Genomic DNA, 71,793 nt, shown 5'->3' on the forward strand with positions numbered 1-71,793 from the left:
GGGTCTTTTCCCTCCAGGCTTGCTTTAGGAATGCCTTTTTTTCTTCGCACCATGCCTCAATTCTTTCCAAAAGGAATAAGCCAGTTTTAAGATTATATAAAGCATTGTGCAACTTATTATGCCTTCTCACCACCTTCTTTCAATTACTGGGAGCTTTACTCCAGCTTTAGAGCAAGGAACCATTCTTCCTCGGCGGACCACAAGAGTTGCGGCACATCTGGGTTTGTGGCTGAATACAGCTGGAACCAAGTAATTCTGCCTTCGTCCACAAAGGGATGCAGATGTTTTGTTCACATGCTGAAAGAGCTCATTCATTATATTTTGTTATGAAGATGACTTGCAAGAGGGGAGATCCAAGTAGTTTGGGGTCAGGATACCTGAAGGATATCCCATATATACTTTCCCAGTCCTGCCAAGTCAGGTGCGGCATGTGAACACTAGGGAGGGGGGCTTTTTTGCTGGTGGCACCTGTTGTGGAATACTTTCCCATAGACTCTTGTCATAAAGATATTTTTGGTGCCAGGATATATATTTTTTAACCTCTTCCAGGCTAATAATTGAAATTTACTGTTTCCTTTGAACACTTTGGTCCCCACCCCAACCCCTCCACTGAGTTTTAGCTTTTCATTATTGTTTTCACTGATTTTATGTTTTGTGCTACCATTATTGTTGAGATATTAGCTTTTTCTGTTTATTGCTTTTGCTTGCTTGTTTTATTTTCATTTTCAATTTGTGAACTGACCAGAAGTCACAATGGATTGGATATCTTGGTCTTCAAACATATACTTTGAGGTTTTACTTGCATAATTTTCCATGGCTAAAATGTGGAAACCAAACTAATATCCTTCATTTGGAAGGGAAGGCTTCCTCATCTATACCTGAAGCAGGTATATCCCATATATACTGTCCAGTCCTGGACCAGGACTCACAAGGAAACTCTCAAAACATGAACCATTTTTACACTTTTATTTTACATGTGGGTGGGTGTTTCTACAAACCATAAAAACTCATGAGATTTGAAACTGCAAAACAAAAAACGAGGGAGATAGAATGACAATTCTATCATGCTTGGCACTGATGCTGATGACATGGTGAAAATCCACCCTTGGGTCTTCCCGACAGGCGTGGGTAACCTGTGGTCCTCCAGATGCTTCTGGGCTACAAAGATGTGCTGGCTGGGGCTGATGGGAGCCCAACAATACCTGGAAGGCCAAACATGCTCCGCCTCTGCTGCAAGCCTTAAGCAATAACTCACTGGGTTTTTAAGAGCACTGTGCCAGGGATAAACACAGCTGATTTTCCTGCCTTGGGAAGGACAAGTGATTTGACGAAATCCATGGGTACAGAACTCTTAAAAGGTGCTGAGTACTATCAGCTCATTGCTCCTCAGGACCGTGACTTCCATACAGAATACAGAAAGCTCACCCCTACCCCCAGATGAGCCTTCAGAACACACTCTAGGGAACTATCTCAGTTACTGAAGAAGTATTTATGAAGTCCATCAGCAGAGCTGGCCATTTACTCTATGAGTATTCTTGCACAAACCCTGAAAGCAATTTTGCATGGGACAACTGGCATGGAGAGTGGGAAGAGAAGCTGCTCAGCCTCTCAAGATTTTATGCGTGGGTACAGTTGTTTGAAACCATTCAAACAGCCCATACAAAGCTTTAATAGTCAGTTTGGCTATTTTACGCCTTCCAGCTACATTTTCTCCATCCTCGACCACCTTCTCCCGCTTCTTAACTTATACTCCACTCCTGCTACCGCAGTGTCAACACTTTGAAACTTCTGCAAAACACTCAAATTAAGCATCAGCATGCAAACTGAGAAACATAAGGTACCTAAATTGCTATATACAATTCTGCAATGAGGTATTGTAAGGCAGAATCTGAGCTATTGCGGTGCAAAGTTTTTTTGGTTTCCTTTGTGTAGGATATACAGTATTTTTTTAAAAAAATTTGGTGCAGAGTGTGACTAGCCATGGACATAATTCTCTCTCCCCCACCCCGCTGTGTGTGGGAACATACAGAAGAAATACAGACAGGAAAATGTCATATTTGATCGCCAGCTGATGCCTGGCAAAGACAGTGAAACATCCTCATCTAGGACATAATCTAAACCCCACTGAGATCAGTGGATAGCCTCCCATTAGCGTCAATGGGCTTTTCGGACTCGGCCATTTCAATAACACTTCTTAACCAAGAGGAAGGTAGGCAAGAGCAGCATTTCACAACCCATTCATTACTGACACTTCGGAAGCTGTATCCACGTTGATGCCATTTCATTGGTAGGTATCTTTCAAACTTCACATCTACGTGGTATTGAGATGGAAGGGGAGGGATATCCAAGCCATTCCCGTTTAAGAAGCTGGACATCCTCTTCTTCATACCCTGTTTGGACCGTGTCAAGAGCACCATAGCGATATTTATTTATTTTTTACTTGTTGAAACAGTAGGCAGGTCATCGCTGCAGCCGAAGTCCTCTTTAGTGCTTTGGTATGGGCTTCAACCCATTGCAGATCCAAACCAAGTGAAAGCAAAGGGCTAGGAAGCCAGTGCCCAGGACGTCTCCCAGAGCGGTGAGGTAGGGGATGGAATAGTTGTCAGGATCCATGCCCTTTCTCCAGAACAGCCGCACGAGAATGTCAGCCAGATACAGCAGGATTGCCACCTGTAAGCAGAAGAGGGGGGGACCACATGGCCATCAGCATGCAGATCAGCCAAAGTTCCATTTTGCTGAGAACGGCTTCTGTTACTCAGGCACTGGACTTGTCAACAACAGTGGGGCACAGAGGAACTTTGATTCCATGGACCACAGGAGCCTAGAGGGCAGGAATATTTAGGGCTGGGTCAAATTCTCCCCTCCACCCAGTTTTGCCATCACATTCACACGTGCTAAAGTGGAAGGGTGAGGTCACAAAGGGGGGGGGGAGTAAATGAAAGTGGGCCAAAGGAAGTGTGCTCTGTCCACCCCTCTCCCTCTGCAAGCAGACTAGCAGGTAGACAGAGGGCAGGAAGCAGTGTTGCCTTCACCCAGTCTGGTTTCAGGATAAACACGGAGTCATTGCATCCTGGTGGGGGAGGTATGGCAGCTGCAACAGGGAAGACACAGGAGCCATAATGATGTCCCACTCACAAGGGATGGCATTTCTGTGTGGCACGCAGAGCAGGCCACAGGTTGCATGGGGTTGTCTAATGAGCAGTCCCGGTATACTTGTGTGTAGAGCAGGTATCTACAACTTTTTCAGACCCAAGACCCATTTTTAGCCCGTGCATGCCTTGGGGGACCCATTTCTCAAACTTTCCCCATCTGTCTGCATGGGGGCAGTGCTTCTGTTGTGACCCGCTTTGAATCAGGCCATGACCCACCAGCTGAAGAACAGTGGCACAGGAGGTCCTGCACAACCAAGACACTGATGCAACTGGGTGTCCCACTCTCACACAACTCCTACACACAAGGAGGCACTTTCAGAGTGATTTCTCTGTAGATGATTGTGGGCAATATACTGCAGGAAACTGTTGCCGGGTTGCGAAATGCAAGGATGAAGGCTATGGCAGCCTCTGGGTATGAAACCAGCCCCTTCCTAAAGCTAACTAAGCAGCTGTCGTTACAGATAGGTAGCCGTGTTGGTCTGCCATAGTCAAAACAAAATAAAAAAATTCCGTCCAGTGTGCATGCACACGAAAGCTCATACCAACTTAGTTGGTCTTTAAGGTGCTACTGGAAGGAATTTTTTTATTTTGTTTAAGCAGCTGTCGGTCTGAGCAGTGCCTGGATCAGGTGTGAAACATATCTATGGCACCTTGATCAGTTCCAGGATGGAAGAAAGGCAGGGCATAAATGCCCAAACTCCCCTTACTTCAAGCTGTTATAGAGATTTTGACTCAACAATTCAAATATCATGGGAAAAGGAAGGTGCTTGACTGATAATTTTTCTTAGCGACATGGGGAAGGTGTGAAAAGAGGGTAATGTGTTCTAGCTGGAAATGGGGGGATTTAATCTGCCACCCTGCAGCATTTTACACTGATAACTCAATCAGTTTCCCCTAGAAATCTCTACTAAAAAGATACTGCGGCTTCCAAGCAGGTGATGTAAATTTAGAAATCTAAAAGGGACTGGGATGAGGATGGTGGCCTGCAGTTTGTAGAAATCAGGGTCTGTCCCTGGTGCATTCATATAGCTACAGTGACTGATCGACTCTGGAACACATGGCAGAACCCAAACTTATACTAAAAAAAGAAGTCAAGTTTCTAGTTACCTGTAGAACAGCAGCCATCAGGTAGAAGGAGACAAAAGTGAAGGTGGGAGCCGTATGGCCTGCCTGCAAGAAATGAATGGTGTAGATGAACAGCAGGTGCCCTGGGATCACTAGCAGGATCAAGACACGAGCAGACTTTGAATTTATTCCTGCAGAGGAGAAAAGGCAAATGACATCATAACTCTGGTTATACTGAGCGAATACGAAATGGTCCGCTAGTAAGGAGCTGGTCCCAAATGGGAGATCCCCTACATATGCGGTTTGCATTGGGACTTCTTTTATAGTAAGCAACAAATAAATACAACTAATATTATTATCAACAACAATAATTTGGGCTAGTGTAGAGTTTTCCCTGGGGGTTTAGATGCGAAAGTAACTAGGCACCAGTATCTAGAAAGCAGATTACCTGAACTGAAGAAGGTGGTACATGGATTTGGCCAGTGCTGCCTCATCTTGTGTGGCAGGACTCCAGGCATGCTCCAGAAGTGCAGAAATGTGGAGATCCGGCTGGCCTGGATAGCTACCAGATTGCCGCCGACACCTGCAAAGCAAAAGAAAAGCTGAACACACCCTTTGAACCCCAATAGCTGGGAGACACTGGGAGGATGGCAATCAGTCAATACCCACTCATTCACTCCCACAGGTCTGAAAGCTAAGCAGATGTCTGTCCTATAAGCTACCAAACCGCCTTACTGGCTTACACTGCCTTCTCTAGCTCAGTATCCTTTAGAACATTGCTCACAAGCGGATGGTGAGGCAGGAAACACTGCTGTCACCTGATCAGCAGCAAAGCATTAGAATACCGACAGAACAACAACCGGATTGGTGCTATGGATGCTTCGTACAAGAAGAACTGCTTCTGTTGCTACTGGCGTTGCCCCAGAACTCTACCACCTACCCGGCAGCTGCACAAGCACACCTGTACAGATCACAATGCCCTGCGTGAGCTTTAAGCACGGCCAGCAATGCCAACGTTCAGCTGCTAGAGGTGGGGAAGTGAGAGAGGAGCCAGGGTGGGGAAATCATAGTTCCCAAGATCTTCTATCTCTGTCAGTTTGCATTTCTTAGTACAGAAAGTATTGATCGGGTGTAGCGATCTTTCCTATTCTACTTAATTCAAGAGGGTTCTGGAAGCTTCTCTGTGTGAAAGAAGCAAGCAGAAGGTTACTGATGTTTGGGTTATTCCTTCTGAGAAGCTGAGTACAGCTGGTTTAAACTGGTTCTCTTTCTCTTTCAGTCAAGGTCATGCTGACTATAATAGTGAGGCCAGAAGGAGCCAAAGTCTCACTCTCTCTTTTTCTTTCTGGTGTGGTGTACAGTATATAGTGTTAAGGTTATAGTCTTACTATAGTTTGTAAGTTTAGCTTACGTCTTCTGCAACTGAATTTCTTATGGACAGTGCCAATCCTGAATGTATTGGATATGTGACCATTACGCTCATTTGCCTTCAGTAGCAGTAAAGCTCTGCTGGGTGAAATACAATTGCCTCTGGTCTATTTTTTTGGAAATCCTGTGACATGTTTAAGTTTTTACTCTGCTAATTATGCATTGGAATCTACTCTGGATCGATACTGAGGAGACTTCCAATGACAATCTCTACTGTGGTTTTACACAGAGAAATGGAAAGAAGCTACAGGGGCTGCAGCAACTGCTCTTACTGCATTGAGGCCTTGGCAGGCACTGCAAATCTTTCAGGGGACAGAGGCCTCCTCAAATTTCTAACTACCAGAAAATGAATTCCAAAACTGCTGCAAGGTCACCCTGCATGAACTGCAACAGGGCTTCTCCTTTTGTTTCTCTTGCTCCGGATACATAACCAAATACTTCCAGTTCTGAGAGAGAAAGATTTCCCTCCTTCCTTATCACATACTGGATATTCGTGAGTTAAGATAGCAAACACAGGTGCTCTGTAATACAACTTGTTTGACTCTTGTGCATAGACAGGTTCTTTTATAACAAACAGCTAACAGGTGCTGCAGTGCTTGGCTGTGAAACCACCTGCAGTATATCTGCAACTGTGGTAATTACGGTACCAGCAATTTCTATTCTGACGAAAGGAACCATGGAATGAGAGGACAAATTAAAAGTTCAGCACCATCAGTCTAATTAGTCTCCTCTGGATATGGGCCACCTTGCATTCTGACAGGCTCTCGGCATGCTAGCTTATTTATTACTTGCGACGAAATTTCTATCCTGCAACTTCCTGCAACACCTGGAAGAGGTGTTCAAAGCAGAAAAGAAAAACAGAGCGAAAAACGTACTACAATCAATTAAAATGCGATAAGACGGTAAACAACGCAGAGTGTTTGAACAGCATAACAAAGCTAAAACTGAGAGAGGCTGAATTAAAAACAGCCTCTAGGGGAAAAGACGGTGAAGCTGGAAGCCTTCAATTGTAGTTGGACTAAGACTTCCCCTAGGCCCACTGCCAGGGACTCAAGTCGTAGCTCAACAACATCTTGAGGGACACAGATTCCTGCTCTAGGGCTTGACTCCATTTCCTTCTCTACTGCGCCAGCTCTTGAGGTACACTGTATAATACTACTAATTTCTGGCTGTCACTCAGGTGGAATCTACACACATGTAAAAAACCGTTCTAAAAATTCTTTTTTAAAAAAGTGTTTATAAAAATAAATTGAATTTTCCATAAGGCTCACCATCGCCATCTAGTGTCACATTGTATATTGCGCTTAAAACACACTTAAAACGTTTTATTTGCAGCTGTACAGCTGAGTCCATAAGCTTATGAGAAAGGACCCATAAAGTAATTGAAAGTAGAAAGCCCCCAGTGAACGTCTTCCTTTGGGGGGCTATTTTACAGCAACGTTATGTCTTCAACCACCTCAGATTATATGAAGCAATTGTCCTATAAACCTTTGGCAATAATGAGTCTCAAGGACGTATCTGGCACAGCAACTGCAGCACTGGAAATCCAACAGCTGCTTTCAATCTCCTTTCTCAGAAACAAACAGAACCAGAAGACTCTTAAGTTTTAAAAGCAAAGCATGGCAGAGCATTGTCACAATGTTCTTCTGGAGGCACTGGACTCAGCCGAGAGTGAATGAGCTGTATTTTAAGGCCTGGTAAAATTGCAAGACAAATGTGAACTTTCTGAAGTGGAAGGAGAAGTCACCTTTTGTGTTCAGCAGATAGAGGTTAGTTCTGTGGAAACCTGACAATGTCTTATATGTCTGGGATCTTCCACTCCTTATAATGCTCCCTGATGCTGCCCGTTTTGGTGCATTGATGGTGCATTGGTAAAATCCTGTTCACATGAATGCTGTTCCTGAGTTCAGAGTGGAGCAATCCTCTACTTCATTCTTGTCTTTTATTTCTTTAGAACATTTTTATATTTGCCTTAATTATATCCATATATTTAAAGAAAGCTCAAAACCACATTTGTTCCAAACCCATTTTGTTTAATTTCCGTATCTCATGATGTAGTGCAGCAGAGTTAGTGCTATGCAGAAAGGGAAATTCCAGGACTATTCAATTCATTTCAATGGGTCTACTCTGAGTATGACTGACATTGGATCTCACCTTAGAAATCCAATACTCCAGTCACTTGTGCCTATTTCCAGGGCCAGCACAAAAGTGTTAAGTACTATACACAGCTTTTGAAGCATTTAATCTTCTACTGGAAATTTAACATTTAAGTACACAGGAAGATGCTTTACTGAATCAGACCAATGGATTGTTTATCTCAGTGTTGTCTTCACTAAATGACATTGTCATGGGTGTCTTTTCCAGCCCTATCTGGAAATACCAGGGCCTGAATCAGGACCTTTTGCACAGCCAATACATGTGCTTCACAACTGATCTTAAGTTTCTGGTCTATCCAGCCCAGACTTAAAGCTAATAAATTAAGTGTTGCAGGTAGACAATGCCTTTGTGCGGCAAGCAGGATTTGTCTCACTTACGGATCTGAAAATGGGGATTCTCTAAGTCCTACAACGATGAGGGTGAAAACAGGGACATATATTTGACTTGCAGCCTGACATGCTTAAAAAGAAAAAGAAAAAAAGAACCAACCTACCATTGATCACAGGAGTGAAAATAGCTATGCCTTCAAAGTTTGGATTGGTTATGGTTTTGTCCAAGATAAGTCCCCCGATGCTGTTTTTAAAAAATGAGAGAACATGAGTATATCCTTCATCTGTTAGTATCCCACTACTCAGTGACTGTATAAATAATCAGTATCTTCTCTGATTACATTTGCTTCTAATCCTGATCTTTTTTAGCAATATTCTGTGGAAATCCTTACTTTTGCTACTGCCATTCAGGTGGACAGCTTTACTAAGATAACAAATATTTCACCCCAGTTCCCAGACTAGGAAGACTTGAAGGAAAATAGTACGGATCTGAAATCCCACAACAGGAAAGATTTTTGTATGAAGGGAGGTATAATAATAATAATAATAATAATAATAATAATTTAACATTCTATCCCCCCCCGTACACTCAGGAAATGTCTTCAACACCGAAGCAATAAGGAAAATGTTTTAATGAACCTAACAGACCAAGCACAATAGACTGAAAAACAAAACTTGTAGCATTTTACAGCATATCATTTTAAATAATATGACAGGTACAAGGCCATAAATTTCATTTATTATGGGGACCATCATCATTTATGGCTTCAGAGTATTTTCTTGAGATTATAGCCATGCCATGACTGTTAGAAATCTGAACTAAGGTGGCATAAAAAGCAAAAGAAAAGTTGAAAAGAATAAACATATGTGATTGGAACAAATTTCAAGATAAGAACTGTAACTCTTGAAGGTATCTCCACATAGCAATATGCATACCATCAGCATTATTCTTAATATTCTTATAATTCAGTACCTGCCCTTCACCCTAAGGTCCCATGGCAGGTTACAACAATTAAAAAACATTACAAATATTTTAAAAAATTACAAAAATAAGGTGGGGTGTAAAAATTTTGTTTTGAGTTTGTGATTACCAGACTTCCCTAAATTCCTGGGTCCAGTAAGGGTTAGAATTTAATCAAGGCAAATGGTAAAATATAAGCCAGGTCAGTTTCCTGACCAAGAAATCACCTGGGGTGATGGGCCATTAGGAGGACAAAAGGAAGGTAAGGAGCCATTAGGAACGCGAAATTAGAGGAGGCTCTGTGCCAGATGGCAAATAGGAGTGACCTTTCACTCTACCAAGGGTTAGTTTTTGGAAACAAAGCAGAGTTTGAAGAAGAGTTTCAAGAAGAGTTGGCTATGACAGGACCTAAGAAAAAAGGTTGCAGTCTGTTAAAGTCAGCAAGCTGGAAAGAGGGTCAGAGCATGATGGTTGATTTCTGCATTTGAATCGAAAGCTGCCGCTATGGGAGAAGCATGACCCTCGGGGGGGGGGGGTCAGTGTTGTGAACCTCTCCCTTGCATGCTCAGGTTGTATATATGTGTAAATAAACCATATATCATAAAGACACCACGGTCTCCACTGTGCCTCATTTCTTAAAGGAAATACGGACCTCGGGTCAGCGCCTGGAACCCCTGGAGTCTTGCACTGCTTGGATATTGGAGTGACACGCAACAATATGCATCTCAAGTCAGGGTGAAGAGGTACATCTTCAGCACTGGCAGGGAGCTGTATAGTGAAGGTGCCAGACGCACATCTGTGTGAAGGGAATTCCACAACTAAGGGACTGCCCTCTTGGACCCCCCCCCCAAGGGCAGAGGAACTACCAAGAGGGCACCCTGCCAAGGTCAATACTCAAAGTATGTTCTTCCTGTGCATCATCTGATACTGGGTCCTGCCTTTTTTTTTAAAAAAAAAATCATGGCTGCATTTCCACATGCCCAGACCTTCCAAAATAATCATAAGTATGCGTGTGTCCAGCCTGTGTCCTATTAGATAGCAGTTGTTTCGTCAATGAATTCTAAAATAAGTAGAGATATGCTGTTTACAGTTCAAATCAGTTCAATATGCAGTTATCCAAGCTGACTCCTTTTAAGAAGTGGGGAACAATGGAAATAGAGTTATATTGCAAAACGACATGGCTGGAAGCCTGCACACTACAACATTTTGTTGCAGGCCTCATTTGTCTCTTTTAACACATACACATAAGCAGTTTTGGGGCTGGTTCACGCTTATACCAAGAGTCCATCAGCATCTTGTGGTTACTGAGCATTGTCCTCATTCCACACTGTTGGGACCCCCACCTGCCCTGTGGAATACCCTCCCACCAGATGTCAAAGAGAAGAACAACTACCAGCCCTGTTTAGGGAAGCCTTTAATGTTTAACAGACCACTGTATTTTAATATTTTGTTGGAAGCCGCCCAGAGTGGCTGGGGAAACCCAGCCAGATGGGCGGGGTATAAATTATTATTATTAGTAGTAGTAGTAGTAGTAGTAGTAGTAGTTTTCTTCCTTATTGTACTTCTGTAAACACTGGACATTCCCCCAGCTTGCCGACACTTCCTGTGCACGTATGGCACTGTTTGCGCTACCTAAGGCGCCACACTCCAAGAACACGTTAGCTACAAACCAAATACACAGGAAGAAATTATCCCTGGAAGCGTGGTATTTACACAGTTAGCACCAGGGACAAGACCTCTTAAATTCCAGTCCATCTCTAGCCCACAATGCTTACCTGCTGATGGCCATGGCAACAATGACTGGCTGCCACCCAGTCTTGAGGACTTCAGCCACGGGAGGACTCTGCCTGGCAATAGCGATCCAAAGAGGAATCATAACAATGAAGACGGCACAGATCAGGGGCGACAGGTATCTCACCTCTGTCAAAGAAAAGGAAATGTTTATTATTATTTTATTTTTATTTATTAAATTTGTATACTGCCCTATAGGCCTGGATCCCAGAGTGGTTCACAACATAAAATCGTAAACAAACAAAAAATACATAATAAAAACAATGACATTGACAACTCAATAATCCCCCTTTCCACAACACATCTTAAAAGGTATATGTGTGAATCTCCAAATCTGAAAGGATACAACTTGGTGGGGAAGACCATTCCGCTTTCTCAAGCGAAAGAACAGATGGAGTGATGAGTGTCCAAGCCTGTTTGCTCTAGGATTTTTATGCAGCAATCCTCCATCACTGCCTGCTTCCATCACCATCTATAAGCAGCCAGCAGAATTAGCTGATGTGGGGGGAATGCATTGGTTGCCGCAATAGAAAACATAAAGCAAAACTAGCAAGCATGCTCTAGCAGGCAGGAGAGCAGGGTGTATTCCAGAGAACGTTAGAGGTGTAAAGTCTCAAAACCAATGGACCAAGTTACACTTATTTTTAAATGTAATTGATTTATATGGTTGGAATTCAATATCAGGGTTGTCTTTAGCAGATGGGGCGCCGGGGTGCAAATATCCTCCCAGCACCCCCTAATTACCACGGATAGTTGGAGGGGGGCGCACTGCCAGCCATGGGGGGGGGGCGCAACTCTCCCCCATACCGCTGTGGGAGAGCAATCCCCGCAGAGGCTCGGGAGGGAAGCTGCATGCTGGCCAGTCATATGGTTGATGGGGCACAGCTGGCGAGCATGCAGGGAAAGGGGAGGCCGCTAGCAAAGCCACGCAGCTCCCCCACTCGCTGGGTGCCCCCAGAGGCCGGTGCCCTGGCACAACGAACCACTAAGCCCTATGGGAAAGACGGCTCTGTTCAATGTAGTGCCAAGTGGGGTACATGCAGACAAGGGAGCCTGCTTGTGAAATTGGGCTTTTCTCCCCTCTTTTCCCTGTGCACCCCCTAAATCTGTTCTGGGGCTCCCTCCAACCCTGTGGAATAGATTTAGGGAGCATGCGAGGAGGAAGGTGCACGTTTTGTTCCATGAGCAGACCTTCTTTGTAATTAATCTATTATCTCAACTTTCCATTCAAAAGGATGTGCCAAGTGGGTTTTATGTCAATATAAAACCAAAGCATATATAGAAGCCTAAATGAAGTAACACAATTACAGGACCAGCAGCAACAAAGCAACAGAGCTGGATAAGGACATAAGGAGCCACCATTAGTTATCTTCTCTTCCAAGTGCCCAGGTTCACATGGGAGAAGGTGATCCTTAGGATCCGGTGCTTTAAGTGGAATTTAATTAAGCACGACTAACTTCAGGGTCAGTGTGTTTTCCATGTAAGCATCACACCAGAGTATACAAATTGGATTTGCTACTAATCTTCAAACAGAAGCCCCTTCATCACGTTGGCAAGATGGAGTTGGAGGAAGCAGAATTACCCAAAGGTAGAAAATTAAGAAACCCTAACTGACTGCTCTTGTGGGGTCTATTACAAGCTCATTACCACATCTCCAAGAAGTGATTTTGTCATACTGCAGGACTCGGCATTTAAAAGAAGCTTGTTAATCTGTACAGAGGAAACAGAATACCTCCTAAAAGAAGCCAAGGAGCTTTCATAAAAGGAAAAAGCACACAGCTGTTGTTGGGTTTTTTTAAGGCTTTTAAGCAAGGTGCAGGAGAACAGTAAACTAAGCAACAAGTGAAGAAAGATAAAGGTAAAAGAAAAGGTAAAGGTAAAAATAAAAATAAATGAAGAACACTTATGTGTGTTAACAGTAAACGGGCTGACCAGAATGGAACTAGAGCCCCTTTTCCATTGCATAACAGTCACTGCTCACTAAGCAACACTGTTGAAAAAAAATAACAGACTCCGGAGCGTCTAACTGAACCAATGAAAAAACCTGAACATTTCTGAGTTCAGTCAAGGTAAGGACGCAGCTCAGACTTAATGAAGGGAGAAGACCTGACAACCAAGCATTTCTGACACTATAAGGACAGTTCGACACAAGTCAACTTTTGTTACCAAATTTTGATCAGCTGCGATTTGAGAAAAAGAGCTCCGGAATAGGAATTTCAGTTCAAGTGCTGAATGAAGTAATGAAAACTGGCTTCTACCCCTTTGACAATTACTGAGACCTCGCAAGAGATTTAGACGCGGCTTCAAGGAGTTAGACCATGTGTAAAAAGTTCCAGACCTGGCCTGAAGAACTCTAGAATTTATAGCGGACACAGACCTAATACCGTATGCTGCTATTGTTCATGTTGTTTCAAACGGAGCAGCTGTCTTGATCTGTTGACTTATAGCATTGTAGCGTTGGAAAGGGACCATGAGGCTCATCGTGAGCAAAGGCAACAAAAAACCACGTGGAACCTTGAAGTCTAACAAATGTATGGCACAGAGCTGCTGAATTATTTTGATGGTTATCCTCTTTATGTGGGTTTTTCCTTTTACCTAAAATACTGATTGTGGTATAATCCAGTTGTGTATCTCTAGCTATGAGGCAACTTTGTTTTGTGCCAGGCAGGCTGGAGCTAGCTTTTATATACTTCTCTACGAAGCACCCAGGACTGTTTGTGAGGCTACAGGACTGTCTTGTCAAAAAAGGGGATAATGGACTAGAATGCCAGCTACTTGGAACTAGAGCAGTTACTGCCCTATTCATCCCCACCCACCCCTGTCCCTTTAGCTCAGGGGTCAGCAAACTCTTTCAGCAGGGGGCCGGTCCACTGCCCCTCAGACCTTGTGGGGGCCAGACTATATGGGGGGGGATGAATGAATTCCTATGCCCCACAAATAACCCAGAGATGCATTTTAAATAAAAGGACACATTCTACTCTTGTAAAAACACACTGATTCCCGAACCTTCCGCAGGCCAGATTTAGGAGGAGAATGGGCCAGATCCGGCCCCTGGGACTTAGTTTGCCTACCCATGCTTTAGCTTATATCAGCTCCTGTTGTTTTATTTCTGTCTGTCTTCTGAATAAGTCAACCTTGGGGTGACCTTTAGAAGTGCAGGGAACGTCAGGAAAGAGGGAGAGAGAATGCTGCTTCTCTGACAAAACAAGAATGACTCAGAAGCAGAAGGAAGGAAGCTTCAGAAACACCTTCAAGCAATGGGGATTGTGCCAGGCCTTTTGATATGCTAACGATCGTTCTTAGAGGGCTCTCTCCATCTGCTCTTCATAACTGGTGCAAAGCTGGGCCAGTCGCAACACATTTTGCAGGTAATGGAGCAGTTGAAGCATTCTGGAAATGTGCTTTATATTTTTTCTCCCTCTCTCAAAACAAGATTCTGTTAAAGCCTGAGGCTACAAGTATGCAGTTATCAAAGCCTTTAATCACAAATGTTGTCTTAAATCACAAAGGATGTCACCCAAAAAGGGAACACACCTTTCTCTGGGGGGTGGAGCATGGGATTTTCACAGCCCTTAGCAATACCCCAGGTGATACAGGGCAGGAAGAATGTGCAGCAGCAGCAACAGCAAAGGGGTGGGGGATTCTCTGATTAATTTTATAACTGGAGGTAGGGAGTGTCTGATCCTAAGCAACTCTGCTTTCAGAGACAATTATATAGCTATCAAGTGGGAGACCTTTAGCAGGGAATGGGGTCCAATTGGGATTACAGATGCTTCTTTTTACATCATAGGACTGCTACAGAAAAGCTAGCTCTGTCAATATTCCTTCATCTGCACAATTATCAGAAACACAAGAAGCCCCGTAGCCCTTTGCATTTGTTCTCTCTTACAATGTAGGCACTCAGGAGCTTCACCACAGCCCTTTGAGGTAAGCAAGGTCAAGAGCAGTGACTGGCCCAGTGTTACACAGCAGCCAGAGATGGGTGAATCTGCCCACTTTGGTTTCTCTGTTTCTCATTTTCCAATTCTAAATTCAGGTCTCCACATTCCCACATCAGTTCCCCCGGTGTTGATTTCTCTTAATATACACATTTTGTATGAAATTTTGCCAAACTATTTTTGCAAAGCATAGTCCCTCTAGTATATATGCATTTTAAAGCAAACTTTACCTCAGTGTATGCATTTTTGTACACCTTTCTTGGTTGAAGAACTGTACTGCAAATTTTGAAGGATGGTTGCATTTTGAATTGAATTGAATCCATCCCCAATCCCTACCAGTGGGCTTCATGACTATGTTTCCGTGGTCCCAATCTAATGCACTATTATGCTACATTGGTTCCCTGTTTTTCCTGAAGGGGAGGAGGGCTGAAATGGGAAGAAATTATTAGGCCACCTTTCTCTGCTGGTGTGTAGCATACTTGCGTCATGTAAAATGACATAAAAGGGATGCAGGTGGCACTGTAGGTTAAACCACAGAGCCTAGGACTTGCCGATCAGAAGGTCAGCGGTTCAAATCCCCGTGACGGGGTGAGCTCCCGTTGCTCGGTCCCTGCTCCTGCCAACCTGGCAGTTCGAAAGCACATCAAAGTGAAGTAGATAAATAGGTAACGCTCCAGTGGGAAGGTAAACGGCGTTTCCGTGTGCTGCTTTGGTTCGCCAGAAGCGGTTTAGTCATGCTGGCCACAAGACCCGGAAGCTGTACGCCGGCTCCCTCGGCCATAAAGCTAGATGAGCGCCGCAACCCCAGATTCGGTCATGACTGGACTTAATGGTCTGGGGTCCCTTTACCTTTACTAAAATGACATAAAGGAAACCACTAAGTAACCCACATTATCTGCTCTCAATTTCCAGTTAGCTTGAACTGCTGTCGCTACAAACTTCCAAGAAAAAAAAAATCCTTAATCAACTGAAAATAAAACATAAGCCAAAATCTCATCCTTCCACAAACTCCTCAGACAGTCACGCAATAACTGCCTTGGCAATTTTAAAGTTTTAGTGAAAGTGTACAGCAGATTGGAATTGCCTCCTTGTATTAGGAAACTTTGGTATCAGCTCTTAATATGCAGGCTGCATCGTGATGGGGTATCTTTTCCTATCTGGGGGGTTCTTCATGAAGAGGGAGCACAGACAAGGGGTAACTGAGATTGAGGGTATCCTATTGTAGAGAGAGGACCATCAAGGCCAAAGAGAACAGGGGTGCCATCCTTTTAGGAACACCTTTGTAGAAGAGGGGATCTTCGCAGGTTGTTTTCTCTCCCCAAAACCTACAAAATTTCATTTTTCACACAACTAATAAGGCACAGGATCCTTTATTTCTATCTGGTCAGCTTACTAAGAGCAAGCAAATGCACTGGGTAATTTACAGGGTGCTTCAGGTGCAGGAGTTTTGATGGATCTGTTACACAAATTCTGATTTTCCCTTGTTGGTTACCAAAATGGATGCCACTGTGCCAGTTTAAATGAACTAGCGAGATCCAGAGAGTCTGAAGGTGCTCTCTCAACAGGCAGAACAAATCTGTCCAGCCCTGCAGACCCTAGTCAGCCTGGGAATCTGCTTTCCTTCCAACATGGGCGGCTGTCTAGGGAGAGGCTGTTCTGCGGTTTCAGAGCTCCCAGGCTTCTTTTGCTAACCTACCTATGTATTTGTAGAGGGTGCTGCTGATGGCAGCTAGCAGGGAAAGCGTTATCAGGTCTCCGAGGCTCGCTGCCAAGGGCGTAGCAATGTTGTCTGGGTTTATCCCCACCTTTCTTGCACCAAGGATCACGCCAATCATCACCAGACCTGAAAAAGAAAAGAAAACAAGTGGTTTGGAGAAAGTTCAGTTCAAGGTGAGGGAGACTCCCTGTCTGCCAAGGTCTCCTAAAGCCAGTAGAGGGAGCAGTAGCCCTGAAATTCGCCCAGGGCTTGTGCCCAGGATGGCATGGAAAGGCCTGGATCTGGAAGAGAAGCAAGAGCCGCTGAAGGGAGAAGATGAAAAGAGATTAGCAAAGGAGGCTATTTTGGCAACTGAAAAAGAAGCCGGCAGGGCCTGTGGCTCTCTTTTTTGGGGAGGGTGGAGAGTTAGTCCCTCCCAACCTCTACAGTGGTACCTCAGGTTAAGTACTTAATTCGTTCCAGAGGTCCATTCTTAACCTGAAACTGTTCTTAACCTGAAGCATCACTTTAGCTAATGGGGCCTCCTGTTGCTGCCGCACCGCTGGAGCACGATTTCTGTTCTCATCCTGAAGCAAAGTTCTTAACCCGAGGTACTATTTCTGGGTTAGCAGAGTCTGTAACCTGAAGCGCCTGTAACCTGAAGCGTATGTAACCTGAGGTACCACTGTATTAATGTACATTTTCCAAACCATAATCAACAAGCCAAAGGAGTTACATTAACTACAGGAGTAAGTTGGGGTGAGGAGATAAGCTAGGGAGAAAAGGGCTTCTGCACAAGGGGGAGAGGGCAATACAACAGCTGAGGCCAGGTAAAACATAGATATCCATACAATATGCAGTCCAAATGGACTCCCTTTCACTGTGCCTGAAAGCTTTCCAAACAAGAGGGTTCTAAAGTTAAGATCCCTGAGAACTGCGAGAATGACTGGACCTTCGTAAAGGCTTGAAAGCCCTGGCAAACCACAATGGGCTGGGCATTTCCTATTGGCAACACTTTCAGACCTAATGAAGTCAGGGAAGGGCTATGGCTCAGTAGCAGAGAGTCTGCTTTGCCGGCAGAAGGTCCCAAGTCCAAATCTCCAGGTACAGCTGGAGAAACATCCTGCTTGAAACCGTGGAGAGCTGCAGCCATTCAATGTAGACAATACTGAGTTAAGATGGACCAATGATATCACTCGATACAAGGCAGCTTCCTGAGTTCCCAAGGCAGGGGGCCATACACTGTTCCTTATCTCTAGCGAGTGATGTTCGGAGGAATAAGGCGCCCGAATGCATGGCAGATACACTTCGCTATCAGAGCCAAAATAAATTTCTCCATGGAATGTGTCAATAGTATCATATTTCTTTTTCATACCCACTCAGATCACTGAGGAAAACAAAGGAGTAGCAATCTGGCATCCAAAACCATCTAGCCTTGTTCAGACAGGAAGGAGCAGTCCATCATCCTAAGATGTTGCCCTCATTTCTTTGTGTTTTAGGGTGCAAGCATTTCTGATGCCGCCATCTACTTCCTTCTTTTTTAAAGGTCTTGTGCTGCACTCTTGTGGAAAACTTGCAAGCTTCTCCTCTTAGCAGCAGCCATGCTCCATTTGGCAAAAAGCACCGTGAAACAGTCTTTCTGGAGTGACATAAAATCCCCATGGCACAGAGAATGCCATCATATTACGACGGCTGAGGTTAGAAGATCAGAAATGAGAGAGGAATGCACTTAGTACCTAAGACTGCTCATCTAGATTTCGAGAGTTTTCTCTAAGTCAAGGGTCCCCAACCTGCGGCCCACAGAGGCCATTTAACCGGCCCATGAGCTGCCCCCGAACCGAACTACCCACTCGGCGAGTCCCCGAGCGCTGCGCTAAACCGGTGCAGTGTGGCACAGGGACTCTCTTCTGTGGTTCCAGAAATTGCTTCTGCGCATGCGCAGATGCTGGAAATCGCACCTGCACATGTCCACGGCATCAGAAATCACTTATGTTGCATGCCCAGACGCCAAAATTTGCTTCTGCACAGGCACAATTTTTGGCATCTGGGCATGCGCAGAAGCGATTTCCAGCGCCACGGACATGCGCAGACGTGATTTCTGGCGTGCTATGCTGGTCCGGCCCACGGAGGATCTCCACGGGACTGATGTGGCCCATGCCCGGTAAGCCTTGCCAACCCCTGCTCTAAGTGGACAACTGGATCCCATGAAAGGCAGAAGGTGGGACATTAGGTTTGGGTGAAAGGCCAGAAAGCTGAGGGTGCATCAATCAATTTTCTAACAGCTCTGGCTCAAGGTGAATAGGCAGTCATGATGAACCTACTGGGGAGCATACCTGAACACTGTAGTCATTCTAAGAGAGAAAGTGGACCTGAGACTGTTTATGGCAAGGTACAGAGAGAGGCTTCCAGAGACACTGGATCCTACTCTAAAGTTGAGTAGTTTACAAAGACTCACCAAGTGAGAGGGCGGCTATGAACGCTGTTGTCAAACTGCTGGCACACAGGATGGCTGCTTCGTTCAGATTCAAGTAGCCTTTGGTCAAGGCACCAAGAAGGACTGCTGCCACTGCAGCCAGGAGCCCCACCACCGTGGCCTGCAACTGTGGAGCAACAAGAATGGAGGACAGAGAGTCTCAGGAGTTATTCATCTGGTATCAACGTGCAAGCATTCCTGCAGACGTCTGGTCTAAGGTAGCACAGGAACAAATGACAGGTTACATGCAAAAGCACCAGAAAGACTCAAAATTTCTTTTTTTCGAAAAAGGAAAAGCAGTTTCGAGGTAGCGAGGCATTGAGCAATGAAGCAGCAGTGTGTGTGCACGTGCTCACAAAACCTTTTCCCTGCCAGCTATCTTTCCGTTTGCATGTGCTCACAAATGTTTTCCCTTTTGCAGGGTTTCAGACACACTTGTGAGGGAAGATGCGGGTCTGAAATCTCCAAGACGGCAATGTGTGATGTGGCGCTCAGAGTGTCATACTGTATTAAAATTCAGGCATCTTTAGGTTGTTCACAAAAGCTTACTGCTGCCCCCTCCTGGATGAAAGCATTCTACCTAATATTTCTACATGCACTCAACAGACAGGGCATCTCTGGACTACAAACATATCAATTTCATATCGTATTAATCGCCATGGATACCACTCCCACAGAATTCTGGGAATTGCAGTTTTGTGAGGTGCTGTGAATTCCCTGTTAGATATTCCTATTCTCACTTCACAGTACTACAACCTTAGGGTTTCCTGAAAAGAGAGTTTAAATCTGTACTGAGGATATGGCCAATTCATTAGGACCGTTAGCAGATGTTCCTGTTGATAAAGAAGTATGAAAACATGTGAGTGACACAGTTACATTTCAACCCTGGTAAGCAGTGTTGTGTATATTGTGCATATTATTAATATATTGATAACTCCTTTACCAACAGATATTGGCCCAATAAAATGTAATGCATTATCTTGTATCTTTAAAAGGCAGTTGAGAAAATTAACTTCTTTAAGCTGACCAATGAAGTGACCAAATAATAGCTCAGTTCAATTGCTATTATTAGGGTATCTAAATGAAGATGTACTGAACAAGGTATCCTTAAACCAGCCTTAATCAACCTGGCACAGCTGATGGGACACCAGGTTGAAAAAACGAATTTAAACAATCACCTTCAGGGCATTTCCTTAAGCAATGAAAATAGTACGAATTTAAGTCAAAGCATGTTGTGTAAAGTAAACTTCCAGAATTCAACAGGACGTATTTTCATATTGTCAGGGACTCAGCGGGAGCGCAGGGAGGAGAGGAGATGGAAAGCGAGGGGGAGCAATCCGAGGGCAGCGTAGGAGAATATGACAGCAGCCCGATAGATTCCATGAGCCTCTCCAGCGAATCGGAAGATTCACAGAAGGGGGCGCCGATGGGCAGGGCAAGGGGCGACCCAAGGGGGACACCCCAGAAGCAAGGGGCCAGCGGGGACTCCCAGAGCAGCAGTTGCAAATCAGGACCAGCTTCCCCACCAGAGCGTAGTGGGGGGGAGGAGTCCCAGGTGTCAGAGCCCGCATATGCACCACCAGCGAGAGAAGATGAGTCAGGGTGGACCACGCCTCCATCGGAGAGCGAGTTAACGGTTAAGAGGAAAGTTGCAGGCTGGGCGCGCGCGCCAAGTTCAAAGGTACAGGCGAGCGGCACAGAAGGTAGCCCGGATAGGGAACCAGGTCCTAAAGCCCGCCGGAAGGAGGGGCAAGAATCGTCAGGGTCAGTGTCAGAGGAGTCCAGGAAGGATGAGACCCTAGCGGGCAGGAGGGCCCAGAGGAGAAAGGAATTTAGGAAGAGGTGGAGCAAAGCGAGAGTCTTAAACTGGTGTGGAGGGGGAGGAGACTCAGACAGGACTTCGCGGGTCTAAGGTCGGGACGTAGAGCTGCACGCTGCGGCTTTAAAATGGAGACTGAATCTCAATAAAGACTTTTGTACATAACTACAGCCTAGCGTTGGTCCTCTGTGAGCTGGGACCTGGAGGCAGCTCTGACAGTAAGTCCTGTCTCAAATTTCAAAGAACCTCGCAACGTGAGAGGACGCAGCGAGGGGCGAAGATTGGTGCTTCGCGAGCTCACAAAAGCAGCACAAGATGACTACAGAAGAACGACTGGCAGCTTTGCAAGAAGCAGTGGTACAACTTAACGCAGAAATACGAGCGGCAAGGAGGAGAGAAGAGGAATCAGATGCTGTCTGCAAGGATCTGCAAAACAGGTTGGAAATGTTGACTAAACAGGGGCCACCGGCAGCCAAATCCGAAGGGATCGGGCTCGGGAAGAGAGGGGGGAGCCTGGTGTCGCATTTCGATGGGAGTCTGCAGCAATATCCTAACTTCAGAGCAGACGTAGTTTTTGCGCTAAAGTTGCTGGAGAAGGACTTTAGAGATGAGCAGGAGAAAGTAGGCTTCATACTAACGCATCTCCATGGAGAAGCTAAAGCGTGGTTGCGCAATCTGTGGAGAGATAATGATCCAGCCCTCCAAAACGCAAAAGCCTTCATTAAGGCGATGGACGCTTGTTTTTTATCAAAGATAGATGTGGATGTCGCTAGAAAAGAGATTCACGGTCTGAAACAAGGCAGAGCCACTGTAAGGCAATATCATTCCCGCTTTTTTGCATTGGTCAACGCGCTGGGATGGGAAAAGGACTCAGCGTCCGTCAGGGACCTGTTCTGGGAGGGGCTCAACGGGGCTGTGAAAGACGAAATCGCAAGGGGGGAGAGGCCACGGAGCACTCAAGAAGTGGTCCAGAAGGCGCTGACGATTGGTGTGCGGCTGGAAGAACGTCCCTGGAGCAAAGATGAAGGGCGTTGGGGACGCACGCCAGCAAGGGCACCTCCTTTCTTTCCCAGAGACTCAGCGCGCGCTCAATCCACGCCTCCACTGGGAGGGGGAGAGGAGCCGATGGAGATAGGTGGTGCCAAGGCTCAGTCAGCGACCAGAGCCCTCACACCAGGAGCAGCCAAGGTGAAGCCTCCTAGAGGGAACAGGAAGTGTTACATCTGCGAAAGTGCTCAGCATATGGCAAAAGAGTGCCCCCAGAGGCTCCACAAGCACAATGCAGCCTCAGCAAAAGTAACAGAAGCAGCTCAGCAGAGGGAACCGCAGCAGGGAAACGACGAAGTCTGGCTGGAAGCAGAGCCGCTGGGGCCCAGCCAGACGAATCAGTAAAGCAGTCCCCAGGAATCTTACAGCCCACAGACCCCCTCCCGCCCAAACCAGTGGTGCAGCTCACCGCAACACTCCAGCTTCCCAATGGGCTCACCATGGAAGTGCCTATTACCATTGACTCTGGTAGCAATGCAGACTTTATGGGGGTGGATTTCATCAAGCAACATAGCATAGCGCTCCTGCCTGCCACGATGCCCCTGAAAGTAGTGACAGTCGATGGAAGAGAATTGCTGGGGGGACAGGTGGTACAGCAAACGCCGCCAATGGTGATGCGCATTGGAAATCACCGCGAAGTCATCAGCTTCAACGTCACCCAACTGTCAGACACGCCCATAGTGTTGGGCATGAGCTGGTTGGACAGGCACAGCCCGGCATTGGCATGGTACCAGCGTAAATTGACCTTCTGCTCCTCCTACTGCGCAGAACATTGCATCATGACTAACCAGGAGGACGAGGGGCAAGAGGATGACCCACAGCTACAACTGGGCATGCTGCAAGCGGTACCCGACAAGTACAAGGCGTTTTTGGAGGTCTTCTGCGAGAAGGAAGCGGACAAGCTGCCTCCCCACAGACCCTACGACTGCAAGATTGACCTCCTGCCGGGGGCAACGCTGCCGACCGGAAAACTGTACTCCATGTCTGAAGACGAACTGCAAGAGCTCAGGGAGTTCATAGATCACAATTTGAAGCGGGGATTCATCCGAGAATCCAAAGCAGTGGGGGGCAGTCCTGTGTTCTTTGTGAAGAAGAAGGACACGCCCCAGAAGAGGCTTGTAGTTGATTTCAGAATTTTAAATTCGAAAACCAAGCCCACGGCTTTCCCGATGCCCAAGATCGACGACTTGCTCGCGACGGTGAGGAAGGGACGCATCTTCACCAAGCTGGATCTACGAGGGGCGTACAATCTTATACGCATGCGGGAGGGCGACGAGTGGAAGACGGCCATGTTCACGCCCTTGGGCACCTATGAGTATAGGGTTATGCCCTTCGGTTTACAAAATGGCTCCCACTGCTTCCAAGCATTCATGCATCACGTGTTAGCGGGGCTCCTCTACAAGAAGTGTGTCTGCTTCCTGGACGACATTCTGATCTTCTCGGAATCGCAGGAGGCTCACGAGGGAGATGTCAAGGAAGTCCTGCAAAGACTACGGGAGCACAGGCTTTACGCCAAGCTGGAGAAATGCCAGTTCGACATGACGGAGGTGGATTTCCTGGGCTACAAGCTGTCCGACAAGGGAATCGCCATGGACAGTGCCAAGGTACGATCAGTACTGGACTGGAAGAGCCCGCGCAATCGGAAGGAGGTCCAGAGGTTTGTCGGCTTTGCTAACTTTTATCGCAAGTTCATCAAGGGTTTCGCTATGCAGACGGCGGCCATCACGGACACCCTCAGCTCCAAGAAGAAGAAGTTCATCTGGACGGAGCAGGCGGAGCAGTCCTTTCAGAAACTCAAGCGTCTTTTCGCTTCCGAGGAACAACTGCTGCATGTGAACCCCAGCAAGCCCATGAGGGTGGAGACGGATGCCTCCGACAGAGCCGTGGGGGCAGTCCTGTTGCAGCGAGACCCGCAAGGGGATTGGAGGCCGTGTGCTTTCTACTCCAGGAAACTCAGCAAGTCGGAGCAGAACTACACCATCTGGGACAGAGAGTTGCTGGCCATTCATGCAGCATTCAAGGCGTGGCGGCACTTCCTCATCGGAGCCAAACACACGGTGCAAGTTCGCACGGACCATAAGAACCTGGAGTACTGGCGCACGGCGCGGTTCCTGAACCAGAGACACATCCGCTGGGCGGAGTTCTTTGCGGATTTCGACTTCAGGATAGAATATATCCCCGGAGACAACAACGTCATGGCTGATGCGCTATCCAGGAAGCCGCAGTATCTGGAGGAAGCAGCACCGGTAGCGGCCAAACACATTTTCGCACCCAAGGCGTGGGCATGCGCTTCTGCCACAGTAGACCTGGAAGCGATACGGCGCGAGCTGCGAACAGATTCCTTCGCGCGCTCCAAGATGGAGGAGGTGCGCAGCGGCACGGCAAAGGACGACGAGTTCCAGATACGCGACGGACTGCTCCTCCGCAAGGGGGCCATCTACGTACCGGGAGATGAACTCCGCGCGACAGTACTGCAACAGCTACACGACGCACCCAGCGCCGGACATTTCGGCAAGGAAAAGACGGTGGAATTAGTAGCCAGAGACTTTTGGTGGCCCAAGATGCGGGGAGAAGTCGCGGAATACGTCACGAGGTGCGACACCTGCCAAAGGGCCAAGCCAGTACACAGACCGCCGGCGGGACTGTTAGAACCGCTACAGACCCCGTCCGAACCGTGGGAGAGGGTAGCCTTGGACTTTGTCACTGACCTGCCCAGCTCGAGGGGCAAAACAGCAGTACTCGTGGTAGTCGACATGTTCACCAAGATGGCGCACTTCATTCCTTGCGCGAAGGTGGCCACAGCGGAACAGACAGCCAAGCTGTTCATAGACCACGTGTTCAAGGTACACGGCCTGCCACGGTCTATCCTGTCCGACAGGGGGCGCCAGTTCGTCTCGAGTTTCTGGCGGAAGCTGATGGGGATCCTGAACGTCAAGGTCAACCTAGCGTCGGCAAGACACCCGCAGACCAACGGACAAGCGGAGAGGGTCAACGCCGTCATGCAGCAGTACCTGAGATGTTACGCCAACCAGCAGCCCTCAACCTGGGTGGACTATCTGCCCCTGGCCGAGTTTGCCTACAACAACACACAACACGTGTCCACGGGGGTGACACCGTTTTTTGCCAACCACGGGCGACATCCCAGGACCTTCCCGGGCTTAGAGAAAGAGGGGGAGGGGGAGCCACAGGGAGCAGAGGCATTGGCAGAGGAGTTACAGGAGGTCCATGAACAGCTCCGTAGACAGTTAGACCTAGCAAAACACGTATACAAGATGCAAGCAGACAAACACAGAAGAGTGGGGGAGGACATACGGGTAGGGGACTGGGTCTGGTTAGCGGCCCAGGCAGTGCCGGCCAGATCCTTAGCTAAGAAGAAGCTAGGACACAAGCAGTTGGGCCCTTACCTAGTCGAGGCACAGATCAACCCAGTGGCTTTCCGTTTGACACTACCGGAGGGTTCCAGAATGCACCCGGTCTTTCATAGATCGGTGCTAACGCCCTACAAGGCACCTCACAGGTTTCAGGAGCCAGGAACAGCTCCCAGTCCGCTTAGAGATGCACCCATGACAGGGGGGTCGCCAAGGGCGGGGCCACTCAACGAGGTGACGGAGATTTTGGACTCGAGATGGGGGGAAGAGGGCGTCGAATATCTCATCGCAAGGGAAGGTGCCCCGGCCAGCGCCAACAGCTGGGTGCCGTACTATGCGGTGGAGGAGCACTACCTCAAAGACGAGTTCCACGCACTCTTCCCACACAGGCCCATGCCGGAGGATTATTTTGATGAATATCTTTTCACCCCCACACTCTCAGCCAGTACGTTTCAGGGGTTCTCCTCGGCTGAGGAGACGGTTCCAGAGACTACCTCGCCGGAGGGGTCGGTCTCAGACTTGGGTGCGGAGCGCTCTTATTGGTGGGACACTCAACCCGAGGAGGAGTGGCGCAGGAGACTGCTCAGAGGGCCCTGGCACGCAGACTACCCAGAGGAAATGGGGGAACAAGGGGGCATGGACGGGTTGGGGGAGGATCCTGGTTTCGAGCACGCCGGCAACGAGATGGAAGCGGAGGAGAGCGACGTCGATGTACCCGTCACGGACTGGCAGCATGCCAGGGGGGAAGACCGGTATCCGGCAGGCACCCCCATAGCATTGGAGCACCCGGAACCCACGCCAGAAGAGGGGGAGGGGGGAAGGGGGGGCTTCGAGGGGGGGATGGATGTCAGGGACTCAGCGGGAGCGCAGGGAGGAGAGGAGATGGAAAGCGAGGGGGAGCAATCCGAGGGCAGCGTAGGAGAATATGACAGCAGCCCGATAGATTCCATGAGCCTCTCCAGCGAATCGGAAGATTCACAGAAGGGGGCGCCGATGGGCAGGGCAAGGGGCGACCCAAGGGCGACACCCCAGAAGCAAGGGGCCAGCGGGGACTCCCAGAGCAGCAGTTGCAAATCAGGACCAGCTTCCCCACCAGAGCGTAGTGGGGGGGAGGAGTCCCAGGTGTCAGAGCCCGCATATGCACCACCAGCGAGAGAAGATGAGTCAGGGTGGACCACGCCTCCATCGGAGAGCGAGTTAACGGTTAAGAGGAAAGTTGCAGGCTGGGCGCGCGCGCCAAGTTCAAAGGTACAGGCGAGCGGCACAGAAGGTAGCCCGGATAGGGAACCAGGTCCTAAAGCCCGCCGGAAGGAGGGGCAAGAATCGTCAGGGTCAGCGTCAGAGGAGTCCAGGAAGGATGAGACCCTAGCGGGCAGGAGGGCCCAGAGGAGAAAGGAATTTAGGAAGAGGTGGAGCAAAGCGAGAGTCTTAAACTGGTGTGGAGGGGGAGGAGACTCAGACAGGACTTCGCCGGTCTAAGGTCGGGACGTAGAGCTGCACGCTGCGGCTTTAAAATGGAGACTGAATCTCAATAAAGACTTTTGTACATAACTACAGCCTAGCGTTGGTCCTCTGTGAGCTGGGACCTGGAGGCAGCTCTGACACATATAATATGTTCAGTACTGGAATCTTAATATGGGTTTATAACCAGGCCCAGGAAGATAGGAAGAGGTAATGCGATAAGTACAATTAATAATCTAATCAATATTTAGAAAACTATTACTATCTCTAGTCTGAATAGCTGGCTTTCATAGTTATTATATTTCAGAACATATATTCAACTGAACAGGCATTAACTTTTCAAAAAAAGAAAATCTGAGGTTCTACCTCAACTTGCAGATAAATGTTGAGTGAACACAGCATACGGCATAGGAATTCCAATTAATTCCTAGAGGGGCACAGATATGCAGGATCACATTCCTGTAAAGATGGTGACATTGGAAAAATCCCAGACTATATGTAGACATCCAGCAAGTTCCAAGCTATGCACATGTACACAAAATGATTCCACATGAGCTATTCAGTACACTAAACCTGGGACTTCATAAACCTGACCTTTATGAAACATAGGTCACACCGTGAGCACACAAATGAAGAAAAACTGCTGCGGATGTGAGGCTCAAGCCTTAGGTATTTTGGTCTCTGGTTGCAATTGCTAGGCTTTAAAAGTGTGCAGCCAACAAGACTTTGTACAGAAAAACGAGTCCTCCTCCACCGATTGTAAAGCATGGTTTTGAAAGCACACAATGAGCAGATACCCTAAGCCTTGCCTTGCTGCTCACACCACTCCACGCACCCGTGAGAATGTCCGCAGGGTGTGTAGTTTCACTAATACTATAAAGAGGTCTCAAGCAAGAGTTTAGATCTACTTACCTGAATCAGAGCCAAATTGCAAGTAGCCATTTTCCACTGTGCCTGAGTATCATCCATTCTTCCAGTATTAGCCTGGAAGGCAGAAGAGGGAAAACTTAAATGTTACTTGCTGGCAGACAAGGTGGGAGAGAATACCAGCCTGGGCTCACACAAAGTCTGGGTGTAGGAGGCTACACCCAGACTTGGGGAGCACTGTGGCTGCAGTCATTTCTGTTTCCGCCCTTTCCATATGTATCAGGGCATTCCACATCGGCCCCTGCGGGGCACGGGTTTTCTTTTCTTCCCATTAGCCGTGCAAACATGATCTGAGCACACAATGTAGCACCAGATTGTCAAGGACGGTGGCTCAGACTGGGTGCACCCAGTGTGCAGGTACAGCTGCAGGTTGTGCAGATTCCACACTGGTGACCAAGGCATGAAAGAAGGAAAAAGCTTTTTTTTTAAAAAAAATCTGTTCTGTCCAGGGATTAAAAACTTTAAAAACCATGTGTGTTTTGAATGAGAGAAAGAGAAAAAGAGAGGCAGAGAGAGAGAATTTACAAAAGTTGGAAAGTTGGGAAAGAACTCTCCTAGGCAAGACTGAATACTTACGTAGTCCATATCCTCCGATGAATTTATCTTTATGGGCAACCTATGTAACTCCATCTTGCAGCAACAAAAACTCCCACAATAATAAAATACTGTCAACATGAATATATGTGTATGCCAGTCATGACTAAATAAGTAAATCAAACTTAACATGTAACTAAGTACTTGTTCATGTACTGACAAATGTATAAAAGGTAAAGGTAAAGGTACCCCTGCCCGTACGGGCCAGTCTTGACAGACTCTGGGGTTGTGCGCCCATCTCACTTAAGAGGCCAGGGGCCAGCGCTGTCCGGAGACACTTCCGGGTCACGTGGCCAGTGTGACATCGCTGCTCTGGCCAGAGCCAGAGCCAGAGCCAGAGCCGCACACGGAAACGCCGTTTACCTTCCCGCTGGTAAGCGGTCCCTATTTATCTACTTGCACCCGGAGGTGCTTTCGAACTGCTAGGTTGGCAGGCGCTGGGACCGAGCAGCGGGAGCGCACCCCGCCGCAGGGATTCGAACCGCTGACCTTTCGATCGGCAAGTCCTAGGCGCTGAGGCTTTAACCCACAGCGCCACCTCCGTCCCACGACAAATGTATATATACATTATATTTTTCATTCACTCAATAATCTACAATGATATCAAACCTGGCTTCCTATGGTACCTAATATTTTAATGGGGGCATTTTTCTATCCCAGCCTGGGCTCACACAAAAAATGATCGCTGGTTCCTAGGAGTTAATTCCTCAGCCCACTCTGCAAACCAAAACCCTGGGCGTGAAATACAGCTGCAGCATTATGCTGAGTTAAAACCGAAACTATCTAGAAGGCAGATTGGAATGTATTACAGTGGAACCTCAGTTTTCAAATGTCTCGGCTGCCAAACGTTTCAGAAGCCAATTGCCGAAAACCCGGAAGTGAATGTTTCCATTTTGAATGCGCCTCAGAAGTCAAATGGCTTCCCGGGGCATTTTTCCATTTTCACCATTCGCTTTGCCGACAACCCTTTGATTTTTGGTTTTTGAAAGTTTCGGAAGTCAAACAGACTTCCGGAACGGATTATGTTTGAAAACCGAGGTTCCACTGTATTAGATTGTGGGATGGTTTGCCATTAGCACTTAATGGTTTGTTACTCAGCAAAAAGCAAATTTTAATTCACTGTATATTTAATACAGTGGTACCTCGGGTTAAGTACTTAATTCGTTCCGGAGGTCTGTTCTTAACCTCAAACTGTTCTTAACTTGAAGCGCCACTTTAGCTGATGGGGCCTCCCACTGCCACCATGCCACCAGAGCATGATTTCTGTTCTCATCCTGAAGCAAAGTTCTTAACCTGAAGCGTCATGTAACCCAAGGTACCACTGTAGTTGGTTTGTGTGTGTGTGGAACAACAGGTTGCCGCTGACTAGGCAATAGTATTCATTTTTATCACAGCCAATCTCCCTACCCAACACAATTTTTTGGGATTAGCTGTTTCACATGTGAAACAGGGCCCACTAAGCCCTAGAAAGCCTGGCTGCCTTTTCCTCATTGCTCAGCTGATTGGTTTACATTGAGAATTAAGTCTGCTCCTGTCTGGTTTCTTGGTCGCACCAGTTCCATCACACCAGCCGTTCCATCATGAACAGAGAGAAAAGTGGCTGCAGCACCTTGAAAGGAGAAGGGGAGGTTGTTCTGTCAGAAGCCTCCACCTCCATCATCTCTTGCCTTTCCCAGCAGGCAAGGGAATCTATCTTCACTATGGGCTGCTGCCTCAACATTGCTGAAGTACCTCAAAGCAGCACTTTTGCAAAGGTGCAGCCCATGCTTTGACACTGCTGAGCAAGGAGGTGGGGCAGGGAGACTACAGCATATTTTTCTCCTGACAATATCCATGCCCCTGCTTTGTTGTGTGGTGATATGTGTGTCTGTGTGCATGTGCGGAGGAGGCTAATTTTCTCTTAGTCATGTCCACCGTTGACCATCTGTCTCCAGAAGACTGGCCACAAAAATGTGGACCTCAGGCTGAAAAAACGGTTCCCTACCCCTCATGTAGACAATACTGAGCTAAACAGACAAATGCAATGAATAAGTATAGGGTGGCTTCTTTTAATTATTTCTGGTATAAGAGGCACGCAGCATGTTGGTGTTACCTGCAGCAAATCAACGCTTCCTTTTAATCAGATTTAATCAGCCAGTTAGAAGTACCCTGTAAGCAAAGTTTAAAAACTAAAAAAGGAGAGGAACAGGCAGGAGATCTAAAGATCTGGAATGTTAAAGATCTGGAGCTCAGGTCCCTGGGATACCCTGTAGCAACACCACTGGCAATCGATTTTCATGGATGGGCAGCTAAGGAGACTTCTTTGATTACACCTCCAAACTGTCCTTGTGAAATAAAAGTCATGAACACATCTCTGCATATTAAAAAGTAAAACAACACCAAGGTTGACACTTACAGCAGTGGAAAGTCTAGATGCCAAGGTCATTTCAAGGTTGCCCTTCAATCCAACAAGGGCTGGAATCAGGATAAATATTTCTGTGATAGTCTTGAACACAGTCCAGTGCTGGGAGAAAGGGAGAGGAGAGGATGTTAATCCACCGCTATACCAGCCACAGTCTTCTTTAGTCACATACATGGATGCACAATTTCCACACATTGCACTTGGCAACATGGCGATGCAACATTAGCTAAGGCAATGAAATCTTTGAAATTGCTCGCCAAAGAACTAAATGATTCTGTTCTCCCCACCCAAAAATTAGTGAAACAAACTAGTATCATCAGCCACCATAAACAATATATATAACAAAAATGGAGGCAACCTCTTTTATGTGACCACCTGCTTGTTGGTAGAGGTATATGCAAGATTAGTAGTCATGTAGAGCTCTTCATTACAGAATAATGTTATGTTTCTGTCATGGGAACCTATTGGATAATGCCAATGAATCACTTACTCCTCCTTCCCAGAACATTTTGTGATGAGATTGTTTAGACAAAGTCATTAAGGGTGATAGGTTCTTTCACTTGCTCTAAGGAGCAACTGTGACCTCAACTTTTTGTTCCTGGATCCTTTGCCGGTCAGTCAGAGCAGAAAGCCCTGGGTTCAATGAACCAAAGGTCTGATTGTATATATTACTCTCCCTGACTATCCCTGACTGTTGTAACCCAACTTCTAGAGGGGCAGAGGTTCTCCATTAATGACACGTGTGTCCATATGCATTCATTCCAGGCTGTGGGAACAGGAGACACAACATGGTGAGAGCCAGTGTGGTGTAGTGGTTAAGAGCGATAGACTCATAATCTGGGGAACCGGGTTCGGGTCTCCACTTCTCCACATGCAGCTGCTGGGTAACCTTGCGCTAGTCACACTTCTTTGAAGTCTCTCAGCCCCACTCACCTCACAGAATGTTTGTTGTGGGGGAGGAAGGGAAAGGAGAATGTTAGCCGCTTTGAGACTCCTTCGGGTAGTGATAAAGCGGGATATCAAATCCAAACTCTTCTTCATGGCAGGAGACAGTTCAAGTGAGAATAGAGCCACACATCAGTATTTAATACCAGCTGATAAACCTAATGACGAAGACCAGTGGTAATGGTGCTGTGCTGTGGTAATTTCCAGCAAAATCAGCTTCCCCTTCCCTTTTAGAATACAGTTATTCTTCCGTGAATCATTATGTGTGACTCACAGCCTTAAGGGTTTTTTGTTTTTGTTTTTATTACATCAAATCCAACCTTCAGCGCAAATTTTAAAAACCCTCAAAAATGAATGCAAGTATTCTGAAATTACAATAGCACCATCAAGGGTATAGGCTGGCTCAGTGACCTCTGCATTCATCTCAAACTGGAGCCAAGAGTTACTCATTCCTCCCTTGTCTGCACCTCTTAATTTTGCTTTCCTCATGACACTGCTGAGCTCATAAAGCGGTGATGCACAGAGGCTGCTCTTTTGCAAAGTAGACAGTGTACACAGAGTGAGTAGTGTCAGTTAATGTTTTTATTACTTTCTGCTCAGTTATGACGAGGTTGGGCTCTGTCCTTATCGCCTGTATCCAGTACAGTCAGCTGAGCTCTGACATTATGTGGTCCACATGGCTGGATTTCCTACATGACACGGCTATCAATTAACATGGAGCTCAACAATGCAATATTCTAAGTGTTCAAAATGACACCTAATAGCATACAGCTATATCCTGGAGTTTCATTAATTAAATTATCAGCATCATGACCCCTTCTCTCCCCAATCACAATCAGAACAATAACTGCAGGGATAGATGGTGGGGGGGGGGGTTCAACTGGCACTGGTGGGAATGCCCTCCCTCCCAGGCTTCTGCCAAATGGGGAGGGCAGAATGTCTGTACCACTTGTGGCTGGAGAATGAAGAAATAAGTCTCTCCATACCATAAACTGCATTTATGATAGGAATTTCCCTCACTCCACCTGTAATCAATCATGCTACTCATTAAGCATCGTGTGCAATTTGTCCCTGAGGATGACAAAAAAAAATATGGCAGGAAAAGTGGCAAGGTCAGTGCTGCCAGAGATCTAATGGTGCATGTTTGATTTCCATTCCTTATATGTCGTGCATGAACTGGCCGTTTCCTCCCCCCCCCCCGTATATCAGCTGATGCTCAGGGGAGGCAGCAAGAGCACTGGTGACATTTCTACCAGGATCAAAAATGACAGGGAGAGGAAAGGAGGGGAGAGAGAGAGGATGAATGAATGAATGAATGAATGAATGAATGAATTTGGGCTAATATATGGTAATATAATAGTGACACGTTACAAAGATCAACAGCATGATTCTATCAACAGCATGTGGGGCTTATCCCCAAAGACTTGTGCATAGGGTTAAGCTGCAAATGACTCTCTCCTGGTGTAAGCAAAGTCACACGCATGAGGGACGGCCATGGGACTCAATGGAACAGTGAAATGAACCACCCACAGACAAGGCAAGAGTTGTTGCATACTCAGCCGACTTCCCAGATATTGAAGAAAAACATTAATTTGGGAATTACAAACAGAAAAAAGGTCACCACATCCTCCCACAAAAACAGACCAAGGAGGACAGGTATCATGGAATGTTGAGTTCAAACGAGTGTCAGTTGAAAGAGAGAGAGGAAAAGGGAGGGGAAGAAAGATGGAATTGGCCTATCTGAGCCACTCACAGTAGGAATGAAATAAGGGTCAAGGGTTGCACCCCCAGCCAAATTCCACTATGTGGAAAGGAGAAGTGAAAATGATCCCCTCCCCTATGCTGTACCATTCAGGTTCAGAGCAAAATGAGCAGCTTCCTGTTCACCTAGCACTGAACTTCAGAGCTCAGTAGTCTGAAGCTTGCCTAAAGAGGGATTTCCCAAACATTTATATCCTCCCCAGGATTCCCTGTTGGCCCCTCTCTCGTTAGTATTATACAACTCATCCTAGTAGCTGTGCTCCCGGACAGTTAGATACAGTCATGTGGTTTGAAAATGAACGAGAGCTTTCCTCTGAAATACCTCTTTGTGATCCTAGCATGCCCATGGAAGGCACTTTCCCCACAGACAAGAAAGCACACAACACTGCTCATAGCTCCTAGGTACCCACAATTTAAAAAGTGATGCTCAAAGTCACCCAGGCAACATTTACCAATGGTGTTACTAATGTACTAGAAAGCCCATACATACTTGAACAGTATCGATCAACAATCCAGCAAATAACAGGCCGAAACCTGAAAGGATGAATGGCACAAAAATCTGTGATGCTATGGTGAACGATGTTTCTGGAAGGAATCCACTGACTGATCTGATGTACCTGCAGCTGAAACCTCTGAGTTTTTTCCCATGGAAGCACAGCTCCAATTTCAGCTGCGTGACCACCATGACTGAGCGCCATTAACGCATACTCAAGAAGCAGGTGGGCTGGAGGAAATCCAGGATATGGAGGTGGTCCTCACTTTCAGTTGTACATTCCAGAGCCTAAGGCACTTTTAAAGTCAGGGTTCTGCCACCACGTGTCTTCTGTTTGCAGCCTTCTCTCTTCCACCAAAGAGCCACAAGGCTACTTTCTAAATTCCATTTGTCTTAGATGCAGCTTTCATTAACGCTTCAAGGCAGCTCCTTCTTTACATTATACTCCAGAATGGAAACAGAATCCAGAGGAAGGAATTTGATTGTTAAGATGTTTACGGATAAATACATACAAAACCACTTCTTCGGTGACTTCAGCAACCTGGATGGAAACCAGAAAGACTGGCTTAAGCTATGGCACAGAGTTCCACCAGCATGAAGCGTAACAGACTGTGCACAGATCCCTCTTGAATATTTCAGTCACTGGTGTCCTTTCTCCTCAAGTTACAAATACGATGGTTGAAAATGTAATCCTGTGCTGTTGAAACGGTCACAACTGCTTCCAGCTCATCATGTGTTGACACTGAACTATACTTGCTTGCCGTCCCGAGTCAAGGAGGCGGAGGGTAATGAACTCTTCAGTTTTCTCTTGTTTTCCCTCTTGTTTCCTCAAGGTGAAGAAAGGTCATCAGGAATAGGAGGCTGGTCCCACTGAAGAGGTCAAGAGGAATAGCTTAGGAGATGTACCGAGTGGAAAGGCACTCTTGTCCCTCTGCTCCCTTTTCTTCTCTGTTTCCACAAGCTTTGCTAAGGGTGTAAAAGTTCAGGAAATATGTGGTTGCTTGTCTCTAAAAGACTGACTTTCAGAAGAAGAAAAAAAATTCCACAGCAAAAACCAATGAGCTTCAAAGGCTAACACCCTTATCTGCTGTCATCACTTCAGCCTTCAGCTACTATGCAAAGGCCTGTGATAAGAGTCTGTGCACAAGTTTTATTTAAGGTAGTTCTTTAGTCTTGTTAGTCAGTGGAAAAGTTTCCAGGGAGGTTGGTTCTATGTGGTTTGTTTGTTTGTTTTTACTTCCTGTCCTAAAAGTCTGCAAGGCACTGTTATGCATAGCTTAAAAAAGACGAAAGAAGGAGGAAAAAAGTGACACAGTCCGTGGTGGCTTGAGAGAAAGGGCATTTGGCACACACTCGTGTAAAAATGATCTGTGGGGCTCTATCAGCCCAACCCCTTTGTGGTATCCAGGTGGGAAAGTTCTGGCCCAGGTGGTTCAAATTTTGTCAACTGTGTGGGAATTTAGATGTGGGAAATTTCTGTCGGAGATATGTTGTCATCCCCTTTGATCAATTCTTTAAGAAGAAAATATCAGTACACATTCTTGATTATGAGTGAGACCAGGAGGGGGCTGTCATTAATTGGATGGCAAATAGCTTGTGATGTAGTTTTTGTCCATTCAGCGCCACCTTGAGTCTAGTTTTGGATCAAAAGGGATATAATAAAAAATGGATATAAATCTGAATGTTTAAATAATTTTCTAAAAAGCGATAGCACCCCCAAATTAAAGATGTGGAGGGTCATGTTTTCTTTTAATGGAAGTTTTGCAGGCATTTGGAGGACTAGACGTTTCAGGTAACAAACTTACCTGATTTTTGTTCTGTTCTGTTATTTATTTTTTGTTCTGTTCTGTGCCACTTTTCGGTACCACAGATCCTCGCAAAGCAGCCTTTCCTTCAAATGGTGCTACACAACTCTAACGCCCACTTTATCTCTGCAAGCATCCCTGCAGATTTCACTCTGATTACTAAAAGTGGGTTGATCATGAGGACCGAATAAGGAAGCCTTTCTGACAAAAGCTGGGTGGTTTTTTGTTTTTTGTTTTAAGTTTTCAGTGATAATATCTGCCTTGCCACTAATCTTTTTATATGCTTTCCTTGCCATGGGGAATAGGCATCTACTCAGTTAGACACATGCCTGGCTTAAACCTAGCGCATCTGCATCTAGTATCAGCTGAATGGTCCTTAGACATTACCTTGGCTGCACAGGAAGAGGAAATAAGACCTCTTCAGGCTTCCTGTTCCTATGGAACAGCATCACTTTCAGAAAAACAATATTCGCGCCCCTTGTTCCTTTCCAGAAATGGCAGCATGGAGGGGTGCTTCAGATTCCCCTTCACACCTACTAACCACACCCAGATCCCCTTAATCACGGTGCTTCCCTTCAGAGTCTGAAAACAACTGGCAGTTTGAGCCGAGTATTCTCTCTGGAAGGGAGGGGTGGAAAGCAAGGTCCCCAGAGCTGCTTCTCCTCCAGCTGACTGCTGGGGACGGGGGAGGTTCACGCTGGTCTCCCCCTTGACATAGTCTTTTCTTTCTGTGAGGCAGGTGGTGCACACTGTCCTTAGGTCTCTCTGGCCAACGGACAGGGTCAGAACGAGATTCCCTGATTAAGTATGGCTGCCCACCAGCAAACACCCTTGACACAGTTCGGATGCCCAAAAGTCAAAACAAATTGAAGTATTAACAATACAATACGCAATACAGGCATACCTTGGTTTACAAACAGCTTAGTTCTCGAAGGTTTTGGCTCCCGAACGCCGCAAACCCAGAAGTGACTATCTTTTGTTTGCAAACTATTTTTGGAAGTCAAACATCTGACGGGGCTTCTGCGGCTTCCGATTGGAAGCCACGCTTTGGTTTCCAAATGTTTTGGAAGCCAAACGGACTTCCAGAATGGATTCCGTTCAACTTCAGAGGTATGATTGTACTTAGAAAACAATGAAAAAAATCTTTCTAGTGGAAACAGAATAAAACAATTAGATTAACACACACACACACACACACACAGACACAGATATATATATATAGAGAGAGAGAGAGAGATTATTTCTCTCAAATCCCAACTCTACAATTCTATGAAATGGTGTGAGAGGCTTATTTAAAACAACTTTCTTTAAAAAAGGTGGGGGGAAATAGCTTTTTGGCACCATAAAAAGGACACCAGGCAGGCCTTTTGTGAGGGGAAGGGGCAATTCTACAGCCAGGGTGCCACCAAAGCCAGCCCTTCTCCTTAGTAGCCACTTGCCTTGCTGTATGTACAAAATACACATACATGAAAACATATTAAAGGCAGGCCATGTCACAGAAACATCTCCAAACCTCACTGCCACTCATTTACTTTATCAACCAATTTCCCCCAGCCTTCATGCTAAATCTTACAACCCATGCTGAGAGTTAAAAGAGCAGGGACTCCTTGTAGCCCATTTCCCACAGAGGTGATGGGGCTCCAAAATGGCGTTCAGTTCGATCTCTGCCATTTCCCATCACCTGCTCTCTCTGCTGCTTTCCCTCTCACACACAGCAATTCCATGGCACAGGGAGCAGTTCCAGTTCCTACTGGGATGTGGTAGCAAGCATGGCCTTCAGTAAGGTTCAACAGTCTTGGGTGAATGAGTTTATTGCTCTCCATCTCCGTCCATTATTAAGCAAGCACCATAAAAAAGCCTACAGGCAACAAATCAATATTCAGAAAGCGCCAGTTAGCTCAGGAGACCTGAGAGTGTACAATTTCTTTCTTCCTTTATTGCACAGTTAAGGTGTCTCCAGCCAAGAGGAATGCATCTGCCAGCACAGAAATAAATAAGCTTACATATCTGTGCACACTTGGGAACAGGAGTTTTCTTTTCATTGTAAGACTCCCGTATGGTGCCCAGCACCTCGAAGCACTAAAGAGATAAAACAAGACACCTACACACAACACAAATAAATAAATAAGAAATGCCATCAAAACCAAAATAACAATCCAAGTCAGCCAGTCAAGGATGAAGTGCTTTCAAACAAAGATAGCTAGCTAACTAGACAAACAGATCTAGTTGTTGGTCTCCGATACTCATTTTTTATATTAATAATTATCTATTGACCTCGTTAGCTGCTTGTTATGCAGAAAGGCACCCAAGCGACTTCAACAACATATTTAAGAGCATAAACATCAGTAAAAATCCAACATGTAGCATTTCTACTGCACTTCTGCTGCACATTGTGGAACAGTCTCCCTCGGGAGGTTGTGGACTCTCTTTCCTTGGAGGTTTTTAAGCAGAGGTTGGATGGCCATCTGCCATGGATGCTTCAGTTGAGATTCCTGCATTGCAGGGGGCCGGATTAGATGATCCAACTCTACGATTCTATGATTCTAGACTTCCAAAGCACTTCACAGTTATTGTCAATTAGGAAGTAAAAGAGAGATAGGCAAAGTTGACTGAACTTCCCCACAGCTAAATCAAGAGGACCTTGATAGACGCAATGGCTATACAACAGAACAGACGTAGAGAACCTTTTTCAGGCATTACCTCAGTGGAAAGCTGTGTGTCCTGGGTTTAGAGCCATGCCACTATGGGGATGAAAACTAGACCCTTTCTTCTCTTCAGGGACATGGCCTGGGGGCCAGATTGTGAGGCCTGGTGAGCTGGATTAGGGGCAGAGGATCCCCATTCCCAGTGTCATGATTCTCTTTATCGGATGAGAAGAATCTTTGAACAGTGAATCTTGATTTTTTATTTGTTTGCGCTGTTGCTATTAAAATCCAATAAAAATGAATAGAAATAATTAATACAGTCAAACCTCGGCTACCGAACGCCTCCGTTTTGGAACGTTTTGGCTCCCGGACACTGAAAACTTGGAAGTAAATGCTCAGGTTTTTGAACGTTTTTCAAAAGCTGAACAGTGCAGGAAGCTCCTACAACCAATCAGAATCCGCCCACAGTTGTCGAACATTTCGGAAGCCAAAAGGGCTTCCGGAACGGATTACGTGCGACAGCCGAGGTTTGACTGTAGTGATTTAACCGTCTTAAAAGGGTACAATAATATGGTGTCTGTTTATACAGGGATTCTTAATAGCGTGTACAGTATGTCCTTTATTACCTAGTACAATAAAATGAGTTCTGGAACACAGTGTCAATTTGAAATAGGTGGGACCTCTAACCTTATGGGACCTAACTGATTTGCTAAATATCCAGGAGAAATATTAACTTCAGCTCTGTTAAAGTGGTCAGGAAAGGTTCTCCGCCCCGCCCCCTGTTGTTTCAGTGTAATCCTCCTATCTGATAGATAAGGGGCAGCATGACCTGGTGCCTGGCTAGTTAAATAATTCAGGCAGTGAGAAAAAACAAAAAAAAATCCTTCCAGTAGCACCTTAAAGACCAACTAAGTTAGTTCTTGGTATGAGCTTTCGTGTGCATGCACACTTCTTCAGATACTTTCGTGCATGCACACGAAAGCTCATACCAAGAACTAACTTAGTTGGTCTTTAAGGTGCTACTGGAAGGAATTTTTTTTGTTTTGACTATGGCAGACCAACACGGCTACCTATCTGTAATCAGGCAGTGAGAGAAAAGGATTGCAGTCCTTAAAAAAGCACCCATTAGGAAGTATGTATTCAAATTCAAGTTTTAACTTATAGAAAATACAGAAAACGTTAATATAAAAATAAAGCAGAGGGTTGAGTCACCTGTCTCTAGTAAAAAAAATAATTCAACACTTGATTTAGTACTTTTAAAATCTTGTTTAAGATGGTAATCCAATGTAGACACATCTAATTAATAGCAGTAGGACAAACCTCTGAGTTTAGGACTGTAATTTTTTTCTTGATTTTCTTGATTTTGCAAAATGCTTTATTCTTGTTTACAATCAAGCAGTGTATAAATATTTAAAATAATGAAATAAATAAATAAGAGTTTGTGTTTAAGGCTATTTATTTCAGACATTATCTACAGCTATTGCACTTAAGACAGTACACAAAGCAAGATTAAAGCAATAAATACGTAACATTAGCAGCTAGCAGAGATAGGGATAGAGAATAGCAGAATCTGTAGATGCTATATACAGAAACCACCTCTAAACAGCCCTAGGCCAGGAAGGGACACAGTGACACAGTGTTCTAATTCTTGAATCAACTAAGGAATTTAGGCACCCTAGAAAAATACCAGTACACCCCTACTCCATGCAGATTTACTAAGTTCAACAGACTTGCAGGACTTACATAACCTCCCATATAAAGCGTTTGCAGAAATTCAGGCTTAGTCTTGAAGGAAATACAGGCAAAGGGATTCTGCAACTATGGACAACAAGGTGGGTGTGAATTAGCTACCCAAAACAATATGAGATCTCGGGTTTTAACTGCCCTGGGCTGTTGACAGCTAGCAGAGAAACATCACAGACCTGTCCTCTAGTCACAGAACACAAAGAAGCAAATGCACAGAACTTTCTGTTCTTCCTACCTGAACGTAATCCAAGACCATCCCTGCAAGGACCATGCCCATGCCCGCCATCATGTATGGCAGGAGCACCTGCAGGCCAATCACAATGGCAGACTCCTCCTGAAGCTTTGCCATTGCCACTTTTGCTTCAGCAGGCTGCTTCTGAGGCAGCAGCAAAGAGCCATCCTCTGTCCCCTGGCTGCCAAGTTTGCTCTCTTTGTGTTTAACCTTGCCCTTTGCTTTGTGCCTGGACCGCTCTCCATTGCGAGTTCTGCCTTCCTTTCTCCGCTGCCGAGTTTCTTCACCTTTCATGTTGGCTCTTCCAGTTCAGGAGTCCTTTCGGGCAAGGGTGAGATGAAGACCAGACCAGAGAGAAAAAGAAACGAGAGAGAAAGAGACAAAGGCAATAAGAGGGAGCCATTCCACGATGCCTTTGAGAAGAAAAGTCAGTTGGCACTCTTTCATTTCTCCGTGTATCCAAAGGAAGGCAACACATTTCACCAGATTCACCCAGCTTTGTGCACAGGTGGCCTTTAGAGAATGGACTCAGGGTATATAATGTTGTTATACTGTAGCTCTCTCAGCCTGCTCATTGGCTGGATGGGACACTGCCTGAATCGGAGACCTGGAAGCTGCACAGAACTCCCCCCCCCCCAAAGGAAGCATATACGCGTACTAATTAAATAAAATGCATAGCCTGCAGATATCCAGGAACCCTGGTTTGTAAGCTGATCTCTAAACCAGTTCCATAACTGGCTAACACCAGAGAAACGAGCACGTCTGTGAGAATCAATCCACGTGCTGCCCCTTGGGTGCAAAACACCTACTTATCAACCAGGTGCAATTCACTTACAGAACTATCCTAATCCGCAATCCATGGTGCTAGTGTGGGTTAGGATTTGGCAGAGATGTCCCTCCAATGGGCTCTGCTGCTGTGGAGGCACCTGCTGAAAGCACAGCGCCTGCTACTAGCAGTAGTGGTCTCACCAGCAGCAGCTAGTGTAAGGCCCCCAAATGATGCATTTCAGGAGTGGAGGGCAGGGATGGACCCACTGGATCCAAAGCTGGTCCAGTTCCTAGAAAAGAGCCCAATCCATGGAGCTGGCACAGCAAAGTAGATGCAAAAACATGTTGCTCCATGTGCCTTCTCTCCATTAGGATAGTTCCCCTATTTATCTAAGGGCATTCGTTTATGGTTTAAGGAGACATTTGATAACATTTTCCCCAGTAGTTGGCTACTCTGGTCCAGTCACAGTTCCTGCTGTTTTTCCTCTCTTCCATATAGCCACCTTATCTTCACTTCCTCCTGCCCAGAGCATTAGAGAAAACCCAGTTGTTGGCTATGGCAGCTCCTGGTCTCCACACTCTCCTGGTATTAATGCCAGAAGTGAGAAATCAAAGGAGGGGCATCACAGGTGGGGCGCAACCCTTACCTAGTGGCATGTCATACTCATGTCATACTCCAATTAAAAGGCCACCAACAGTTTTTTGTTGGCTTGCTTGCTGCCATGCCCATGAAAACTTGAGGGGACAGTACACACACGGCATTTTTCCAATATTATTTCTACACTTAAGTTCTCAATGGGACTCTTGAGAAATGGGGGGATCTATTAAGCACAACTGTTCGAAAAGGCTGATGGTTTCTCCTTCAGTTGGTTTATACCCAATGTTTTAATTTCCCTGGGCTGTTTTGGAATCTGTATTATTGTTTAAGTTTCTGGTGTTAACATTTTGATCTTAACGGGAACTGCTGTTGTGACCCGTTAGCCAAATCGAGTTTCTTTTTGAAAGCTAGGTGTGGAATAAATTTTCAAAGCAAACAAATTCCTGTGGAACGTAAGCGTTCTGAAGTACAGGATGTACCTTACCTTACAGAATCTCTGACAACCCTAATAAATAAAGAGCTCTGGTGTTATTTCTGCTGCTGGACACACCAACAGGGGTGCTTTCGTGACCAAAACCAAGTAACATTAATGCCATTCCTGCACCTTCAACTGACAGTGGTGGACCTCAGGTGAGCCAGAGGCCAGTGATGAACTCTGTGCTGGGCTCAAGACCGTCACAGATCCACATCTATCATAGAGCCACATCTATCATGTTAATACAGCAGGACTTTCCTCTTCTGGAGCAAGTCGCTAGCGACCAGCCTCAGTTTCCCCAGGGACAAAAAGCTTGGATCACAGAAAACACTAGATTATAATACATTGGGGGCGGGGAAACATCATTCCAAATCCTACGATTTGGTAAACAATTGTTTCCCCGAGACAAACGATGCCAACTCACTCACTACGATTTTATTTTTAATTAAGGGTGTGTGTGTGTGTGTGTGTGTAAAAGATGCGAGAATGCAAAGGTCTATAAAGCAACGCTCCCTCCGCCGCGCCTCCATATAAGGAGCGGAGAGTCACGCCCCTCGCCAGCAACTTACCGGCGGCCGCCTTTGTCCTTCCCCGCCGGAGTCTATCGCCCCCTGGGACGCGACAGGGGCATCGCGCGCATGGGGAGCGCATGCGAAGCAGGGCGCGCCGCTCCACCCTCACCTGGAGTGGGCCCAGGGCTTCCTAGCGCGCGGCCCCGGGCATTGCTCGCTCCGCTGGGAGGCAGCAGGCGGCAGCGGAGCTTTGGCCAGGCGGCTCCGCGGCGGAAAAGGAAGCGGCCCGCGGAAGGGGGAAGCGGAAAGCCCGCGCAGCGAAGGCGAGGGGCGGGCCTGCTCGGAGGGGCCACGGACGGAGAGTGCCGCCCCTTCAGCCCATACCGCCTCTGGACTCTCGCCCTGGGCTGAAGCCGCCAGCCGTGCTTGCCAACGCACCTCTGCTTGCAGCGCAGCGGGTTTTATATGCTGGTGTGTTTTAAAAGAGAGAGGGGGTGTCGGTTTCCAGGGTTGTCTGGGAAGGCTTATTTCAGTGGGGGGCCCCGGTTAATTGCTTGGAGCACTCTGCACATGCTCAAGGGGACATTACTGCAGGGCAGAGAGGCTCTGAGAACGCCAGTGTCCAGCTGGAGAATGACAAGTAAAAATGGTGGGTGCTGCCAGTCAATGGACATGTGAAAAACAGTAAAGGACCCCATGACGGTTAAGTCCAATCAAAGGCGACTATGGGGTGCGGCGCTCATCTCTACTTTGCCAGCGTTTGTCCACAGACAGCTTTCTGGAGTTATGTGGCCAGCATGACTAAACTGCTTCTGGCGCAGCAGAACACCATGAGCGCAGGCAAATGCCATTTACCTTCCCACCGCAACAGTACCTATTTATTTACTTGCACTGGTGTGCTTTTGAACTGCTAGGTTGGCAGGAGCTGGGACAGAGCAACAGGAGCTCGCCCCGTCACAGGGATTGGAACCGCCGACTTGATTGGCAGGCCCAAGAGGCTCAATGGTTTCGACCACAGCGCCACATATTGTGACATGTAGTGGGGGGGATTATGTGTTTCAGCATTGATGCTGAGAAAATAGGTTATTTGTGCTTGCAATGGCCTTCTTAATGTGAGCAAAGACGCTTGCACCCACCTCAGAGCTATTGAAAGGAGCGTCTTTTGCTAGCTTCATCTGGTGCCACTGCTACAGCTGTATCTGCACAGCCTGACCACTCTAGTCCATGCATTGCTAGCCTTAAGACTGGATCACTGGAATGCGCTCTGTGCGGGGCTGTGCTTGGGGCCTGTCTATTTGCACTAGCTAGTGCAGAATGCAGCCACTAAACTGCCAATAGGGGCAGATTAGCAACAGCGAGTGACATCTTTGTTATCCTACCAGACCATGCTGTGGAACGCTTGTCCAGCAGAGATTCAGGCATCCTTGCTGCTAACTTCCAGGTCTCTCTTGGGTATATTTTAATGCCAACAGGCCTTTTCAAGAAGAGATAGTCATTTTTAATAATTATTTTCCATTGTTTTATGGTTTATTGTGCTTTATTGCACCTGCTTTCCCCTTGTACGCCACCTTAATCATTTATCTGAGGTGGTGTTCTACAAATGCATCTTTATAAAGAAAAATAAATTAGATTTGCGTAGAAATTTCCCCAAATGATTTGCCTTTGTTCGCGGAACACCACCTCAGATGTTTACAGGTACTTCTGGGCAAATCCATGGTATTTGTGTGTTTCAGCTAAATTGAATAGCACACAGTTGGGAGCTACATTTACAATACATTGAGATTTTGAAATACTAGTTGGTAGCCCACACAGAATGATCTGCCAGATACAAGATTTATTGCTCACATAGCAAATGTATGTTCTGCAAAGGAAAATTAAATAAATATTATTTTTTTTAAATCCTGACAGCAGCATTGGCTTGTGGTTTGTCTTTGCTGAAATGATATACAGATTTTTGAAACAATAACCTTTCCTGTTTTTCTTTTCTTTTCTTTTGTCCATTTATTTCCTAATGCCTTTGGCTTAAAAGTTGTAGGGGGGTGGGATTTGCAAATAAATTCTGTACTGTGAATCTCATGGGCTTAATAAACAGAAGAGTAATGGATGTAAAAGTCTGAAACAGTGAAAAATGGTCTCTTCTGCATCATTAACATTGTGTTCCATATGTGCTAGCACAAGGTTTAAACTCAAGGCTTCTTTTTTAAAAAGAAAGAAAGAAAAGGAAATGTACCAAGAAGAAAGTCTGAAAGGATAGGTGGATTTTTTTTTTAAAAAAAAGAAAAAGTATTTGACCACACACACTTAATTCCCACTTCATTAATAACGTGTATTGTCCTGTAACTTATGTTTTTAATGAACCATTATAAATACTGGGTATTGCCTGCTGGCCCATTTATTTTCCACAGCAGTTTGTGTGTGTGCTGCTTTCTCTGTGGCTCTTTTAATTAATTTTAGGTCTTCCCTTCCAAGGCAGAGAGTCAGCAAACATCACAGAATCAACTTTTTTGCTGCTGTTTTATTTCATAGGATTTAAAACACACACACAAATGCTTATTAAATATGACATAGCAAAAAAGCAGGCCAATTCCTAAGTTCAAAGGGGCATTTGGGAAATAGCCCTAAGTGCCCCACTCTGCATTGGAGCCCAGCAGTCATGAGTGGCTACAAGCCACCATTTTTATTTCCCACAGTGCCCTGGGAAATTCAAAATGGCGGCTCATAGCCTAGCTGTCTGCCACCTGGCATAAACTGCTCAAGAGCAGCATCAGTGTTGTGTGGCCCTTGTGGGATTCTGAGGCTCTGGCAGCTGCCCAAGGAAACTGCTGACTATGAGCCTGTGACCCATCTGACTAAATGCAGTCCACCACTCATGTATAGCAGATTATAAAAGGAACTTTAACAAACTTTTGCTGCCTGCCCGGGATAGCAAGAATCAGGAAGAGATTGCCGTAGGTGGCCAAGGAACTGACAGGAAAATATAACTCTATGGTGTATTGGAAGGAGATGCAATTCTGTGTCTTAACTCCTCAGTAAGGCAGACCAACTGCACCAGGAATTATAATTGTACTTTATCAGCTTTGTGCATTTTTTCCCTTCCGGTGAGAGTATCGTATTTAATAGTAATGTTGGTTGTTACTGTAATCCTAGTAAGGCATATATTGGAAGCATGTTAAAAAGATGGAACAATATTTCATAAATTACAATTGTGCTACCTAGAAAGTATTCTCAAAGAAACATTTTGATCTATTTGGCCCTAGAATATGGTCTAAATAGGATCTATGTAATAGCTGTTTCAAAACCCCAAATTCTAAACCCTGTTGCATTTGTACACAAGGAAAACCTTTTGCAGTAGTCTGAGTCAATGGGAAGTTGTATTTAGAACCAGTAAACGCATGCATCGTTTGCACAAGAAAGGGGAATGATTGATATATCCGACACTAACTCATTTGTATCTCCTTTGATTAAAAGGAAGTGCATATACTTATCCCCTTTTATTATTGCCTGTTTGGCATTAAAATTAGTAATCACAACAGCTAAGAAAGGAACATTCTGTCAGCCATTCTCATGTTAAATTGATTGGAACCATGCTCTTTATGTTCTTTAAAGTTTTCAGGATTTAGAACCCTTACCTCCAGGTCACAGCTGGAACAACTGTCTGTTCCACAGAAGCTCAGTTCAGGAAATAAGGTGGTTAGACAAGAAGCTTCTTAATTCCAGAAACGGTGCTTCACATCGTCCTGTAAGGCTAAGGCTTCAACTCCACAGCTACAAAAGAGTTGCAAGATTTTGCAAGTGGCAGTAACTGAACCCTGCAGCTGCTGTGTCCCAGAGCTGTGCATCGTTTCAGGGTGTCGTTTTGAAACCAGCCAGGCTTAAATTTCAGCTCGCTTTGCAAAATTGTGTGTCTTTGCATCTTCACAAGTGGTGCTCCCTGCTGCGTGATCTGCGGCAAGGAAAGCTTTAGTTTTCCATCAGAGGAATCGCTGGACCACAGTGGTGGTGTGTTGCTCCACCTTGCTTATGTGAGTTATTATGAGAGCAAGCTTAGATGGAAGAGAGGAACGTGTTGGCTTTGTTAAAAATAGTGGCCTTGCCTAGATGCTTTTAGACTTGTTATGACTTACGCTATCAGTTTTCAACTGAGCTTCAAAAAGCAAATGAGAAGTGCCTTGAGAAATGTGCGGGGGGGGGGGCAAACTTGAAACCTATAGCTGACTGTGCAAGTACATCACTAATTTGATGCATCCTCAGTTTAACAATGATGCGTTATTAGTCATAAAATCATAAGGGTTGGAGATGGCCTTGCTGGTGAGTAGCACCCCGGCCTGCTCTTAGCCAGTCCCCACGTGGCTGCCTTCTGATCCATTCAGGGGGTGGCACTGCTTGTCAACCTCCTTGGCCTCAGTTTTACCCCTGTAGAATTTGGCAGGGAGGCGGATGGGAACAAAACTAGAATTTGTTGGCTCTTGTGTGGTGTAGTGGTTAAGAGCGGTAGTCTTGTAATCTGGGGAACCGGGTTTGAGTCTCCGCTCCTCCACATGCAGCTGCTGGGTGACCTTGGGCCAGTCACACTTCTCTGAAGTCTCTTAACCCCACTCACCTCACAGAGTGTTTGTTGTGGGGGAGGAAGGGAAAGGAGAATGTTAGCCGCTTTGAGACTCCTGAAGGGGAGTGAAAGGCGGGATATCAAATCCAAACTCTTCTTCTTCTTCTTCTCTGGCTCTGGCTCCACCTACTGTTGGCCTCCCAGCCTTCTGCACAATAGGGACCAGCCACTTCTGACACGGGTGGCGCTGTGAGTTAAACCACAGAGCCTGGGACTTGCCGATCAGAAGGTCGGTGGTTTGAATCCCCGGGACGGGGTGAGCTCCCGTTGCTCGGTCCCTGCTCCTGCCAACCTAGCAGTTCAAAAGCATGTCAAAGTGCAAGTAGATAAACAGGTACCGCTCCGTCGGGAAGGTAAACGGTGTTTCTGTGCGCTGTTCTGGTTCTCCAGAAGCAGCTTAGTCATGCTGGTCACATGACCCGGAAGCTGTACGCCGGCTCCCTCGGCCAATAAAGCGAGATGAGCGCCGCAACCCCAGAGTCGGTCATGACTGGACCTAATGGTCAGGGGTACCTTTACCTTTACCTTTACTCCTGTCATCCAGTTCAACCTGCTGTGGCAGAGGAACTCCAGAGCTAGAACATTCCCCAAAGATGGCTGCCCAGCCTCTTCTTGAAGACTTCCATTGAGGGAGAGTCTCTCTTTACAACTCTCAGCACCTGTAACAAACTACACATCCAATAATTCTTTGGTGGAAGCCATGGGTGTTTAAAGTGGTATGATGCTGCTTTAAATGTATGGAGCAGATGAGGCCTAGCTCTGGCTAAGTGATGCATTCAAGGTCAAACTTTGGGGCAGAAGTCCAAGGCCCTATATGATCAATTAAAGAGTGGGTCCCTCCACGAGACCATTTAAAGTAAGACAAATTAACACCCAGCGTCTAAAATTATTTAACTGTTCCATCCCAGTCTCATACAAAATATTTACTTCATTTCCAAGGCGCCAACAACAGTTTTCGTAAACATGCTACCACAGATTAATAAGGTTGCTCTTTCACAATCTGCCTTCATAGAAACAATTTATGTACTGTTTTGTTATTTATGTTACTGTCACAATGACAAATTAGCTGGTGTGTACAGTGTGCCAAATGTGCAGTACATATGCATGTAGGCACAGGAATGAAGAGACAAAATTGAACATAAGAACAAAATAGCAGCCTGCTGGATCAGAACAGTGACTCATCTGGTCAAGCATCCTATTCTCACATTGGCTGGCCGGATGCTTTTGGTTGTTTATAATACTTTTGTCTGAAATACTTTGGCCTCAGATTGGATTAATCAGAGGCCTCAGCTCTGATTAAATTAAGTCTGTAGGTGATCTCAGCTAATCAAAGAACATGTAGTCAGCAGAATAACATTGCAACATTACATAACCAGTCTAGGTTAGGAAGGTAAGACAACAATTGAGAGCAACAAGAGAGACCAAGGCAAATGAACAGGTTAAAAAACAGTGTGGGCATCCTGAAAAATCATGAAAAAGAGGGATGCTTTTCAATGTTGACAAGTGTTGGAAAAATATTCGGCTCATGCCAAATAGATGAATGGTTTGGAGGAGGTGTCTTTTGATGCTTCAGTGCAGATGTGGTTTTTATGCCAGTGATGGTTAGACCACATCTGGAGTAATGTGCCCAGCTCTTGGCACCACATGTAAAGAACAGTGTGGACAATCAAATGTGTCCAGAGGAGAGTGGCCAGGTTGGTGAGAGGCTTTGGAAATCAAGTTCTAAGAGGAACGGTTGAAAGAACTACAAATGTTTACCCTGGAAACGAGGTCAAGCTGCCTTCACATATCTGACGGGCTGTCACCTACCAGATGGAGCAGACTTGCTCTCTGTTGCTCCAGCAGGCAGGATTAGAACCTTAGGGTGAAAATTGCAAAATAATAATAATTTTTGACTTAACTTCAGGAGAAACTTCCTAATAGAGCTGTTTTGACAGTGGAACATCACAAGAAGTGATGAGCTCTCATTCTTTGAATATATTTAAGCAAACGGGGGCTGAACAGCCAGCTGTCTATGATACCATACATACTTTTCTTGAAACAAAATAAAAAAAAATTCCTTCCAGTAGCACCTTAGAGACCAACTAAGTTTGTTATTGGTATGAGCTTTCATGTGTATGCGCACAAAATCTCATACCGTATTTTTATTTTGTTTCGACTACAGCAGACCAACACAGCTACCTACCTGTAACTATACTTTTCTTGAGCAGGGGTTGAACTAGGTGGCTTCCAAATTCACCTTTCACAGTAAAATCTGATGATTCTGTGGCTATCTGGTGGTGTATGGACTACATCCAACTTCCATATTAAGGCCAAAGATGTATCTAGACCCTTGTGTTTTTCTCCCTGAGTGACACTTTTGCTTGCATATGCTCCTCTGCTGCCCTCCGACAGAGCTATCTCCCATGCTAGAGACACATTTACTCCCTTGCAGTTTCCCCTCGGTCACATCACTGCCACAATGAGGGGCACATGTTTCTTTGATCTATCAGCTGTCAAGGATCTGCCTACCAAGAGCAAGCACAGCTGCTCATAAATAGGATGGGTGCTGTGTCTGTGAAGATGTGCGTGCTGTGGCTCATTGTAAGCACTGTGAAACAACTGTAGAGGTGCCCCATTAGTGCACAGAGACTTCAGTTCCATAGACCTGCCAGTCAATATGGACACTCTAAGGACCAGTGAGGAGGGACAGATTTGATTCGGTTCGCATTTAAAAGTGACCTTACCTAATTTGCAGCTCCCCAAACAGTACATAAACTAAAGCACTGCCATTCTTTGAAATTTGTACTTCTCTGGATTTTGCGATGCAGTTCTCCAGTCCACTGATGTGCACACGAATGCACATACCACAGTATAGTGTGGATATAAATCTGTGTCTTAGGGAAACAGGTATACAAAAACACATTAAATCAGGGAACACTGTTTTGCAAGGACGTATATGTTAGGCAGAATGGCAAACAAATATGTGAATATTTAGGAGAAATTTGCACAAAAATGCTGATTAATTTTCACGAGGACAAAAAAAGCAAATCACAATCTGATGTTGAAAAGTGGAGAACTGGATTTAAGATGAGAAAGATGAGAAACCAAAACAGACAGATTCACTCAGCTCTAGGGCACATTATTTTTTTTTTTATTAATTATTTTTAAAAGCCCTGCAAAAAATCCAAGCAAGAGCTGGGACAGAGCAGGTTCACATTAATCAAAACTATCTGCTACTTCATGCTGTTTGTTTGTTAGTTTGTTTGTTTACAAGTATCAGGAGCTGATCCAGTGTGCTGTAATTGTGCTCTTCTCTAATATGCTATTACTTGGCCATCAGGTGCTTTTCCTTGGCCAACCTTTTCCATGGTGATGAAGAGCACACTGGACCCATCAGTCTCACTTTATCCTGTTTTCCTCTCCCCACGTAACGCAGTGTAAGGGATCCCTCTTCACGAACAGGAAAGAATCCAAGAGGCAGCAGATTCCATTTTGTGCGGACAGGGCCTAACGTGCAATCGGGTATCTTACTGAAGAAAACATATCTCTTTCCGAGGCATTTTCCCATCAGCTTTTTTTGAGACCAGGGAGGCCTTGCTCTGATTGAGCTCACCATCATATGCCTTCTTGCACGAGCAGAAAATTTGTAAAACTATGTGAATCGTTGAGGAGTCAAGAGGCCTATAGAAGGAACCAGTGAGTGTCCTGAGAGGAGGGTTATACTTTTTAACTGCACCTAGCAAGTCAGACTCCATTTGGTTTGGGATTTTCTTAACAACAACAATAACATGTAGATATTATAATACATGAAAGCTTCCACACATGGCATCAGTTTGTGATCCTGGTAACTTGATTCTGGAAACAAGTAATGGATAAGATATTTTCCACATGATGGGTAACACAAAACATTTTGGAAAGTATGCACCTCCTGTTGTCACTTCTTCTTTTTTCCAATTTTTTAAATAAATTTTCACAAAATTATAAGCAAACAAGACAAACAAACAAACAAACAAACACAAATCATAATCTTATTAAAAATTATACTTATTAACATTGTTAAGTGACTTCCTCACTTCCCCTTGGTTGAATTTCCATGCAAATTCATTTAACGGTTTTCCAAATCACAGATCTTATAAAATTTACCTTTAGCTTTAACATCTTTCAGTCTTTTCATTTTGAAATTATACAAATTGATTCATCACTTAACTTATATAAAATCCTAAACTAATTAGTTATCTGCAAGTTATTTCCAACTAATTTAACTTAACATATTTAATTAAATAATCATTAATTTTTTTCCATTCTTCCTGGTACTCCTCCTCCTTCTGGTCGCAGACTCTTCCAGTTAGGTCGGCTAGCTCCGAAAAATCCATCATCTTCATCTGCCATTCTTCTATCGTTGGTAATTCTTGGGTTTTCCACTTTTTAGCTAATAAAATATGAGCAGCTCCTGTTGTCACTTCTTAATGGTGACTGTTCATCTGCAGGGACTGGATGAACTCCCCAGAACTGGGATACTCCACTGTGGGACACAAAGATGAGTTTGGCCACTTGCAGGCACCATCCAGCCTATAGAATGAACTTGTCCATCCTCCGAGAGGTCCTTGAACAGGGATGGTGAACCTTTTCCGACACAAGAACCTCATTCCCTCATGGAGAACTGTCCAGGTGCCGCATGCCAGTGGTGGGCAGGGCCAGAGGAGAAGTGGGCGGGGCCAGAGGCAAAAGTGGGCAGAACAATGGGTGTGACTCATTGTCTGCAGAAGCCAGAGGTTCACTACCCCCCCCCCAACAAACATCCTCCATTGTCTGCCCAGGCAAGGAGAAAGCAAAATCACAGTTTGAGGACACATTCTAGGCAGGCAAAACACCTGAGGAGGGTATGGAGAGGGCTAGAGAGAGCCACAGCCTGGGAGGAGTCGGATAAAGAGGCCTGGAAGGCTGCATCTGTCCCTACTGAGGGGGTACCTAAGGTTCCCTCCCTGTCATGCCCTCCCCCCTCAGGGTACAAGCTGGGAAGTGGTGGGAATGGCAAGACATGTCAGAGGATGAGGACCCTGAAGTCTGGGTTTGGAAAGTCTGGGTTTGGGAAATTCAGGTGGTAATGGGTTGCTGGGTGCCTTTGTCAAGGACAGGGAGTTACGTGGGCCAGCCGCATATTGTTATTTTTTGGAAGGAGGGGTGCTGGAATTTTCTCCTGAATCCATGGGGACAGACAGTGGAGAGGGCTCTAGCAGAAGCTCCCAACTCCCTAGTAGCTCCTCTCACACCTCAATTTGGACATTTCTCTGTGACACCAGCTTCTCCAGAAACTCTTTTTAAATTCCAAAAGGGCAGCACCTGGTGTTTTGAGAAACAGTGACATCAATGAGCAATTTATTTTAATGAGCAGCACGAATTTCATGCAAAGCCACAATGTGTACCAAATGTATCCCCAAAGCACCAGATTTTCTCCACATGTTCTTGCTTTAGAATGCCAATATTTTATTCACTGATGTTCAACCAGCAGTAGCGGTTTCAAGAGATGTAGAGAGCCCTATTCCAGCTGTAGGTGGCAGCAGAAGCTCATGAAAGCTGGTCATAAAGCGAAGGGAAGCCCAGCAAACTGCCTGGAATGTCTGGACTTAGAAGGGATGGGGAACCTGTGGGCCTTCACATATTGTTGGACTCCAACTCCCATCAGCCCCAGCCAGCATAGGCCATGGCCAGGGATGATGAGAGATGTAATCCAGCAATACCTGGAGGGCCACAGTCTCCCCACCTCTGCCTTATAAATGTGGGTTGCTTGCTCCATGGAACTTCCCCTCTCTCTTCCCCTCTGTACACCCCAAACCTGTTCTGGGGTTTTCCCCAACCCTTCAGAGCAGATTTAGGGGTTGCAATGGAAGATGAGGGAAGAGAGAGAAGGTCCTGTTGCACAAGCATCTCTCATTCTGCACATGCAACAGTGTAGTTGAGTCCCACATAAGAAGTTAAAAACCCACCAGGAAGTATTTCCTGTGCGGTTCTCTTTCAATTTACTGGGACATGCTGAGTGAACTGCTTACCTAACCCTCTGCCACATTCTTGGTGTGTATTGGCTTCATTCCTTCACATAAAAGACAACTGAAGACGGCCCTGTTTAGGGAAGTTTTTAATGTCTGATGCTGTATTGTTTTTAATATTCGGTTGGAAGCTGCCCAGAAAATAAATAAATAAATAAATAAATAAATAAATAAATAAACAAATAAACAAATAAACAAATAAATAAAATAATAATAATAGTTGTTGTTGTTGTTGTTATTAATATAATATCTGAGTTCAATACTTTCATATACTGACTTTACCCTTGCTGGGTTGGGATGACCAAGGACACAAGAAGAGCTCACTGGATCAGGCCAATGGCTCATCTGGTTCAGAATCCTGTTCTTACAGTGGACAACCGAATGCCTGTGGGAAGCCTTGAATTTGTCTAATCCTCAAAACGATCCAAATTTCAGGCCATCACTGCCTGGTGTGTTTAGCTATGTGCCTGAATCCCCTGACAGCCAGCTTTGTTGGATAACCACGCATTCTAGTGTTATGAGAGAGGGGGCGAAGCTTTTCTCTATTCACTTCCTCTATGCCCAAACTTTTTTCAAAGAGGGCCAGATTTGCATTTCCCCAGGAAATAAACTTCCGCGCGGGGGGGGGGGGGGGCAGATTAAATCAACCAGAGGGCCGGATTAGGCCCCCGAAACAGATTTTGCACATGCCTGCTCTGTGCCATGCATACATTTATATATGTCAATCATGCCTCCTCTTGTTCTCTTCTTCTCTAAACTAAAAAGCCCCAAATGTGGCAAGCTTTCCTCATAGGGGAGTTGCACTCAGCCATGGTTCAGCTGTATCATTTACTTACAGAGGAGCATTGCATGATCCCACCCACTCACCCGCCCCACCAATCTGCATCTATTAATTTTCAGTTCTTTCCCCATTGGCTCCAGCTCCCATCCATCCCTGTCTGCATGGCCAACAGTTGGAGGTTATGAGAATTGAAGTGCACCCAACTGGATAAGGCTAAAGTTGTTGAAGCCAAGGAGACTTGCACCCACTGCCTTCAAGGGAGCAGGAATGGTGGAAGTGGCCTACCTGCTTCAGCAAGTGCCTGTCATATCCCTGTGTCCATACCTCTTCCCTCACCCCCCCTTTCTCTACCTTTTCCCCTCTCAGGAGCTTCTTCCACCCCTTCCCCAGTGTGCCCTGGAATGATAAAACAACCAGGACAGTTGATATTGTGTATGTGTGCATTAGCGAGAGAGAGTGATGGTGGCTTCTAAGAAAGTCTGCAGAAGTCTTTTCAGCTGCTGCTGCTGCTGCTTTCACAGGTCAACTCTCCTCACCAATGAGTACAAAGGAAGAAAAGCAAATGAACAAAACAACAAAGATGAAGGTGAACAATGTAATCTTGATCAGTAAAGCGTGAAGGCGGTCAATGTGATTTGTATGAATTGAACACAACCTTATATAATGCTTATAAATTATATAAGTGTGTTGTTTTTTTTACACTCACAAGCAGGGATGGGGAACCTGCAGTCCTCCAGATATGGCCGGACCACAGCTCCCCATCATCCTGGAGCCCTGGTTATGCTGGCTGGGGCTGATAGAAGTTGAATTCCAAGAGCATCTGAAAGCACCACAGGTTCTCCACCTCTGCTTTACAGTATGTGCACAAGAGGGCCTCAAGTCTATTGTTCTAGGCATTGACCAGAAGGACAGAGCTGAGCAGCCACTTCCTCCAGCTGCTCCAGCTGCAGATTGCCCACTCAGTAGGGAAGACAGAGTGCTCATGGGAAAGAATGGTCCTCACCAGGGGTGGCCCATCCAATTTCACTGACTGAGGCAAAATGGCAAAATGAGAAGCGGCGGCGGCGGCGAGATCTTGGGCGGAGCTCTGGGAGATTTTGCAGAGTTCTCGCAGAATCTTGCTGGAACCCACTGCCATTTCGCCTCGCTTCTCCAGTGGTAGGGGAGGGCAGATGGGGCATCTATGGGGGCACCGCCCCATTGGAATTCCACCACCTGAGGCAGGTGCTTCAGTCTGCCTCATGAGTGGGCCAGCCCCGGTCGTCACCCACTGGTTGTCTTCCTCCAGCAGCAGTGGAACTGCTTTCAGAGCCCTGCCACCCATAATCCTCCTCTCTTTGCAGGTGTCTCTCCATCTCATTCATGGGGGAACTCCAGCCCACAAATGCGCCTGGTGGTTCTAGAACAAGCCCCTGGTGCTAATTCTTGATGCTCACTCACTCAGAGTTTTCAGAGAGGCAAAACAGGAAAACCCCAAACAAAGTGAAAATTGCATTGGGATCGTGTGGTATGTGTCTGGGTCTATTTTCTCCCCCCCCCCCCCCCGTGTTTTTTGTTTAACTGTTCTGAGAACTTCTTCTGTTTTTTAAAGGGCTCTTGCTAATGAGGTGATTTACATTCCCAGTTTATTGTTACTACGAAGGCCATAAGAAATGCAGATGTCTCGCTGAACACCAAAGGCGGCCTGCCAATAATAACAACAGTAATACAAATAAACAGAAAGGGGAAGGGAAGGGGAAAAGAAAAAAAAGAAGCCCAGCGAACCCATGAGATAAGCAATGTGCCCAGAAAGCATATGACTCTGGTACAGTTCAAGATTGTGTTTGTCACACAGCTCCCTCTGTTCAAAGAAGTGAAAAGCATGCAGCTCAACGAGCTACGCAAATCCCTCCAGGCGCTTGGGCAGCCCTCCAGCCCATTGGTTTGCCTTGCTGCTAATGAATCAGCCTCTTTTGCAAAGTTACCTCCCCAGCTTGTTTACTTGGAAACCAAGTGCTTAAGGAACAGGGTGCTCTCCGCACATAACAATGACCCCTGTTTGAGATGCTCTGCCTTTGCCCGCTCGTATTTGCCGAGGGAGGGGCACAGGCGCAAGGGTGCCTGTATCTTGACAGGAACTTCCAGGAAACTGTCCCAAAGAACATGAGAACATTTTCATTTCAAGAGCTGACATTTTATGGTGCCAGCATTTTCACACACACACACACACACACACACACACACACCACTGTATCAGCCAGGCCTAGATTTTTCTCTCTATGTATATAAAAAATGAAGACCATAAGAAGAGTCTTGCCTGATCAGACCAGCTCCCGCATTCTCCATCTAAACAATGGTCTGCTATGTGTTTCAGGCAAGCTTGCAAAACAAGCTTGGAAAGTGACATGATTCTCCTGCTTCTGAACGGGGATACACAGTTTTACTAAGTGCGGGTAATAGACCTATTTTCCACAAACAAACTCTGCTTATATTCAGAAACCTGGACGTTCTCTTTCTTGCTGTCTGTCTGAATTAATTGTCCAGAGCTTGTAGTTAGCTCTGCTCACTTAGAGAAACTCAAGTTCATTTGATGACGATGATCAAATAATTTATTGTATTAACCAAAGACCATGACAATTTCTTTAAAATTTGCCCAACTGCAAACCATTGCATACAGTACACAGCAATCACATTGATGTTGATGGATGTTGTACATATATGGGCTTTTGCTTGCTAATAAAGTATCTCTTCTAAATCACAATGTTGAATTTGGAACTTCACTCTGAAAACAGCCAGGAGTGAAAAAAGCTGAGTGAAGTTACTGTGGAATGTTTGAGGGCTCCATCTCTTTCACACAAGGCAGCTGAGGAATGGAATAAGTTTGAGTACAGTGAGAAAGGAGTGATGCTGAAAGGGGGAAAAGGAGTTGTTTTAAACAATGGCAGAAATTTGAGCAAAGCAGGGAAGGAGGGGTGCATTTTTGTATATCATTTTCCCCAATAAATGGATTTTCATGCACGTTTCCCCTAATATAGACTTTTTCATACGCATTCTTTGCTTGAAAAAGTGTGAATTTCAAAGAATAGCTGTGTTTCCATTCCCCTATTGTTTCAGGAAGTGCAGATTAGGTAGGCTCACATCTCTCCACACTCCTAATGAAGAAAGCTGAACCCACCATTTGGAAGTCTATGCCTATTGGCATCAGGCAAGCACCCGCTTTATAACAAATTTTGTTTAAGCAGGCCTACCCAAACATGTCAATTTGCAATGCTTATTTTAATTATATTTTGAATGTTTTAAATAATTGTTTTTAACTGATTTTCTTTTATTATTTTTGTAAACTGCTCTGATCAGTTACGAAGTATATAAACCTTATGAAATAAAAATAAAGAAATGAGTTTGCGGGAAGGGAATTTGAGAGTTAAGAGGATAAGGAGATGCAAACGTTTCAAGTCCACAAGGTATGATATCAGGTGTGAGAGTAGGAAGATGAGGGAGATGCTTATTTGATTGACCCACCATGAATGAACCAGGCAATGGCTCAGCAACTTCCTATTGCAGGAAGTTCCTTTGCCACTATTTTTCGGATTCACTGGGGCCAAAGTGGACATGTGAACAGGATGACATGTGACCAGTCTCCTGGTGGTTAGTTCTGATCGTTCCCCAAAAGCAGCTTCAGAGGCTGGATCAGGAGCAGATGGCAGGAAGGGGCTGCTTCAGTTGATGCCTTTGTCTGCTGAAAATTAACCCCCTGTCCCAACTGTAAGAGAAAAGCAACTTGGGGAGGGTGAATTTATGCGGGAAAATTGGTGGGAAAGGAAGGGGTTAAACAGCCCCACCCTCCTTAAACTGGCATGGTCCAATCCCCATTTTTTCCCCAGTTATAAAACAAGATTGGGAGACTATTCATATGTTTCTAGTTTGGTCTTTAATAGTATATTTTACTTTGACATGTTGAGTACCTAAACACATTTAGGAATGCATCTGTTTCCTTCAAACGAGAGGAATAAAGTTGGCATCCAACATTTCCTGACACATTAAAAGGCTCCTACTTAAAAGGAATCAAATCTAGACCGTTTATTCCCTTGAGCGCAATAATATTAAAGTGTTTTCATTAAATGACTCACAAAGTGAGAATTCCAAAAGAATCTTCTTCTTCCCCTCCCCCCAGGCAACTATTTTCTTCTCCATTTGGCTGGTATATATAATTGTGTGCCATTGCACTTATAATTCATTTGCAGTTATGTTTGTTTGTTTGTTTGCTGTGAATGCTTGATGGTTGCCTTCCTGCCCCCTCCAGCAAAAGGCACTTCATAAAAAATGTGGGTTTGTATCTCTCAGGCTTCATTGTGGTGGGTGAAAGAAGACTTACCGTACTACTGTGTTTGTTTTAAACAGATCAGCTTGCCTATAGAGCTTGTTAATGAAAAAGTGACGGCGGGATGAGTCCAGTATAGAACAACTGGGTAATTCAGAATTTCAGAAATAAAGAAAATCTCTAATGTATTGTCTGAGGAAAATATTTGTGTCAATTTTTAAAAGAGTTATGTTTGGTCATAAAAGCCCATATCTGGGATTTAAAGGTTTTCTTAACCTGCCATTGATGGCTAGAAATTTGAAACTCATGGAGGATTTCTTGTTAGTTCTTAATCTGCTGGCCACGATAAATTCTACAATTATAGTTGTGCAGATTGCTATGCTCTCTTTCCTTGGGAACAGAAGCAGTCTGGAACACAGAAGTTCCATGACATTGTACGCGGCTGCGATTTTGAATATGGAAATGACATTTATGGTCGCCCATCTAGTCTATTCACTAGGCCTCTACTTTAAACCTTACTTGGACCCAGTATATCTGTTAGAGAGGTGTCATGGGAGTATGACTGAACCTGATTTGGATATGAAACCCAAACCAGGACTCTCAGAAGTTCACCTCAAAGGAGATGCAAGCACTCCCCCTCCACAAATCCTCTCTAGCTTAGGTCAGTATCAACACAAAAAAACAGATTCCACCAATCTCCCAAACACCCCATTTTTCTTATGCTGATTGGGATATAAGGAGGCATCGTTTTTCCATCCCACCCTGTATTTGTCACATATCACAAGCACCTCTGTTTCTGTTCCACTGCAGTTCATCTTCTGCCAAAATCTATGCTATTTGTCTCAAGCTGCCTGCTATGGTGAAATTACATATTCCGCCCCATTAATTTCAATGCAAAGAAAACACAATGCAAATCAATGATGTATCATCAGTTGATGATTTTTTTTTAAGACATCATAAATATATGCCAGCATTTTAGTGCACATTTTTTCCTAAAAGACACCTTTTGCATTCAATTTCTTCCTAATCTGCATATTCTTCTTGCAAGCCACTTCCTCTAATGAACTGCATTTTTGCATTTTATTGTCACTAAAAAATAAAATATGCATCTATACATTTCTCCTAATTTTTGTACACATTTTGCTTCAATTGGAGAGCTGCACTGTGCATTCCAGAGGTACAACTCGTAAAAGAAAGCTGTGTTTTAGTTTTCTTATTGTTTCAGCAATAGCAAATTAGACATGTTCACATTAAAATGCAAATTGAACCAAATGTCATCCTCAGCCAGCTACTACTCTTTTCAAATATGATTATATTTTGTTATATCATAAGATATAGTAATCTTCTTCTCTGTGCCTCTTTTCTCTAACTCATCTTTGATACTTCTGACACAAACAGTGCACATTGTGACATCATCACACGCTTCGCCTTCCTGCCAATATGCTAGCCAATGAAAAGAAAGCTCTGTGACTCTAATTTGGCTCTAAGAGTGACTTTTGGGTCTTTCTCAATCTATTCCTTACTCCCACTATGCAGTTGCAAAAAGAGACCCAGTGGTTGTTTACATTCTCATTCTTCGGTTTCCCTCTAAAAGGGAGCAAACATACAAACCATGCAGCTTTCCTGAAGTAATTTTTATTACAGATAAAGCACCTAGAATCCCTAACATGGGCAACATTTCAAGAATGTAGAAAAATAGCACTGATGTAATATATCAGTTAGCATATATCACATTTACTTGTTTTGTAATTCATGTAACTGAAGAGCTCTCTAAGTGGCGTGCAAAATAAAATTGTAGGCAAAACACAACTATTAGAAATCCAATATGCATAAAATAGTTACCGATTATAACAAGCGGGAAGAAATCAGCAAAAACTTTAAAAATGAAATTATATGTCTGGGTAGGCTTGCTGAAATAAAACTTTTCAGAGGGTGTCTAAAACACCATTGCAGAAGTTGTGCGAATTTCTCCTTTGGTGTTAGCTTTCGGCTGGGAAAAATGTAATGGAAGATAGCTTTTGCAAATGAAAAATCTGTGCACGCATTCCTGCGCTGAGTCAAGATGACAGCAGAGTCGCACTTCCACATTTGGACATTGGATGGATGAGCCGAAGCAGGGAGAATAATGCAAGGCTCAAAGGGAACGCCACCACGCTCGACCCCAAATGAATGAAATGTCTGTGAATGGAAGCGACTTTTCCTGCTGGGAGCTGCCCTGGCATCCGGCATTCAGGAGTAACAAGAACCATAATAGGCATGCAGCTCTTCTGCTTCCCATATTTGTGGCATGTTGCTCGCCCTGGCTGTTTGGAGCCTCAGGCATCTGGATTAGCAGTAGCATGTTACATCTTGTGATCAGCTCGCTAATAATACTCTCGCGGTGATAGTGACATGAAAAACACCCTGGATCCTTTCTTGGAGGCCGTCCTGCAGAAAGGGGAATCGTGGAGGAAATCCGTCAAGAGCCTTCTTCAGAAACGCTGGGTGTGACTCTCTGTTTACAGGACTTCGTGCCCATCTTTTATTTCTGAGAGGGAGTAAATATTTATTCAGTTTAATCAGCGTGAGTTATTTAAAAGCTCCTACATATGGGCTTGAAGAAACCCCAGGCAACTGCAATTATGCACCAAACACCCTCCTACTTTGATGTTTATGTCGCCCTGTGCGGAACTCAGTGGCAGGAAGGATGAACGGACAACATTTTGTATTTTGGATGTTTGTTGTAAGCCACTTGGGGCACAGCCCACTCTGGAACAGGTGTGTGTGTGTGTGTGTGTGTGTGTGTACTAAATTAAATTACTCTAGTAATCAGGTGCCTTCCAGATGTTTCGAACTGCCTCTCATCAGCCCCAGCCACCATGCTCCTTTACTAGGGATCAGTGCTATTTCTCTAGAAAAAGAGGTGTCAGAACTCTCTATGAACCTTGCTCTCTTATAATGGCAATGGTGCCTACCTGAGAGGTGCTGGAACTGAATTCTGGTGAGTTCCAGCTGAAAAAAAGCCCTGTGGCTTAAAATATTTTGGGGTTGCCAAGTTGGGGATGCGGGTGGCGCTGTGGTCTAAACCACAGAGCCTAGGGCTTGCCAATCAGAAGGTTGGCGCTTCGAATCCCCGCGATGGGGTGAGCTCCTGTTGTTCGGTCCCTGCTCCTGCCAACCTAGAAGTTCAAAAGCACACCAGTGCAAGTAGATAAATAGGTACTGCTCTGGTGGGAAGGTAAACAGTGTTTCCGTGCGCTGCTCTGATCCGCCAGAAGTGGCTTACTCATGCTGGCCACATAACCCGGAAGCTGTCCCTTTGCCCAGAATAGCAAGTTTACTCCCCATATACATACTAGAGATGTTCACACATTACATTCAACAAGTGTAAAGTCTGTGTACCTGTGCACAACAATAGCTGAGCAGTATACTCATACAGTTATTCACTTGTGGCATTCAACAAATGAACAGTCTGTGTACCTGAGCATACAACAGTCGAGCTGTTACAAAGCAACACGTGTGCACTCTTTCACACGAACACTTCTTCATGCATAGAGACAGCTTTTGCCTGTGCTCAGTGTAATGTGTGGACATGCCAATGTAAAAAAAGATGGAATGATTCAGGGTGAAGAAGCTGGTGGGAGAAAGGCTGTTGACTTGTGCCAGTATAACTGTAGTGTATGTGTGTGTTCAGCAGCCGCTCAAGGGAGAAGTGCTAGAATTCAGAGTCCATAGCTGTGGTCACCATAAACGTCACTACACAGCAATGGGATGTACAGCTCTGCAGCTGGAGTGTGAAAGTGCCTCTGGGCTGCTGCTGCAGCTGCTTTTCAGCCGATCCATAAAGCTCTCAGATCATTACGCTGATAACTGAACAGTTAACAGAGCTACTGTTTGGGTTTGCACTGTGATACTCAAAGGAACATGCTGTGCTTGGCAACACCAGCAGGAATCGGAATGCGCATTAAGTTGGTGAATTCAGCATGGCAGGGGTGCTAGAATGTCATTTGCGACTGAGATCATAAGCAAAGCCTTGGGGAGAGTAAAAAAGGATGATTAATCATTGTTACTTGGATAATTACAGACTATTTGCGGTGAAAACTGGAGTGCCAGGAGAGCTCAAGCTACAACACAGTGCAGTCTTTCTAGGATTGAAGAGTGGTGGAACAAAATATCCCAGGCTGTCTGAAAAAAAACCTGGAAGCACAATCCACAGGCTTTATTCTTCCACCATGAAGTGTCTCATGAGGGTGTGTGGAATCCACTGTATAAACAGCTTCACTAAATGATAGTCCACTCTGTGTGATAGATACAGCCATTTAAAACCACCTTCCCCAATGGGATGGCCCTGCATATGTTGTTGGACTCCAGTTCCCTTCAGCACAAGCCAGCATGGCAGGTGATCAGAGAAGATGGAACTTGTAGTCTGACAACATCTGGAGGGCACCAGATTGTGGATGGCTGATTTGCAAGAACAGGTTCTGTGAAGAGTTCTGCCAAAAGATGACTATAAGAAAGGAAGAACCTAAGAAATGCCCTGCTGGATCAAACCAAAGGACTTTCTAATCCAGCATTCTGTTTCCCACAGTGGCCAACAAGATGTTTTTGGGAAGCCCACAAGCTGGACATGAAGGTCATCCCTTGTGGTTAATCCCTAGCAACTGGTATGTAAAGGCGAGGTGAGAGAACCACATGCATGGGCCTAAGGCCTTTGAGTGGGGTTAACAAATGTGACAGCATCTTAAAAAGCAGCAACTTAAAATGCCGAGACATCACCTTGCCAACAAAGGTCCATATAGTTAAAGCTATGGTTTTCCCAGTAGTGATGTATGGAAGTGAGAGCTGGACCATAAAGAAGGCTGATTGCTGAAGAATTGATGCTTTTGAATTATGGTGCTGGAGGAGACTCTTGAGAGTCCCATGGACTGCAAGAAGATCAAACCTCTCCATTCTTAAGGAAATCAGCCCTGAGTGCTCACTAGAAGGACAGATCGTGAAGCTGAGGCTCCAATACTTTGGCCACCTCATGAGAAGTGAAGACTCCCTGGAAAAGACTCTGATGCTGGGAAAGATTGAGGGCACAAGGAGAAGGGGACGACAGAGGATGAGATGGTTGGACAGTGTTCTCGAAGCTACCAGCATGAGTTTGACCAAACTGCAGGAGGCAGTGGAAGACAGGAGTGCCTGGTGTGCTCTGGTCCTTGGGGTCATGAAGAGTCGGACACAACTAAACGACTAAAGAAAAACAACAGATGTGACAAAAAGCAAACATATAGCCTTTTGGCCACTGCAACATCTTGTGGTAGTGAATTCCCATGTATTGATTGTGTATTGCATGAAGAAGTGTTTCATTTAGTTTGTCCTGAAGAAACTCACAGAGACACTGAATTATTGGCGGAATAAGCCAAGGTCATGTGGATCTACCCTTCAAGTACTTGGCTCAGTGGTGGCCAAACTTGGCCCTCCAGCTGTTTTTTGGATTACAACTCCCATCAGCCCTAGCTATCAGGATCAGTGGTCAGGGATGATGGGAACTATAGTCCCAAAACAGCCCTTAAAGGTAAAGGTAAAGGGACCCCTGACCATTAGGTCCAGTCGTGACCGACTCTGGGGTTGGGGCGCTCATCTCGCTTTATTGGCCGAGGGAGCCAGAGTACAGCTTCCGGGTCATGTGGCCAGCATGACTAAGCCTCTTCTGGCGAACCAGAGCAGTGCACGGAAATGCTGTTTACCTTCCCGCCGGAGCGGTTCCTATTTATCTACTTGATTTTGACATGCTTTAGAACTGCTAGGTGGGCAGGAGCTGGGACCGAGCAACAGGAGCTCACCCCGTCATGGGGATTCGAACCGCTGACCTTCTGATCGGCAAGTCCTAGGCTCTGTGGTTTAACCCACAGCACCACCCGCGTCCCTAAAACAGCCCTTGGCTGATCATAAATAGGCTGTTTATTATAGTCATGTGGAAATTGGTACTCAAACGTTATTCTGTACACCTGAGAACTTTCCATTTCTAGAAGTTGCAGCCTTGTAAGGAATAGCAAAATCTGCTTTCGTCTTGTGCTGAAAAAGAAATTCTGCTACCATCACCCCAGTAGCATCATAGGAGCTGCCTTCTCACATTCAGGTACAGCTCTAACCAAAGAGCATGTAGAACAGAAACCTATTGATTTCAACTCTGATCAGCCCCTGCCAGAATGGCCAATGGATGATGGGAGTTGTCTGATCCAGCAGGGCTCATTTTATGTTCCAATCCGCTATGCTTTATGCATTTCCACTCACTTAGGCTCATATCATCCAGAAGGGGTGAATTCCTACATCTAATGGCTTATTGAGCATCTCAAAGTTATATGATGTAATAATTCTCTACTTTCCTCCTCACTCACTAGGACTTCAAAACAAACTCAGTTCAGCCAAATCCTGAGATTCTTGAGTAGATAAAATCCCTTATTTTGGCATCTTGGAAAATCTCTAACAGGGTCATGGGAGCCCTGAATCTGAAAAGGGCCTTAGTGAAAAACAGAGACGTCACACTTTGCTGAAAAGCTTTCAGCTAATAATCACTAAATCTTGTGGATCCGTGTGTGCTTTGACTTTCCATCAAGCTAAAAAATGTAAACTATGCCAGCTGGTACTTTCCTCCCAGGAACAATGTTTAGACTCAATCTGTGAAATGGTTTAATACTGCAAGTTACATAACACAGTTATTCCTTCTGCTAATGGAATCAGTGCTTGCCGTGCTGCATCCTCTGACAGAGGCCTTTGCAAAACCATGTGGCAAGGAAACAGCGCCACACTTCACTTGAGAATCAGGACAAGTGGTAAGGGGCAGCTAGTTCCAGATTTACGTATAAGCTAAACAAGCTATAGTCAGGGGGGGAAATCTGGATGTACATTTCCAAAATATAAGATAAAAAAGAAATAAAATAAAACCTACATACAGCAACAGTGTTTTGTGTTGTGTAGGCTCCTATTAGGTCCATAAATTACCATATAGCATATATTCAACACAAAAAACAGTGACAATTTGTTGTTGACAAAGGGCAGCTGGACATATAAAGGGCCCTATTACCTTCAGTAGCTTAGGGTCTCATCAAACCCAAATCCGGCCCTGGGGGCAGCTGATTATGGAGCATCTTCATTTTAGGGGGGAAGCACTGGTTCTCAAAGGTGACTCATCATTTCTCCAATACTCTGAGATGAATTCACTGAGACAAACAGTGGGGGGAATTATTAGCACTGTAGATAACAACCAGACTGCAAGTGCTAATCTGTTCTCTGCTTTACATGCATAAATCTCAATACCAGCTGCTGGGAATCGCAAGTGGGGGAAGTGATCTTGCAAAGTTGGCCACTTTGAGAACAGCATGATGGATCATTGTCTTGGTCCAGAAGAGCTCTTCTTTTGCCAGTTAACCACTGGAAATGACATTGAAACGCTGGAAAAAGGAATACATCTGTGGCATGCATGGTTCTTGTTGAAGTAAGATTTTGGCAAATGCAGTTACTCAAATTGCTGAACCACTATTCAAAGTTCTGATCTGACAGATCTCTTCAAGAGAGACAGAACTCAGGCTGCATTCTCCACTTCTGTCTCCTGTGTATGGGCTGCTCCTGCTGGGGGGGGGGGATGGCTTTGCTAGCCTATGGGATGGATAATCCCAGGTTTCTTTCTCCGCACTAGGCTCCGGATGTGTTTTTGTTAGCCCTCATCTGTAATTACAGTGGGAGAAATATCAAGAAGACACCAGTTCGCTCCAAGCGAAGCATCACATGGGGATGCCTTGCCTGTTCTGCATAGTGACACAAAGGTAAGGAAACTCTATCTCCATGCTGTCACTAATACAGTGATGTTTTCCTGGCTGGGAACCAAAATGTCATCTTGGTGTAAACAGCATCAGAGGATTTATTACAGCATTTGCACCACCGTGTGTGTGTGTGTGTGTGTGTGTGAGAGAGAGAGAGAGAGAGAGAGAGAGAGAGAGAGAGAGCCTTTTCACATGTTATTTAGTTTTAGATTATCTGGAAAGAATCGGATTTAAAACCATATGCCCTGTGATTTTGTCATCTTAAAAATTCTGCGCTTGCTGTTTTCACCTACATATACGACCGTCCTGTTTGCAGAACAGGACCAGAAAGCGTTGCACGAGGCCAGCGACATTTCCAAAGCTGGCAATGGAAATTCAGGAACAAGCTGCCCCAGGAAGGTGGGCCAATCTGTAAATAATCTGTCATGTGCCCTAGTCCCCAAAGTCCTGGAGATCTGTTCCTAAGCGTTTGACGCCAGAGGGGGGCTGTGATTACCACTCATCAGGAAAGCAAGGGAAGTGATTTACCTTACTGTTTTCTGCATCTTCTCAATCTATATTTGGTCTTGCTTGACATTACAGTAGCACTCCCTGTCACCTGAATTATCCTGTGCAGAACCACCCCCCCAGTGATTTCTATAGAAGGAAATCGAAGGGCAAAGAAGTGAAATACTGAGCCTTAAGGGCAAGGATTGTGCATTTTGACACTAAATGTTTCGGAAGGAAGTGATTTGGCACCTACCTGCCGTTCCTTTCCCTGTGAAGTTCAGTCCCTATTGTAATGCTCTTTATGGGGGGTGTTAAATTTAATTTTCAACAGAAAAGTAGCAAGCAGGGGAAGGGTTAAGTTAGCCTTTCCCAACATGGTTTTGGACTACAGTTCCCATCTGGTGTAGCCAATGGTCAGGAATTATGGGAGTTGTAGTCCAAAACAGGTGGAAGGCACCAGGTTGGGAAGGCTGAGTTAAGCACTCCCCTCACACCAGCTGCTACTATGCTAAAAAAAAATAACCCCCCCCAGCTGCTTTTCCCTACAAGAAACAGCTGTCAAGGCCATTTGGAATTTGCTGCGTCTGATAAAAATGCAGCCTGGTAATCAATCCTGGGCAATAAATGTCATAAATTTGGTTCCACTTGAGGCAACATGTTGGGTTTCATCTGGAAAATGGAACAGAACCGAGCAGTGCTTCATGCAAATTTATTGATTTTATTTATTTGTATTTATTAAATTTGTATACCGCCCTTCATCTGTAGATCTCAGGGCGGGTTACAACATAAAAACACAGTATGAAAAACCACAACATACATATTAAAAATATGAAACAAACACAAACCGATAATCCCCAATCCCGTCCTGTACCGGGTTATAAAATATTCAGCTAAAAGCCGAGTTGATGGAACAGGAAGCAAGCACTAATCATCCCAGTTTTGTACTTGACAGAAAACTTGCATCTTAGCAGAACTCTCATATGAGTGTATCTTTGATAAGCTTCTGGTATTTTTGCAATCCTCACCCTGTTCAGGCATTAAGAGATTTTGTGAGTGGAGGGAGTGGCGGCGGATGAACCCATTAATCCCAGCCCCTCTGCTGCATCTTCTTACACAGGTCTGAGGCCTTCCTGGCTTTGTGCAAAATGAACTTGTGATTCGAGGACCCAATCCCCTCTTGGGGAATAAAGACACATGGACACAGAATGTAAGGTTAACGGGTAAGGTAAAGGCCACAACTTTATTGATTACAGCATGTGAGAAGGTATTGGCTTAGGCATTGGACCACGGAACATTAGACTCCACCCACTCGTAGAGGGGTGAGTCTGAGGAAGGGTTAACCACCAGTAGGGGAAGCCTGTTGATGCTAATCCAACTATAGGCTCTCTTCCTGATGTCACCGAGGGTCGTGCCATGGCCCCCCGCCACACGGGCATCGGACAGGATCCACGGCCGCCGGATTCCTTTAGCGGAATACCCAAAATTGTCGGGGAAGGCGATGGCCACACCTTGCCACTCGAAACACCAACAACGCATTCCAATGCCTAACTGCCAAATACCACGAAAGTTGTGACGGTTGCTACGAGGTAGGCGAAAAAAACCAAGAGGCCGGGCCAATTTAGCCAATTGGAAAAAACTCCTACCAGGCCCCCTGGTTAAACAGGGCGACCAACCAGAGGTCCATAGCAAAGTCTCAGGAACAGCTAATCCAAAGGGAGTGGAGGGTGGGTGACTCGAAGAAAATGTGTGTGCAGTGGTGGGGATCGCTGGCACGGCTGCATTTGAGCAGCAAGCCACACCCCCATCGAGCTTCCCTATTGGGTGCCCAACTGGGGAGGGGCGTGGCGCCAGCCCTGGAGTTGAAGCAGGGGGCGGAGCGCCCCCTGCATGACGCAGGAATCATCATCCGATCACAACCCCTCCCCTCCTGGGAGGAGGAAAGGCTTTCTGCAGCAGAGAACCCGCCAAGCTTGCGTAGGCTCATTGTGCAATTTAGAACCCTGATTGGGCAGAGTTCTAAGCTTTGCCAAGAGCTTCCGCTGAGGTGGTGAACAGGAGGTCTTCCCAATGTTGCCAAACCGTAACTCTCATCAGGGGCGTAGCAAGGTGGGTGTGGTGGGTGCGGGCCGCCCCAGGTGTCATCTCGGGGGGGGGGGTGACATTTGGTGCCAACCCTCCCCTACAAAATGCTCAACAACTCCTAGCGATGACAATGGGTAGATCACAGGCAGTCTTTTCATACTGTGAGTAGATCGCAGTCTCTTGGGAGTCCAACTAGATTTCAATGTGGGGGGGGGGGGAGGTGACAAGAAATTTTCCACACCGGGTACCACCTGACCTTGCTATGCCACTGACTCTCATAATCCATGATCACTTGGCAGGGCTGGCTGGGGCTGCTGGGAGTTTTAGTTCAACAAAATCTGGAGAGCCACGCAGTTTGGCCACCCTGGCCTGCACAGCTTCTACTGCGTTCTGTCTGCAGCAGATGCTTGCTCTGCAACAGCGGAAGGGCTGCAGATCTGGGCTAAGTGACACAGTGAAGGGGCAAAACCAATGGACTCAGCCTTGCTTCTCTCCTCGTGCAATTTCTATCACAGTGTTGTGAGACCTGCAGCCCTGCAGATGTTCCTGGACTACAATTCCCATCAAAGCTGGCCATTTGCCATCCTGGCTATGGCTGATGGGAGTTGCAGTCCAGCAATATCTGGAGAGCAACAGGTTCTCCATTCTTGCTGCATCACATGTATCAATGCCTGAACAGGGCCAGGGTTGTGGATACAGCAGCTACTAATATAAGGGCCCAAGTAAACTGCCATTATGTACACAGCTCTCTTCCCTCATGTGATCTCTACATCACATGTCTTTAAATGCCTGAACAGGACTCCTGTCTTCTCTCACAGGTATTCAAGGCCAACTTCTCAAGCTTGTTTCTTATGTAACCAAATGTTTTTAATATTAATTGCCTCCTCCCTTTTGCATATAGAACACTTTGCCTCTCACAAATGCTGGCAATTTGCCATGAGATCAGTCTTCACATGGCAACCACCAGATCTCACTGCTGAAATGGGGTGGATCTGCACACGGGGTTTGGGAATGCTATAAATAAGTCAGATATTAAATTGTTATAACGAAAGAAAGAAAGAACCCTATGTAAAACTTATATAGAAAATGTATTTGCTCTCTGGCTCCATCTGGTGTTCCAGATGGAACACCAGATTCAAAAGCGTCATCTTTTTTTACTACTGTAGCTGAGTCCATGGTTGTGGTAAAAGCAAAGGGCTTTCCCACATTTCCGCTTGTCCCGTGCCTAGAAAGGACGGAGCCTTGCACTTTTCTTTTTGCCCTGCCACTTTCCCATGAAAACCCTGCTCTTTTGCGCTAATTCGGAACAAATGGCTATCCATGGAAAACCTGATTATTGTTTGTTCACTGCTGCACTGCAGATCTTCCCAGGTGAAAGCGGCAGAGTGAATGGAAGTGTGTGGATGGGCCCAAACTCTCCAAAATGTAGCTTTTGAGAGTCTGGCATAAGTTGCTCCTGTCAACAGGAGGAAGGCACGCTGCAGATACACCTCTAACACGGCAGGGCTATTTGACAACTTGGTTTTATTTCTTCATCACCATTTATTTAACAGCATTTATTTACTCAAACCTCAACACAGTATAGAAAACAGAACCTAACCTTGTTGTTTGACTTTCCCTTTCCTGATTGCTTCTCCTTAAAGCTGGTAAGCAAAATATGCAGAGGAAAACGACACCACTAATTCACCCCTCTCCTTCTCTAAACTTTTGTAAGTCTTGGGGCCTTGTGTCCTTCCGTTTATGCCTCTTCTGCTTACTATTCCTATGAGGTGTCTGGCATCCCAGCGGCAACACATGGGTATTACAAAAATGTGCAAAGAGTTAATTTAAGATTCTCAGCTATATGCTAGGAATAGAGTTGGCAAAGCATGCACCACACCTGCACTGAAATATCTGCATGGGTTACCAGTTTTGAATTCAAGGTGCAGGTTTGGATCTTTAAAGACTTATGTGGTCTGGGCCTTATTCGAGAGAGCCCTTCCATCCCAATGAGCTCACTTAAGAGTTTTAAAACCTGCCAACTTCCTGCTGAACACAAATGTTGTTTATTTTTTTACTTTTTGTCCCACTTTTGTTGCCCCTTTAGATGGCAAGAATGCAATAACACCAGCAGAACAATGTGTGGGCGTTCCAGGGTAAATCCATCACAAATGCACTATTATTGCTTCAATGGAACTCTGCAGAACACAAGCAGCAACAAAGAAAAACAGAATGGTCAGTAGGATGAGGAGAAGGAGGAGGCCTTTTTCTGATATCGCTCAGCAAGCTCTATCTCTTTCTCTTCCCAGGAGCAGAATCCAGGCCAAGCGATACCACTGAATATAGAACCCTTTATCTTTTTCGGCGATCATTTGCAGCCGAGTAACATTGTCTTCCATAAACACAGTAAGTGACTGTGGAGGCCAATTCTGGATCCACACGTCCTTCCACAATGGGGACATAGGTTTCTGGATGGGAGTTGATCATGGTGAGGTTTGCCCAATGTGCCTTCCTCTTAGTTTGTTTCTCTGTCTCGTCTTGAGTTTGAGCGTCTTCAAAGTCCATGACACCTTTGGTAAAGGCTGTTCTCCAGTTGAAGCGCCACTCGCAGGCCAGTGTTTCCCAGTTGTCGGTGTTGATAAAAAAAAAAATAGTTTTGCCTTGAGAGAGTCTTTAAACCTCTTTTGTTGATCACCAGCATTACGCTTTCCATTTTAAAGTTAGGAATAGAGTCGTTGCTTTGGAAGACGATATTCAGGCATCCGCACAACATGACCAATCCGATGTGTAAAAGGAATATGGAACCCTTTATCATACCACTGACTGCATGGGTTCAAGACTGTTGCTCCCCACTCACCTTTATTTTCCTCATCTGTTTTCTCCGGACCTTTCTTGGCAATCCTGGGCTGTCTCAGCCTCCAGGGGATTAAGCTGCACATGTCTGTCCTGGCAGAGAAGAACGGGAACATCATGTTATTTCCATTCACTTCCCTCTAGTGTTCTCTCAGAGCCCTTCCATCCACCGCTCATGGCTTCCACGCTGAGCAGCCTTCTCCCAGGTTGCCATGGTGCAGCTGCTGGCTTGTCATTAATATGGTGGGTAACTTCAGATCCTTGACCCCCTTTGCTTTTCAGGGCTTCTCACGGCGTATTTCGCCCCTG

General features: G+C 45.5%; 1 protein-coding gene and 1 long non-coding RNA gene across 8 annotated transcripts; one reads left to right on the top strand and one right to left on the bottom strand.

Moving 5' to 3' along the window:
• Nucleotides 1–951: 951 nt before the first annotated feature.
• SLC41A3 (solute carrier family 41 member 3) lies at nt 952–46,612 on the bottom strand. 6 transcript variants are annotated; one of them, XM_079964562.1, is made up of 11 exons: nt 46,217–46,612; nt 40,238–40,552; nt 30,602–30,709; nt 27,598–27,669; nt 18,973–19,117; nt 16,518–16,664; nt 10,868–11,012; nt 8,296–8,375; nt 4,666–4,800; nt 4,260–4,408; nt 952–2,670 (listed from the first exon to the last, which is right to left on the bottom strand). In XM_079964562.1, exons 2-11 carry the CDS (start codon nt 40,526–40,528, stop codon nt 2,485–2,487), a joined length of 1,458 nt encoding a protein of 485 aa, XP_079820688.1. In that variant the 5' UTR covers nt 40,529–40,552; nt 46,217–46,612; the 3' UTR covers nt 952–2,484. The 6 variants fall into 6 exon arrangements, with proteins under 6 accessions (XP_079820688.1, XP_079820689.1, XP_079820691.1 ...); XM_079964563.1 differs by lacking the exon at nt 46,217–46,612 and adding an exon at nt 42,645–42,857; XM_079964565.1 differs by lacking the exons at nt 40,238–40,552; nt 46,217–46,612 and adding exons at nt 33,786–34,676; nt 35,612–36,203.
• A 19,020-nt stretch (nt 46,613–65,632) lies between these two features.
• Nucleotides 65,633–71,033, top strand: LOC307210201. Of its 2 annotated transcripts, none has more exons than XR_013835915.1 (3): nt 65,633–66,084; nt 66,398–66,480; nt 70,739–71,033. It is a non-coding gene; the product is annotated as an uncharacterized lncRNA (long non-coding RNA). The 2 variants fall into 2 exon arrangements; XR_013835916.1 differs by lacking the exon at nt 70,739–71,033 and having other exon boundaries at nt 65,633–65,756; nt 65,958–66,084; nt 66,398–67,146.
• Nucleotides 71,034–71,793: the final 760 nt, after the last annotated feature.

Source organism: Podarcis cretensis (genome assembly GCF_951804945.1).
Source record: "Podarcis cretensis genome assembly, chromosome: 2".
Taxonomy (NCBI): Eukaryota; Metazoa; Chordata; class Lepidosauria; order Squamata; family Lacertidae; genus Podarcis; species Podarcis cretensis.

Coding starts and splice junctions, on each gene's coding strand:
- SLC41A3 (XM_079964562.1), bottom strand. CDS start 40,528: ATGAAAGGTGAAGAAACTCGGCAGCGGAGAAAGGAAGGCAGAACTCGC. Junction 16,665..18,972: donor CATAGCCGCCCTCTCACTTG/GTGAGTCTTTGT, acceptor TTTCTTTTTCAG/GTCTGGTGATGATTGGCGTG. Junction 4,801..8,295: donor TTTCACTCCTGTGATCAATG/GTAGGTTGGTTC, acceptor TTTGCTTTGCAG/GTGTCGGCGGCAATCTGGTA.